The 70,293-nt window shown below is 34.9% G+C and overlaps 2 protein-coding genes and 2 long non-coding RNA genes across 5 annotated transcripts in view; 3 read left to right on the top strand and 1 right to left on the bottom strand.

Annotated features, from left to right (window-relative positions):
* LOC128186645 (uncharacterized) overlaps positions 1–3,550 on the top strand; it is a 6,608-nt gene extending 3,058 nt beyond the window's left edge. The window contains exons 2-3 of the long non-coding RNA XR_008243970.1: positions 2,203–2,491; positions 3,252–3,550. This is a non-coding gene — a long non-coding RNA (uncharacterized LOC128186645). The remainder of the gene's footprint in view (positions 1–2,202; positions 2,492–3,251) is intronic.
* A 10,071-nt stretch (positions 3,551–13,621) lies between these two features.
* On the top strand, positions 13,622–28,630 carry LOC128189505 (short-chain specific acyl-CoA dehydrogenase, mitochondrial-like). The gene is made up of 12 exons (XM_052861141.1): positions 13,622–13,778; positions 14,350–14,501; positions 15,018–15,167; positions 15,856–15,967; positions 16,258–16,373; positions 17,002–17,037; positions 17,128–17,298; positions 17,407–17,463; positions 17,546–17,626; positions 17,791–17,886; positions 18,015–18,071; positions 28,330–28,630. The coding sequence occupies exons 1-12, from the start codon at positions 13,637–13,639 to the stop codon at positions 28,483–28,485; spliced, it is 1,326 nt and encodes a 441-aa protein (XP_052717101.1). The 5' UTR covers positions 13,622–13,636; the 3' UTR covers positions 28,486–28,630.
* Positions 28,631–32,554: 3,924 nt separating this feature from the next.
* LOC128188414 (matrix metalloproteinase-17-like) lies at positions 32,555–47,426 on the bottom strand. Of its 2 annotated transcripts, XM_052859455.1 has the most exons (10): positions 45,910–47,424; positions 45,201–45,222; positions 43,409–43,674; positions 39,896–40,077; positions 38,576–38,674; positions 38,301–38,459; positions 37,969–38,144; positions 37,722–37,869; positions 37,209–37,478; positions 32,555–34,401 (listed from the first exon to the last, which is right to left on the bottom strand). In XM_052859455.1, the coding sequence occupies exons 3-10, from the start codon at positions 43,609–43,611 to the stop codon at positions 34,145–34,147; spliced, it is 1,494 nt and encodes a 497-aa protein (XP_052715415.1). In that variant the 5' UTR covers positions 43,612–43,674; positions 45,201–45,222; positions 45,910–47,424; the 3' UTR covers positions 32,555–34,144. The 2 variants fall into 2 exon arrangements, with proteins under 2 accessions (XP_052715415.1, XP_052715414.1); XM_052859454.1 differs by lacking the exon at positions 45,201–45,222 and having other exon boundaries at positions 45,910–47,426.
* LOC128188416 (uncharacterized) lies at positions 35,032–36,657 on the top strand. Its single transcript, XR_008244151.1, has 2 exons — positions 35,032–35,492; positions 35,930–36,657. It is a non-coding gene; the product is annotated as an uncharacterized LOC128188416 (long non-coding RNA).
* Positions 47,427–70,293: the final 22,867 nt, after the last annotated feature.

The following is a 70,293-nucleotide window of genomic DNA, read 5'->3' as shown; positions in this document are numbered from 1 at the left end:
TTTCCCTGGAGAGGTCTCATTCGCAGTGTAATGAATAAGCGATGACAGAAAATTACCAGTTTAACTCCGAGGCCTGCAATTCAAGAATGTTATAATTATCACTCCGTCAATTTTGCTGGCCACGTGGAGATTATAAAATCTGAAACGTTCGGTACTTAACGACAAGCCGGATAAAATGACCAGCTTTCGTACGCTATGGGAATTTCTGAGATTTTAGTCTGTAAGCAATGAAACTATATCAACAGGATTGCAAACGAGAATGAATCAAGAAAAACATGCATCAGATGGCTCATTGATATACTTATAAACTTCATATAAATTCAGGTTGAAGTATCATGGGTGGATATGTCTTTTAGTCTTGAACCACTGTCGGAAGTCTTTTTTTTCATTCGTCAAAAAGACTAAAATAAATTCATTAATTATCCAATTAATTAAAATTAGCGCAATGTTATCAGTTTCAACATCGCTCATGTACATAATTTATATATGACTACAGTTTTACTACTTAGTTGACACTTTTTATTTCTTCATTACAATGATACAATTCTGGAATAGATGCATATGAGCACTTTCTTGGTTTTGTAACATACTTTAATTTGTAAAACATTTTTAATAGCATATTTTGGTTAATTATTCTCAGTATAAATTAAACTACTTTGAGCACTACCTCGTGAATAAATCTGCTTTTTAAAAAACATTCGTGATAATACTTTTCTAAAAACATAAGACATCTTTCAACAATTGCATTTGAAATAAATCATTTTAGACAATATTGTCAGAAGAAAGCGTAGTTAAACAGTAACGAGAGAATCTCAGACACTGCACAAAGTTATCCCAGACGAATGCCCACACATTAAAAAGCATTTTACTTGTAATCAATCAATTTGGCTAATTTCAAAAACATGTTTCTTGTGAAGTGTAGGAAAGATGTCTTAAAATTGAGAACAGGTACTTTACACCTGATAAAAATTGCAGCCAGTAGTAATCGCAGAACGAGACAGGAAGCTGCGCAGAGAAACTTATTTTGCTGAGGATTGCTTTGATGCAATTATAAGGGTATGCGCTGTGTTCTGTGTGGGCCCTTCAGCCGCTGAAATCTTGTCGTGAACACGCTGTGTCAAACTGAGATGAAAAAATACAAGAATACAAAAAATGTCGGCATGCTGCATCAGATATATATAAAGACGCCAGAGGGAATGAACGAAAACGGTGTCGGAAGAAAAGACAGGCTTCGCATATGCGCTGAAGCCAATTTATCAGTCTCTTCTGCCGCTAAAGCCAAATAATTTAAACGGTTTAAACTTAAAAATTGAAATAACAAATTTAAAGAAAAGTAAGGCAGATAACGCCCAAATACACCTGGTTGCTGGTGTTTGACCATGTGGCAGCCGATGCAATTTGGAAATTCCGAGACAATATAATGCGTCCAGCAGACAAGAGTTTTCTCCAAGTTCTTCACTGAGTAATAATATTTGCAGCTACCTATAATTTATGTTTTCTCGTCCATCATGATCTGTTTACAACAGCTGACAAGATGTTAAACTGGCGGCCTCTGTCGTCTATCACGGTGACATAAATCTACTTTCACTTCCCCAAAATTAGACATCCGGGGCTTGGCGGAGGAATATAACTCCTTCAGAATGATTACCACATGATCCAAGTATTACTTGGAATAACATGTTTTACCGTGTTGTACAATAAACATCTCAACAACTCTGTTCAGACAGAAGTTCGGTATGTTTTAAGTGCGGGGGATGCGCCAATCGCCGGAGCTTGCGAGGAGACTTATTATAAACCATACAGCTCCCCTCTCTGCTGAACAGGACAACTTGCTTTGTTTATGTACTTTGGTAATTAATTCTTCCCTAGAAATGGTAATTGTTACATAAACCAAATGCTTAGAAGCGGGAAAATTCGCGTTATTTAATTCGCTGAATAAATGCGCATGCCAGAATTGTAACAACTCAAGTTCCTTATCCTTTTAGATATCTCAATTCATTGTTTTACTACCAATTTAAAAATGAATCAATCTGATAGCAGTGAAACATTTTTTTTTAACCAAATTGATGTTTCAAATTTTAAATGAGTCCTAATTGTAACGGCACTTAAACCATTGACTGAGTCAATTCATTAGGAATTTTATGTCACTGTCGTGCTAATGTGTATGGGAAGTCACTAATTCTACCCGGTTTTATATTACAGGCTGCAACAACTTATTAACGGCTTGTTATCTACATGGCGACTTGGGGCACTGACTGGGAGGGGGCGCCCTTTGGCAGGTCGTACAACCAGGTGTCAGAACCCAACCTATCATCATCTAGGCCGGCGGTCCCGGAACTTCACAGTCCGTCGAGAATTATTCCTGGCCCATGGTGGTCTCCGGAATCAATGTAAACACGACAATGATCTATATATAGTGTGACATAGCGAGGTGACTTAGATCGATACACCTGATGATAATTAGACGGCAAAAGTCGTTGAAAAGAGACAGGTATAATTTTTTTTAATAAAAATTACGTTATTCAAGAACATTTAAAATTCAGTGATCACAACCCCCCCCCCCCCCCTTTAAAAATATTTTTAAAAAGATAAATATATTTTTAAAATGTCAAGAATGAATAAAATAAAAGAAATGGTAAAAAAAAAAGTACTTCAACAATATTAGTCACGTTTAATTAGATATCGCTAACATACTAAAATAATTTTTAAAACGTGTAATACGAAAACATTAAACTATACACAATTGATAAAAAACCGAAACAAGAAAACAAATAAAATTCATTTTACATAATTCTTTACAGGTTTCGGGTGCGCAAGTTCCGGGTTTGTTTCGTTCTTGTACTCGAATTTGTTAAAATTCTCTATTTAGATTGGTGCTAACATTTATTTAAGTATAGACAAACTGTCAGGCATAAGTTATACATTGTGCTAGGAATAGTTTCATTTCCATATCATTTTAAGATTTATGAATTTTATTTTTTGCCGAAATATGAAAATCAGCGGGGTTTTTTCGTTGAATAAATTGATCCTTTTCATTCGTTATGTAATCTATAATCCGATTTCTATAATTATATGTAAAATAAAGAAACGATAAAGATCACTAGGTCAATTCAAAATAGCGAAAACCTAGGCATCAAATCAGGATATAAAAAATTGAAATTAACAATTAAAAATATATTTCATTATAAAGTTTCTTTGTTGCTTTTTCAAAACAAAACAAAATTCATATTTTCGTTTTGAATTTTTTTTAGATGACGAACTATTTTCTTTCACCATACATGCATGACTGGTGTTTTCCAGAATTAGACAAATATTTTTTTCAAAAAGAGTGACAACTCACACGGCCATTAGAGCAACGTGGCTGCCATAGGATTAATTTGACGAGAATTTTTGGAAGTGGACGAATTAAAGTTTTAGATTTGTGATAAATGTACCAAATGTGTGTAAATAGACATCATGGTGCACTAACACAGATTGAAAAGGCCCAAAATTCAGCGGATATATCGGTATTCTTTCTAGTCATTCCCAATAAAACGTGTCAAATTTTAAACCTTAAATGGTAAATCAAGTCATGCGTGACGGATGATGAAGTTTGAATAAGCGGGCAAATCACTTTGGGATTAGGGTGTGAAAGGGGAGGGGAGTTTTTATTCCGTAGATCGGTTTGAGAGACTGCTGGTTTTGTCCCATAGCCGTGACATAGTCTATTTGACACAGCGGGAAGAATTTCGACAACAAAAGATTCCCGACCATCTCGGTCGATGCATCTGTTTGCTTTTAGATTTCCAATACGGTGTGTGCTTCAACCATTGAAATTTGTGTTCTAGTGAAAGTCAATTGGCTTCTATCGTTAATGTCTCTTCGATGGCGGTTTTTAGAAATTTTAGGAAATTTGACTGTGGTGAACTGTCACTGCTCCTTGCTGCACATGTAACAAACGCCATTGTTAATTCGATCCCAATGTCGCTCACCAGGTTCTCTGTCATGTTGTAATGCTACTGATGAAAATGATCTTCACCATTGCAAATCATTTGGCAGAGAAGAAGATGGCATATTTAGTATATTTAGCTAGTAGATGAAATTGAAAGGAAAATGGATTCCGGGCTTTTATAGATCAATAAATGTTTTTAACAGGAATAACACAGGCCCGTAAACAAACACCCTCCTGTGCAATTTGTTCAAGTTGAAAACACTAGCCTCTCTATTGCTTTACCACATGCGCTGTCGCCATCTTGTTGCTTGGAAATTGTTATGGCTTATACTCGACATCGCGTTCCGTTCGCCGGTACCTTTGATCTCGACGCGATGCAGTATAACTCTAATGTTAATTAGAATATATTGAAATCATACGTAACTCCTGCACACAAACCATTAATATAAGTAAGGGAGAGCGTCACCTCTGCCCATCTCGCGAAGGGTACAACAGACAAGTCGGCTCCGGCTCTCATTTAGTTTTGCAGAAAGGAAAACCAAATAGGTTGTTCCTCATTAGTTTTAGCCATGAAATATAATCTAACAATCATAAGATACTTGCATGTAAAAAATTACCTTGCCCCAATGGGTTGGGTGACATCAAGAAGAATCGCTATCATAGTCAGAGAGGCGTATATTGCTATTGCTCGACACTGATGAAAAAGGCGATATTTCTATTATATTTCATATCATTTTCAAGCGTGTAATTTTCATCTTCTTAGGTAAATATGTTGATTTAATTTTCTTCCAAAGTTACGTTTACATAAACCTCATGACAACTATAGTGAGGGTTCACGCCTATATCATTACGCTGCGCTTTCGGTTTTTATTAAAAATCAGATGTAGTTGATTATTTTACCAATCTATTCAAATTTTCAAAAGAAAATTCAAATACATTTATCGAGTATATCTTGAAAAAAAATAGAATGTTGTTTTTTTTACCAATAGTTACGTATTCCAGAAGCTTATTTCTATTCATAGTGTACTCGCAAAATGTATAGATATAAAAGATATTACCTTGAAAACTAACAAAAAAAAATATTTTAAGTCGGTAATTTTCTGTAAAATATGTCTCTCGATCGCATAAAAGCACCTGATCATAAATCTAAAGGGACAATTCGTCTTTTTTCATTCTCAATAGAACGGTTTGTTAATGCGGCATCTTTATTCTCGTTAAGGTTCACATTAAAGTTATATCTTCATCCATAATAGTTTCTGTTTCGCTGCTCCCAAACAAAGCGATACCCAGCCATGGAGTATACCGGCAAGGTACGGAAGGAGAAACGAACCTCCAGAATGTCCCATGCCTGAAGGTTTGGTCTTGGGGGTGATTTATGGCAATTTAATTGCCTTAAGATTTCAACCAAGAACCCAAAGGAGTGGGCTTAGCGTGACCATTGCATGGAGAAATTGGTAAGGGGCAAAGGACCCGAATGTTCCTCCAAGTTATTCGTTTATTTCATTTTTTTTCCATTGAATTGGGGATTTGGCAGTCTCTTTATTTTATTTTTTTTTATTTTTGATGATGACTTCATTAGATGACAACGCGTCATCGTTCAAAGGATCAAAGAACACATGGTTCTTTTAAAAAAAATATATGACTTTTTAGAAGGATTAAACAACATATTTATTTCTGTGGCATAAACCTTGGTTTTAATTCCACTGAATTCAGTCCCTTTTTTACAATGTCTGCGTAGCTTTTGATTTGTCTTGCGCTGAGAAACTTATAAAGTTCTTTACTCTGCAGAGACAGTTCGTAATGGCCATTAAAAGTTTGGTGGGATAATGAAACGCACATTACAATTTGTATATTAGAATATTTCTGATTTCTGGCGGGTTTAATTGATAATAAAATGACAGATCAATAGATTGGGGGTGACGCTGGTGTTGATAAGCATTTGGTGACCATTTCTCCGGCTATGTCTGGAATCCCAGAGACCCCTACTGATATCGTTTTCTTGTCTTAACCAGTAAGTGATGACACGCTCTTGGTAAACACAACTGTAAATTGACAATTTAATGAGATATGCGGCATTTTCTCCGCGTATAGGCAGGAGAATATTATAGCCCGAACTTGATCAATGGGTCCCGGAGTTTTCTGTCTATCTGGCTATTGTGTTCCACGACTTTGAAATAAATATATCAAAACTTCATAGACCTATCCGTGTCAACGGTTCTTTCCAAGACAATAAAAATTCTATGACAGTTTTCTTCCATTGTTCCTTTGTGACGGGGGATTTTGTTTGAACCTGCCTTTAATCGTGAAATGGTATATTATTACCTTCCCTAGGTTTAATTGCGTTTATCAAATGTTTATCAGAAGGAACGGTAAATTTAACACATATTCTCAAAGTATAACTTGTCTGGTTTTGCAAATTAAATAGATTCATGAAATTCTGGTTGAAATACTGCTATTCTTAGGATAAATGTCAAGATTTTAATATGTTAGCTCTAAATCTTATTAGTCCTGTTATTTTTGAGCGATTTTATAGATCATGTGCACTTTCTGTGCATTTTTGGAAAATCATATAAACTTAATATCTCTGATTTATTTGCGCTGTTATCAAAAGATTGGTTATAAGTCAATTAACCCCAGTTATGAGAGACATTTCTTTTTATTAATTTGGGGTTGTTTTTCTTGGTAGCTTTTGCAGTTGAGTTTTTTTAAACTTCGATAGTAAAAATGATATACCAACATCATGACCTTATGAATACCATATTTAAAAAATCAGCATGAAAATGCCGAAAATTCACATAAAAAGAACTGATTCAAAGAATCACGAAGCTACTGGTCAGGAAAAAAAAACAGCTTTACGACCATTTTGCCGCTGCAGCGGGTCGGCTAGCCGAAACTTGGGTTCGGTGCCGGGGAGTCTGTCAATGCCTCGTTCTCGTCACAAATGATGATATTTCCTGGAAGTTGGAGCCCGCTTAACGACGCCGCGATATGCTTCATGTGTTTGTTTCCCGGAGAAAGAAACATTTGTTTTTTGTAGAACCTCAAAGAAACGAAGTGCTTAAAAAATCAGCGACTCTTTATAACAGCGATGACCGGGGAGGGTTCACTTTGGGCACATGTTGGAGACATAACACGGCTGATTTACGCCAGGGGGCGCCTACAGATATGGACACCGCCAACTGTTCCTTTCCCGCGTGTGCGGGAGTTCGTGGTCTGCTCCATACAATCCAACAAAATTACTATGGTCCAATATCACGAATATATCTGAATCAAATGTCAGAAATCTTAAAAGACCTTGGGGGTCGAGTGCAGTACATGTAACATTTAGCAAATGTTACATGTTACAAATTACGTATAAATGCGTGTTCCTTAATATATAAATATACAGACAATAATTACTATTCAATTACAAAGTTAGGAAACTTTTTAAGAATCTAAGAGATGCATAGTTAGAACGATACATTTTTTCCACATATTTTCAGAATTTTTAAAGTATTTGTTGTTTATTAAAACTTAACTTACGATATCTCTGTTAATTAAAAAAAACATATATTGAAAATGGGGAACTACTGACCAGGAATAATTGAGAGAAGTAGTATTAATATATATCTAAAACAGCAGTGCAAACATGCATGTAGCAAGATACATGTACTATGATTTTTTAATATCGGATTTTAACTCTATGAAATATCATTATGAATGATCTATAGTATGTCAACATTAACTGTTACGAGCGTTTTGAAATTTCGAATTCATAATATGCATTTCAAAATCTCTTAACGAGGTGAATATTGGTTGCAAACACGTGACTGTTGACAGAGATGACCAGCTGAGCTCTGTTATCAAACAACAGTAAATGTAATATGGAAGACAAAATATACGTACATATATATGAATGATTTCTTTTATGTGTGTACGTAAATAATTCCAGTGCAATTCACAAGTCGATAATAGAAAACCATATATGACCACCCCCCCCCCCCAAATATTGCTGTTTTAATGCACTTTGTAATGTTTAAGTAAATTATTTATTACATGCATAGACCTTCCCTGTATAACAATGGCGATTTTGTACACTTCTTTGGTCGTGTGTTTTTTTATTTTGTTTGTTTTATTTATTTTTTTGTGTTTTATTCATTTATTTTTTCGGGGGGTGGGGGGTATATAGGGCCACACTTGTTCTTTTTAATAGAAAATTGAATAATAAATTAATGAATGAATTATTTACATAACAAATTTATAAATATCAATCAAGTCCTCACAATTTATGCTTTTTTACTACCCAGAAAGTGGTTAGAATCCAGGGCGTCTTTTGTACCCCCTTCCCTCTCGTAACATGTTGACTGTTATTTGACAAAGAATACATGCATACATCTGCTATATGCGACAATTACCGCAGATTAATACTCTCTCTTTCATCCTTTAGTCATATTTCTATTTTTAAAGAACCGCAAACATTTTTAGATCATGAATATTGACGGCTTTATTTTCACAAAACCTGTGGCACATTTCTCATCAATATTTAATGAATACTAAATCCCCTTCGTATTAAGGTGGAATAATTATGCTAATCACTGTTTTATCTACTTAGTGATTAAGTGTTATGTTTAAACATTTAGCTAAGTTAGCTTTAAACAACGGTCGTTTAATTTTGTGGACATATGTTTTATTTCTTAAATATCAGAAAAAACTAAAATAAGCATTATATAAACAATATGTAGTATACAAAGTTGATGTTATTTTTAAAAAGATATTTGTTTTGGAGTAATTTTAGATTCAGTGTGAGAATAAGTTTGATCAAGAATTATTAAACACGTATCTGAAATGAATGATTCATGAAAAAATTGAAACAAATAGTAAAAAGGACCCCCCCCCCCAAAAAAAAAGGTAATCCTCGAACAAACAAGTGGTCATTTCACGAGTGTGGGGTGGTTCCTGTCCTTAACACCTGTGATGAAATCTGTAACAACCAACTTTGAGAAGATTAGTGGGAGACAATTATCCTATGGTTATGTTTTAGTTATTAATCTTTTTGGTAATTTAAATTTGAATGATAATCCATTTTTCGATCAAGTCAAATATATTGCCATTCATGTAATGCAAACATGTAGCTTTTTATGCCCATAATTCATATTATTATCTTCAAAATAATTACTGGAACAGACGGATATCATCTAAATCTTAATGTTGATGTTTAACAAGTTATCTATGGAGTTAAAACGGGCAAATTTTACTTGATTTAAAAACAATCAAAGTTCTTGTTATATATGTTATATTTTTTTTTATCGCTGTGACAGGTGACCACGCCCCCTAACGTCCAGATGAACCCGACTGACCCCGGTACGTATGTCAGACGAGCCCCTCACTCACAAATCGTGGACAAATTCTTCGCGGAATAAAAGAAATGTCATTTACAGTTTGTGCACCTGTATTGGTGAGGAGAATTATATAACGAGTGTCGAATATCTCCTATTGTCATGCGGCCACTTCCTTCAACTCATTGAAATCTAATTACAGTCTCCGCTGTTGTTGCGAGGATCCGATTTCAATTCAGCAAGAGATAAATCTCTTCTCTGTGTATTCCTGGTCGTCATTTGTCTAAAATACCTACAATTCTGACAGAAATATTTATATCCTGATAAAACAGAGATTAAAATCGTATTTCTTCAGAAATAAAATTGAGCTTATAAAATCCACGCCACCGATTTGGTCAGCACGAGCCCAGGTGTTTCGGCCGCGGGGTCCGGAGTTTTGTGTATCGGGCTGGACAAACGTCAATTCTCCTTACCACAGTAAAGGGCTACATTCTTTGGTCATCCCTAAAATAAACAGGAATCGCTTTGGTAAGAAAAAATCTCCCCATCACTCCGTACACCTGTGTAATGAGTTTGCCCGCAGACACCCTTCATTCTGTGCTCCGTCCGTAACGTCCAGTACATATGGGAACAATACCGGTCCGAACCATTGATCCTGCCGAACGTTACTGGGATCTCAGTACACGGTCTTGTTGTTGTATCCACGGGGACCACAAAGCTACAGTTCATTATTGGTACACCAATTGGTTGCGATTCTGTAAAAAGGAATGCAACTCGCAAACTATAAAGGTTTTGTATAGATATATTGCTAGTAGCTGATGACACACTTTATGTACTGCGCACGATTAAATGCGTGTGTTGTTGGCTCAAATCTAACAGTAAAGCGTGGAAAAATCTGATAAATCTGTAAAAACAATCAACAAAGAAAAATTTTTAAAAAAAAGAGCAAACCAAGATATTGGTGTGGTCGTATCAGAATTTGTTAAGGAGGCTTGAGGATCAACAAATTAACCATTCCAGATCTATCTTAAAACTTCATACATTAAATTTTTGGCTGTAAACAATAATTAAGTAAAGAAAACATTAGATATATTAACTTTGAATTTTTAGTATTTTCCTATATCTTTATAAAGTGCTCTTCTTTTTAAGGAGATTATTATGATGTAAAAAATGGCCACGACCATCCAGCCCTAATAAGCATACTATGAAAATGCTAAAAATCAGCTGTATCTTTGGATTTCGACTTCTTGTCTTGACTATTTTGCTTGTATTGTCTATTTTGACTGTCGTGAATATTTTGATTGTCTTTATTATTTAGATTGCCCTGACTATATTTGGATTGTCTTGACTATTTTTAATTGTCTTGGCTATTTTTGGTTGTCTTGACTATTTTTATTTGTCTTGACTATTCTAATTTTCCTGAATATTTTGATTGTCTTGACTATTTGGATTATACGATTGTTAGGCTTTTTAAAATTTTTGTACTAGTCTGCCATTCTTTTTATACTGTATAGAATTTCTATCTATCCTTGAAAATACTTTTTTTTTAATATTTCATATTTCCATTAAATTTATGAGACAATTTTAGACCATTGTGAATTATAAACATATTTTTTTCTGGTTGTTTAAAAGAGTATTTTACATTTTTTTAGATTATTTATGCCCCTAAGGGACTCTTGATTTGAGAACAGACATAAACATTAGATATGTTTCAGGACGTTGATTACACGATGTACTTTTTACTAAAAACGTGCTTTATTTAAACTTTGTAGAGTTTTGTAACAAATATTTCCGATGATTGAATCTTTCCTTTGTGGTTTTTTTAGGTTGCACATTTGATGCAGATGAATGTCAATTACCATACCTGCTAGACTATCATCTTGATTACCATATACATTCAACAGCACGCCTTGTTAATTTTCTGTTTTAAACAATCGATAATTTTAATGTGAGTTGATTTAAATTTTAGTTTCAGATATGTTTTTACTCGCTCATTAAATATTTACCCTGCCAACGAGAAACATAAAAGTTTTCGACTTTAGGGGGATATAGACCAGTGCCGAGCTTCTGTCGCATCTATTTTTAATTATTTTTCAACATCGCCGATTGTTAATTACGCGAAGAAGGATTTATACATACATAGCTAATGTAGCATGGCTGTCAAGTTTGGCTTGGTAACAATGCACTGGTGGTGCTTTGATCACCCAAATGGTACACAGTTCTGAAGAGCGTGCCTGCAGTTTAGATATTCTGGCCAGACTTGGCGACTAGTGGGAGATCTCAAATGTCGTAAAGTGATTTTCAAATAACAGTTGCGATTTTAAGTAATTGTTTAGTTTCTATTCATTTTTAAGTTGATTTGTTTGATCAGGGTAGTAAAAGGCAACTGTAAGGTATGTAGAAGTACATGGTACCGAATCATAAGAAGGGTTTTATTTTCCGAGCAGTGTTCCATTTCACTGGGAGGCTGGAGAGGGAAGGTTGTACCCACGCAGAATGTGTAGATGTTTAATGGGCGAAACATCACAATAAGTATAAATCAACGAGAGTTACGTGGGTGGCTAAATCCTGTCAAACCGTACCGAGAAAATTATACGTCACGTGATTGTAGAGCAACTTGTTCAAATAAGAAAAACTTTCTAAGAGGTTTTAAAGCAAAACAAAACAAAAAAAAACAACAAAAAAAACCCACCATACTGCATCAAACCAAATGAAGACCAAAGTATTTACTAGACAACTAAATATATATGACTAAATAACAAACTAAATGTAGACCAAGGAACTCAGTAGACAGCTAAATGTATGGCTAATTAATAAAGGAAATAGAATATAAACTAAATGTGGACCAGGGTATTCAAAAGAAATAGATATATAATATATGAAATGTTACAAACTATATCAGTACTGCTGAACTTGTAAACTGTTAAAATTTGTTTTTAATCCTTTGATGGTTTATACAATAAAACTTGTTCAATTCAAATTAAAGATATACGAGAAATACTATATCTAGAATGTAAATAAAAGTATTCTTATGAGACAAAATAGCTTTGCGTACATGTACTTCCAATATTTAAATAACATTGTTATAATCTAAATCTACGCATTTGTACTTCCAATATTTTCAAAAAATAACAAGTTAATGCTTACGTATGATAATTTCATTCGATCCTTATCCATTGATCCCCTATCCCTCCTCGGTCCCATAGCATCACAAAAATAAACTGGGGGGGGGGGGGGGGGTCGAACCGTCATTCTAACACTAGTAATGTATTAAATAGAAATGATACTGATTTTTTTAGACGCAAGATATCATTCATGTAGAAAATATTACCGTAACATTAATCTAGGTTAAAATTGTTGAACCAGAATAGAACAGAACCGAGGAGAATAGGACAGATCCCGTGTTATTGCTTGTATCCATTAAATATCGATGGGATGATTCTAGTTTTCAAAGGTATATATTTTAGCTTAAAACATTCCTCCGCAAAATACCCCCGTCTAATGAGCCGATTCAGTGCACTTATGGGCTTTATGATTTTAAAATGAATCATACTGATGTTAAAATCATAAGTATTGGCATGTAAGCTTCAGTAGTGGTGTACACGTAGGTACGAGTAATGCCACCAGCAAAAAATTCAATAGGCAAAAAAATATGACACAAAAGGGTAGGGGAAATTTAATAAACGAAAATGATGCTCATTGTGTATGTTTAAATACCATTTATTGGACTTAAGGTATGGAAAGTTTAATTCGATTAACACATCAAAAAGTGATAAAATATCAAGGGTTATATAAACTGAGATTTTGCTAAAGCCTTTTTTGCTAAATTAGCTATCAAGAAATTTGTTCTCAGATAAAAAATAACAAGTTTTACAGAAAAAACCCCCCAAGAATACAGAAAAAAAAGAGAAAACAGAAAAAAAACAAGAGTTTAATAATCATCACTGAATAATCAATTCACGCGACAGTCTGTATCATAATTTATCTATGTGAACGATATCATTTTAATTTTAATTAAAAAAGCATCATTAATCAGTGTTAATGGCTTCATGGTTGATAATTTTGAAAAATAAAATTTCAATGTTAATAATCATTATGAAAAATAAAAATCCAAAAGAGGGAGCATCGTGGAAGGACAGATTTATCAAGGCCAAGGGCGCCGAATAAACGCATAGGACCTTATACGAGGGACGTATATACTATTTACGTCCCTGCTTATACATAAGGCCAATCATTAACATCAGTTCAATTCATTTTATCGACATTTGTTATATAATAAAAAGAATTGTTTAAACATGAACACTCCTAATAGAATGACATTTACACCTGAAAAAACAACATCAAAATTGATTTATTTCAACAAGAAAAGGGGGATGGGTCCACTTGATCAATGCAAAGAAAGGTAACTCTGAGGTTGAAAATGGACTTTGACTCTTTTATCGTGGAGGGGCTGAAAACAACAACCATGGCGGCTATGATACGCTGTCTGCTCAGAACAAGTCAAACTTCTGTAAAATTCGTAGTCAGAAAAGGTATGGGCGTAGCAACATTTATTTAAAAGTTTCCAGAGATTTAATATTGGACAAGTAAACATTTTATTGCATTGCAGACATACTTATCTCAATGTTGGCAGTGTGAACTGTGTTGTGTAACTTTTGTCGCGATCGAGGAAACTCTGGCATGAAGGGTTATTGTTCTGGACCACTAGAATTTGTTATATATTTTAAAAAGTTATTATTTTAACTTATTCTGTTCACCCTTTTTGAGATCTAAAGCTTATGAAAATTTGAAAAAAAAATCTTATTGGGTCTCAGTTTGTATTACATCACCAACTTTTTCATGTTGTGTGAATTCAAAATGCCTTGGACCCCTTTGGACCTTTTATTTTATTTTTCCATTTATCCTCCGTGCCATAGTCTATTGTTAAAGTTACTACGCAGTAGGTAATGAGCTATTCTTCAATGAATTGATGAAACGAACAATATTAACCAAGCATCAAATGGTCGCAGCACATGCCTAGTGTATCATACATGTAGACTTCAATTTTAACATTTACATATCAATATATCTAATAAGTTTACTTCAAAGTGTGTTCTTTTCCAGAGAGCCTTCAGAATGCAAGGTCCTTATCTAGTTTGGCAGATCTTCCAGAGACACATAAGATGTTACAAAAAAGCTGTAGGGATTTTGTGGACAATGAGCTAATCCCTATCGCTGGAAAGTTGGACAAAGAGCACACTTACCCAAAAGATGTGGTAAAATACATTGGAATGTCTCCTATAGCAAAAGCATTACAATATCTGTAAACTACAAATATGAATGGCTCTAATAGTAGTTTTAGTACTTTTGTATACTGATATCTATAAGGAAATTAATTTAATAGATATCACCATATAAAGATCTTTTACACATGTCCAGTAATTTAAAATTGTTGGGGCAAATTTTCATGGGTTGCTTGTTTTCTTTTAAAAGATTTGCAGTGACATAATTTCATTGCATCAATAATGATTTATCAATAGAAACAAAGATCAATGTTCATTGAGATTTAAAAGTAAATTTGTTTGTATGGTTTTCAATGAATTTCCACAAATTTTGAGCCAGATCCCTAATTATCGCACAGTACTAGCTCATCATCTGCAATGAATTTTGCATATTGGTAAAGTTTCAGATCTGTAGCTTCAGGGAGAATTTGAGTTGACATGCCATATTCCAGGTGGAGAACTACAGATATGCAGCTAATGTTGATACAAGTTTATAATTTGTTCCTGCAGATAAAAAAGATGGGTGAGCTTGGTTTGATGTCGGTTGATGTGCCCAGCGAGGAGGGGGGAACAGGCCTGGATTACCTTGCCTACGCTATTGCCATGGAAGAGATCAGCAGGGGCTGTGCCTCCACAGGCTGTATCATGAGTGTCAACAATGTAAGTTCTGGTCTCAGATTGTGTTTCTCTTTACATGTACGAGGGATGTCCCAAAATTGTGTAGAAAAGTGAGGAATTTGGTAGAAGACACAGAAAGATGAAACTTGTACAACAGAGGGTTTAAGTAATTTGCATTTTAATTATGCATTGATATTTAATATTGTTTGAGATTATATTGGTAAAATGAAGTGTAATATATAATAAATTTAACATGTGGTGCAATGTCAAAACAAAAAGTTTGTATAACCTTACAGAAGTGAAATTCAAATTCAAAGTCAAATACAGTTTCAAACAAATTTTAGAATCAGCAGAATGTTTTATTCATCTTTTAAATGCATGGCATTCTTGATATACATTTTACCCGTTTTCATGAGATCATGACATTGGTAGCCATTTGCAATTTACTAGTATTGTTCGAACAAATCTGACTGTAGAATTTTTAGTATGTCAAAGGTAGCAGAAGTCTGAAATTTTTCTTTGCCCTTGGGTTAACGTTGTCATTAGAGCACGGTACTTGAGCCGCGCTTCGTATTAACCAACTAAATTTTGTGGATAAAACAAAGTTCAAAGATCTTCCATAGCAGTATATCAAATACAATTTGGAAATACATTGTATATCAAACCAATAGTGTTGGGTAACATTATCATGATTTGGTGCGTAACTTGACATGGACCTGTGTACTTGCAGTCCCTCTACTTAGGACCAATCAATAAATGGGCTACCCCAGCACAGAAAGAAGTCTTCCAGGAGCCATATTTACATGGAGACAGAGTCGGATGCTTTGCTCTCAGTGAACCAGGTATGTGCTTTGTAGTATACATTGAAGTTAAGTCTCCATGAAGAAATTAAAATACATGAATTTAAGTACAAAATAAACTTCATGTAAAATTGTATGTTCTTTTTGTTAAATATATCACTAGACTATTGCCAACACTGCTGTTTGTTTGATATAGATACATGTACATACTTGTCATTAAATGTTTTATATACATTGAATTGCCAACAGTTGATGATGATATCCTGCCATTAGCAGTACATGTATACATTTTTATAAACATTTGTTAATCTTGGTTTTGTTTTCATCCACAGGAAATGGAAGTGACGCTGGGGCTGCCTCCACAGTGGCTACCCTAGATGGAGATTCTTGGATTCTGAACGGAACCAAGTCCTGGATCACCAATGGCTACGAATCTGAGGCTACAGTAGTAAGATTGTTATTTTGCTATAGATTATTGATATTGTATGAAATATATTGTAAGGCCCCACCTTTAATTTCTCTGGCCAATAACACAGCAGGCAGGGATTTTATTCTATTGCAAACATTATCTATTTCCTCATTATCAAAAAATGTTGATTATAGAAGAAAAACACACATTTGGCTTAAGAAAGTAAATGTGTTTGTCTGAATATTGATAAGCACCTTCAAAATTTAGAGCAATATTTCTTAGTCATCACCTGCCCAAAAGGTAAATACATTCGCTGAATATGGGTATGTGTACATCTCTCGTATTTTGAATAATTGAAAGTAATCAAGTCTGTTTTTAAGATGTTGATAATGTTATTTCAAGAATGCTTAGAATTTTGGTTATGAAATTTATTTTATCTTATTAAGTTTTGGTCCTTTGATAAAACAAATTTTGCACTGCTTGTTCAGAGTCAGCTCAGTCTAGAGGAAACTAAGTTAAATACCAGCGGTAGTTGTGATTTGCCTAAATGGACCTTATTCTGATGGGAGGATTTATATGTCATAGACAAACAAGTGTGGCTTTATCTGGAGTCAAATTATCTGTTTGTTGTCTGCATTTGTACATAACCTTTATATCATGTTTGTAGGTCTTTGCCACCACAGACAAAAGCCAGAAACACAAGGCAAGTACAAAGTTGTCTCACTTAGTAAAGTCTATGTAAGAGTAACATGTCATTTGATCTGTATATTTTACTGATTTTTTTCTATCTCAGGGAATCAGTGCATTTCTAGTACCTAAGCCCATCGCTGGCCTGTCTCTAGGAAAGAAGGAGGATAAGCTTGGGATTAAGGCCACCTCCACCTGTAATCTAATCTTTGAGGACTGCAGAATCCCCAGGGAAAATCTGCTGGGAGAGCCTGGATTTGGATTTAAAATCGCCATGGTAATTAAGAGCAGGAGTTGCCTCTCTTTTTTCATCCTGATTTTTTTTTTTTGCTTATTGTTAAAAGTTTCCAAATGAATGAATATATGGTTTCTGGTTTTATTTTAGCAAACTCTTGATGCTGGCAGAATTGGAATTGCAGGACAGGCTTTAGGAATAGCTCAGGTAAGATAACTCTTACAACAACAAAATTCAATGATTAGAAATACATTTTGTTCATTGAATGTACATGTATATTATGCTCTAGGCTTCATTTGAGTGTGCCATAGAGTATGCTCAGAAAAGGATGGCTTTTGGAAGCCCTATCTCAAAGATGCAAACAGTTCAAGTAAGTTAAAAAATTTGTTCACATTAACATTATTGTTAAGAAAAGAGTGTACCACTTAAATTTGATCACTTGTATGGGTTTTTAACTATCAAAGAGTGTACCACTTAAATTTGATCACTTGTATGGGTTTTTAATTATCAAAATTCTTGTTCTCTGTTGTACAGTCCAAGCTAGCGGACATGGAGCTAAGAACTGAGAGTGCCAGACTACTGACCTACAAAGCAGCTCTCCTAAAAGATGCCGGAAAACCATACACTAAAGTAAGCTATTGTATCTACAAATTATTGATTCATGAACAATCTGTAAAGTCACTTCTTCACATGATAAAAACAGAATGCAATCAAAGCTTATACTTACTATATCTTGATAAGTATGTTTTCTGTTGCAGGAAGCAGCTATGGCAAAGCTGGCAGCCTCTGAGGCAGCAACCTTTTGTAGTCACCAGGTAAGAACTATGTCAAGTCTTACACTGTGTCAGAATAGTAGTCAACATGTAGTCTACTATGTAAGGTCTTACACTTCGTCAGAATAGTAGTCAACATGTAGTCTACTATGTCAGGACTTACACTGTGTCAGAATAATCGTCAACATGTGGTCTTCTATGTCAGGACTTACACTGTGTTATAATAGTAGTCAACATATGGTCTACTATGTCAGGTCTTTCACTGTGTCAGAATAGTAGTCAACATGTGGTCTTCTATGTCAGGTCTTACACTGTTATGATAGTAGTCAACATGTAATCTATTATGTCAGGTCTTACACTGTGTCAGAAAAGTAGTCATCGTGTGGTCTACTATGTCAGGTCTAACACTGTGTTATAATAGTAGTCAACATGCAGTCTACTATGTCATGTCTTACACTGTGTCAGAATAGTAGTCAATAAGTAATCTGTAATGTCAGGTCTTACACTGTGTCAAAATAGTAGTCAACATGTAGTCTACTATGCCATGTCTTACACTGTGTCAGAATAGTAGTCAACATGTAGTCTTCTATGACATGTCTAACACGGTGTCAGAATAGTAGTCAACATGCAGTCTACAATGTCATGTCTTACACTGTGTCAGAATAATCGTCAACATGTAGTCTACAATGTCATGTCTTACACTGTGTTGGAATAGTAGTCAAGATGTAGCCTACTATGTCATGTCTTACTGTTTGTCAGAATAGTAGTCAACATGTAGTCTACTATGTCAGGTCTTACACTGTGTTAGAAAAAATAGTCAACATGTAGTCCACTTTGTCATGTCTTACTCTGTGTCAGAATAGTAGTCAACATTTTTCTGCTATGTCAGGTCTTACACTGTGTTAGAAAAAGTAGTTAACATGTAGTCGGTTGTTAAATCAAGTCTTCCACTGTGTCAAAAAAAAAGTCACATGCCTGACAAGGTAGTCTGTTGTGTAAAGTCTTACACCGTGTCAGAATAGTAGTCATCAGGCCTCAGAATCATGAAGCAATTTCAGACTTAAGTCAAAATTTCAGTCAGTCACATAATGATTATTTATCATAAAATAACGATTGAAATTTGTAATTAACAACGTTATATCAAGGCACTTTTAATAGCATTTAAATTTTTTCAGTGTTTTCAATCAAGAGACAAAAAGACAGTTTGTAATTTTTGACTTAATTCTAAGTTTGCTTTCTGATCTTGTGGCCTGGTACAAAACCATTAAAGGATCCTGTATTTTCCGCACTCCTGATTCCAAATTGCAACGTGGTTTAAGACAGGTGTTTCAGGTTAAACTGCGCACCTGTGCGATAAGGTCCTTCAGCAAATCAATGCCACGGTCATGACGATCATTTACAGGTGAAAAAAAGGATTGGACTGAAACGCGAGTTATCTCCCTGGATAAAAATGATAATTGACAGCTACAATGAACCTTATATATCATATTATTAATGGAACTGTTTAAAAAACAGACAATATATTTTCAAATTCTTTTGAAAATTTATAGAGTGTGTGTTTAAAATCATTTATCGATGCTATTTCATTTCGTAACTTGACAATGTATTTTTACAAACTATTAATATTGACGTGGCTTATTATAAAATTCACATGTTTGCCAGTCATGTTTTATTTTTTTTCTTCAATCTTATTAAATCGTGTAGAAGTATTGAAACTTTTCTGTTTTATCTATGCAAACTGCATACCAGGTAAATCAAATTATTGAAATGCTTTTGTCGATCTATGTCCGTATGATCGAGTGTCAACAAACTTTCAGCCAGTTTACAAGAAACAAACAAGTTTTCGGGAAAACAATTTTTGTGCCGAAGGTTTTTTACACGAAAATGACGGAAACAAATATTTTTTATGAATTTTCAATATACTTTTCTTTTCATTATACTGTATTCATTATTCACATTTTTAACATATGATAGGTCTGTAACATATTCTATAGGTTCTGTGTGACATGTACAAAATTAAATCTTCAGAGAGTGATAGATATTTAGCATAAAATCATGCAATTATATAGAAAATATCAGATTCAGCCAAATTTTGCGAGAATTTTACCTTTGAAGCTCTAAGTCTAATATTTGACATCACTGACCCCCATGTTTATTGTGTCTAAATGATACTGAATTTTTATCTTGGAAAACTGGATTAATCTTATAAAATTCTTGATATTTAAAAAGTTTTTATTCTGAATCAGGTTGTAACTATTTTAGAAACTGTAAATTTTAAGTGCAAAATTTTTTTTATGTAGCATCATACATAATTTTTTGTAATCCCTCTATTCAGTGTGACTGTTTTCCGTAATTAAAATCAATATTTGAAGGAATAAGTTTGTTTAATCAAAAATAATGACAGCAAATCCTAATCGGGCTGAAACTCAGAGGGATGAATATTGAAATATTGAAATTTCAGTGATATACTTCTAAAGAAATTCTTGATACAACAACATTGAGGAGTGGGATACCTTAAGCCAAAAGAATTTAAAAAGTTAGATCAGTAGTTGAAAATACAGAAGTTTTAATTTTAAAATAAGCAAAGTTAAAATGCATACGGTTCAATATTTTTACTTGTCTAAACACGATTTTACAAGGGTCAATCAAAAAATACGAAGACAATGTGGCTGTCTATCATATATTTTTCATGAAAGTCATACTTAACAGATTAATCTGTGCACCAACACTTATGTTATTGATTTGCGAAGTTTTAGTCCATTTGATGAAACGGTATTTTTTTTACCTCTTTTTAAAAACAACATGTTTTGTCACCACGGCTCACGGTAACGTTCAAAACATGACGTCAAGATTAAACATGCACAGTTTATAGATATACCCTATCTTTATATCACGCTTAGTCTCTTGTGCCTTTCTCCTTACAATTTAAAATTGCACTGAACCACTTAACATATTATTTGCTAACATTTGTTGAAAAATCATAAGTTAGTTCTTCAAAGTTTTTATTTCCTAACCGTGTATCTCTTAGTTTCTTAGTTTACAGTAAGGAGAACCCTGAACGTCGGTTGACATTACTTATTTTTTGACCCAATATTTACAAATATTCTACTTTTTTTCAGGCTGTTTTATATTCAAAATACAATTACCACCCCCCCCCCCCACAAAATTTATTACAGTTAAACACAAACTTGCAAATATTTGTTGACTTATTTTTTGCACCATTTAGCATTTTCACAGCTTGTGTCGGCTTTTTTCTAGGTTAAATCCATTTTGTTTGTACCTCTCGATGCGCAATGTTTTTAGTCAATTCTAAATCTGTCTTTAGTTACTAATATTTCTTCGACAAAACAATATATCCCATCATTATTTGGAACATAGAATACCAAGACAAAACTTAATTTGAGGATTCAATATTATTTGGTTTTAAGCCCAATTTATAGAGATATTACTTTCAACATTATATGGTTTATTGTTGACATAACACACATTTTGACCATGCGCCATTACCTCATTTTTGCAGGATTAGATTCTAAATAATTCTTAGAAATAAAGGAATTTATTAACTTTTTTTCTTGCAAATTGTTTGAAACCATTGCTAAATTATGTCTACCAAATTTAGTAATGATATGACGTTAAGTAACATAGCTATGACAAAAGTCTTCGTATGTTTTGATTGACCCTCGTAAATGGAAGAGTTCCAACGCACACTCTTATCTTATAGAACAAAATGTGATAATGTATGTCACATATTTAAATTTTTAGCAGTTGATGATTATAAATGTTTGTAAAAACTGCATTTAATCTTTTTGAAATATTTCTTAATGTTTCTAAAGATCAGTTGTTATTTTCAAATAATGTATGAGTTTGCTATGACGGTGAACTCTTTCTGTCAAAGGACTAAGTGTGGTTTTATGCAATTTTTGCCCCCCAAAATCAAAGTTTTAGAAAGACCTTTAAAATAAGGTGAAAGATAGTTAAAATCATATTGGAAATAAAGATGTAAAAGGTTATCACCACAGTGACGTCATAATGTAGAAATGACGTCATGAATATTGCATTATTTTGATAAATTGATGTTTTGTAGCAAAATATGGGTGCTTTCCGATGGTTTTTCGACTGGGAAACATCGAGTGCAGGCTTGCTCAAGTACCATTTTTTAGTACATGTATAATATGTATAACTATCTGAAGAAAAACATATGTTAAAATCGCACTTGAGCAGACCTGCGATCTATACTTCCGAATGCAAAATATAGAGCAAAAATGAGAATATCTTCATTTGTTTCCAAATTTGCGGGAATAATGTCATTTAAGTGACGTCATAGATAAACAGCGAGTTAGCAATGATGACTAAAATCAAGATTAAAGTTATAGGCATCCTCTTTACAATGATTTGTGAAGATTTCATTTTCATACGATACTATTTAAAATTTGGTTGAAATCAGGGGCAGATATTTGACCATACCGCACATAGTCCTTTAATTGTGACGTCGGCAAACCTGCAAGCTATTTTAAAGGTGTTAATTCTTTACAAGAAATGGTAAAAGGCAATTATTTTTCATTACAAAACATGGGAAACTGTACATGTTATTAAATGCATACAATTATTTTCAACTATTTATGTACGCATTTTCTTTCTTGCGTCCATGTGCTAGCCCTGTCAATCAAATCAAATCAACCCACAGAGGTGCACCACGTGTTCCTTCCAAGTTAAGGAAAAAGTTTTGTTCGTTTTCATTCCAAGAAAAAAGAAAAGATCATACCCAACAACCAAGTATTCTACACTGTTTGTGTTGTTTGCTTTCAAGTAAAGAGAAAAGAAGTACGCCTAACAATGAAGTATTCTACACTATTTGTGATGTTTGCTTTCAAGTAAAGAGAAAAGAAGTATGCCTAACAATGAAGTATTCTACACTGTTTGTGTTGTTTGCTTTCAAGTAAAGAGAAAAGAAGTACGCCTAACAATGAAGTATTCTACACCGTTTGTGATGTTTGCTTTCAAGTAAAGAGAAAAGAAGTATGCCTAACAATGAAGTATTCTACACTGTTTGGGATGTTTGATTTCAAGTAAAGAAAAAAGAAGTTTTTGTGAAGTTTAATTTGTATACTTCATTATTTTAAACCAAAACTCATGTTTTTAGGAGTTTTTTTGCGGGGAGGAACATCTTAAACACCTTTAACAGTCTAGAAACGTAGTAAAATGAAGCATTTGTTTATTGCATTTGTTACTGTTTGTAAAATCATTTGATGTATTATGATTTCCTTACGATCCCTCGTTACATGGACTGTCCACCTGTCTCATACCTGTGTATTCTGTGCGTTCAAGCATAAAGTGATTTACACCTGTCTGTGCGATGGTTTCACACCTATGTGTAAAACAATTAGGACTGAAGTCATATACAGTTTACTATGACCGCCAAAAAATTAACATTGAAGATGGGGGTCGGGGGCAATTACGAAAAATGTTATTCTCAACTGACACAACATATGTGTAGTATCTTCATATTCAACACACATAAAATTATATCAATATCATGTAGTATTCTAAATTTTCATTTCATGCTGTTGAACGTAAAGTAAACATTCATCGTGTGACATTAGCTTTTGTTATACTTTCATGTTAAATACTGAAATCTGATTGGTTAAGACGCAGTTAATAATATTTACTAATACCCTCAGCGTTAGCAACGCACTTGGCAACGGGTAACATTAAAAAATGTTACATGCGCGAAAATTATGCGCGTACGGTTCGCTGTAGAATTCACGTTATTCCTATATAAAAGCAGTAAAATTTTCTTAAAAATTTTAAAAAAGACATTCAGTATAACAAAATAAATAGTGCCTGTTTGGGAGGATAACAGTTGAAATTGACACCCCTCGAAAACCATTGTCAACCTCCGCTTCGCGTCGGTTGACAATGGTTTTCTCGGGGTGTCAATTTCAACTGTTACCCTCCCAATCAGGCACTATTCATATAGTAACGGACTAGGTAAACTGTCTTGAGCATTAAGAGACTGTGCTGTAAAACATGCTACAAATTAATATGGAGTCAGAAATGTTTAATATCATAAAAAAATCTGTATTTTTTTTTTTAGTTTTTATCTTATTCTACATGGAGATTACATGTACATGTAGTTTACTATGTCATGCCTTACACTGTGTCAGAATAGTAGTCAACATGTAGCCTACTATGTTATGTCTTACACTTTGTCAGAATAGTAGTGAACATGTAGTCTACTATGTCAGGTCTTACAGTGTGTCAGAATAATCGTCAACATGTAGTTTACTATGTCATGCCTTACACTGTGTCAGAATAGTAGTCAACATGTAGTCTACTCTTTCAAGTCTTACACTGTGTCAGAATAGTAGTGAACATGTAGCCTACTATGTCATGCCTTACACTGTGTCAGAATAGTAGTCAACATGTAGTCTACTATGTCAGGTGTTACACTGTGTCAGAATAGTAGTCAACATGTGGTCTTCTATGTCAGGTCTTACACTGTGTCAGAATAGTAGTCAACATGTAGTCTACTCTTTCAAGTCTTACACTGTGTCAGAATAGTAGTGAACATGTAGCCTACTATGTCAGGTCTTACACTGTGTCAGAATAATAGTCAACATGTAGCCTACTATGTCAGGTCTTACACTGTGTTAGAATAGTAGTCAACATGTAGTCTACTATGTCATGTCTTACACTGTGTTAGAATAGTAGTCAACATGTAGTCTACTATGTCAGGTGTTACACTGTGTTAAAATAGTAGTCAACATGTATATATTTTATTGCAAGTCTTAATTACCCTATCAAGTCTTACACTTTAGACACTCTTACTTGCAATTTAAGCACATGGTTAAGATGAGAATGGAGGCTTATATCAAAAGCTGTAATTCTGAATATAAATCTTGATACCCAAGTCATTGTTCTTATGTTGTGATCAGCAGATATATATGTCATATAGCAAAGGACTATATTTGAGAAGGTCCAATTTCTGCCCCATTTCATTCCTTGTGCTTCTTTGATGTCACTAAATTGGGACATTTCCTACCTATTCTAAAAACCATGACAAAAGCATTGATTTCTCTTCATACTCAACAGTTGACAGTACAGAAGGCAAGGATACTCTGGACAGTGCCATTTTCACATGTGTATAATAATTATTTGTTCATGCTGTTTCGCATATGGTACTGAAAACTGGTTTTGAATGAAGATTAAGATATCAAGCCAAATTTTAATGAATTTTAGAGTATTTGAAAAAAAACCCTGATTATATATGTAGTTATTTACTCAACTTTTGAGGAGAGTTATTCCCCTTTGATTATTCACCTCATTTTAAGATAGAAGCATTATGAAGTATTTTGAAGTTTTGTACAAAAGTACAGTAGTTTTTTTTTTAAGGTCAAGATCTAGTAAATGAAAGGTTCCTACAGGTTCATTAAATTTAAGATATAAATTCTTTCTATGATGCTTTATACATAACAATAGCTTTGTTTGATGGGGTGTATCAGGGCTTAAATTTCTAGTAAATATAATGAAAAATCACATTTTTTAAGTGCCATTTTCTGTGAAATATGAAGGAAATAAGTAACATATTTCGGAGTTTTGTCCATTTTTACTAATTAAATATATTTAGAATGCCTTCAGTCTCTCTAAAAACGACATTAAACAAGCTCTTGACCTCCTCTTTAAAATGATGTCAAATTAAATACAGGTATCAGGGCTACTTTTCTCATGATTTAAGATAGAATGTAAAGAAATTATTTTATTTTCTACATAATTCCTTTAAAGCCATTAAGTACTGGAAAAATTTTAATCAAATCAATCATGACGTCACAATGGTACTAGCACGAAAAAGACACTATGGAATCATTTACTAGATCTTGACCTATGATGCTCATGTATCGAGCCACAAACAATTATTTAATGTTGATAAGATGTAATAAATCATTATTATTATACTTTCATGTTAAATACTGAAATCTGATTGGTTTAGACGCAGTTGGTAATCTGTTCTATTACTGTCAGCGTTAGCAACACACTTGGCAACGGGTAACACAACGAATTGTTACATGCGCGTAAATTATGCGCGTACGGTTCGCCGTTGAATTCACTTCATTTCTATATAAAAGCAGTAAAATTCTCTTTAAAATTAAGACATTGAGTATAATAAGATAAATAGTGCCTGTTTGGGAGGGTAACTGTTGAAATTGACACCCCTCGAAAAACCATTGTCAACCTCCGCTTTGCGTCGGTTGACAATGGTTGTCTCGGGGTGTCAATTTCAACAGTTACCCTCCCAAACAGGCACTATTTATATAATGTTGTGTAGCCAAGTGGTTATACAGATTTTGCAGTCAGTGGTTCAAATCCCCCAAGTTGTATATACATTTTTTTTCTTTTCACTAAAAGCATGATAAGAATAGAAAGATTAAATCCTCTTAGATGATTCTCTCCCATTTTAATGTGTGCATCAGACTTCTATTGTATTAAATGCAGGGAAAGGGTTTTTATACCTCTTTATCAGTTATTGGGCCATAATTTTTTTTTGTATTGCAAAAATGTCCTGTGTAAACAAATTATTTTTGCAGAATTTGCAACAAGCAAAAAAACTCTGAATACGGTGTATGGAAGTTGATCTATGGATTTGTCTAGCATACATTGTTTATTTAACATATGGATTTTTTGGAAAACTTGATCTTTCTATAAGGACATGATATTTTCTGTCATCAAATGTCCCACATAACATATTAAGGATAATTATAACAAACCTCACTTGGTGTCTTTTTTACAGCAACCAGTTAAACATTAGTCTTAATTAAGTGACTCACTGGTTTAAAGTGCAGAGAATGAACCATTTATTTGATACTCAGATATAATGGCCTCATAATACTACAAGTAAACATAATTATCCTAAGTAGTTTCCTCTTTTCTTAATAACATTTTAGAATTTGTGTCATTATTTCCACAACTACTTCACATACAACATATTACATTCATAAATCTAGCTGTACATCATAATTTCCTTAACTTCATTGTGTATGTATGTAAGTTTCTCTCAATCCAGATATTTGTCTCAGTAAGAAATAAATATAAATTTAAATTTTTTGATGATATGTAATGGTTTTTGAAATTCATATAGGCATTAGTTTGTAGATACTGGGATTACTAGTAGACAGACCAGCTCAAAGCGGCTAAATTTGTCTGATTTTCTGTACCATAACGGAGTGCTTTAGACTGGCAGCCAGAACCATATATTGATAAGCTCCCCGCTGAGGGCTGCTGATCACCAATACCATTGTATCTCGGGGAATAGTTGTCATTACGCCTGTTCCTACAGGAAATGGGAAAAGTCGGTCCCAGTCAGCGGTATTGATTTAGAGTTATCATAAATGTACGAAGGGTATTTCTGGGGATTAATATCATGTAATGTCTGCAAAAGTCCGATTGAATTTCAAATTAAACTGCTGTAGAAAATATATGTCATGTGTATGACTCATGACTTCAACCAATCTGAAATTATGAAATAAAAGTCTCAAGTACTTGTGTTTTAGCTGCTGTTTTCCTGTTGGCCCTTTGAAGTTTTTCTGTTCTCGTTTGATAATGAAGATGGTAGTGAATTGATCCAGGTCGCATAAAATTGGGCATGCCTCGTGATGATATATGCTTAATAATGTAATGTGAGGGTTAATAGATCAGAGATGGACTTGATTTCAGTGAGTCAGAGACGTCTACGAATATCAGCCGATAGCCAGTGGGGCTATCTGGTCAACCATATAATTATACAGTATTAGAGTACCTGTTATTTGTAAAGTAAATGAAAACTTGTTATATTATCATTATGTACTGAAATTGCTTAAATTTTATAAATATATTTGATATTTGCAAAGGCATATTGTTAAGACATCTATCATAAGATACTTAACAAAAGCGTGTTTCACTGGAGTTTGCAGCTCAATAGCTTAATGGCTACTCATTGTGGTAATTGAATTCTACTCAATTTGCTACAAAATGGTCATGTTTTCCATTTCCAGATACTTGTATTACTCACTTATCATCCTTTTAAGAGTGATTCAGATCTTGTTGAAGGTAGAATTCAAACAGAATTGATTTCTTTCTTTTGATTCACACATTTCTGCCTGCCCTCTAGCAAGTCAGTTGTCAATACATGTACTAGGAGTTTGAATTTTTAGAGAATTTTGTTGCATAGAAATACACAAACTTTTGCACAATGGTCATTAAATTTGAGGTCAAAATGTAAAACCTGTATACTTTATTAGTTCAGTTGATCTTGTGTCTTGTTTTACAGGCCATCCAGATTTTAGGAGGTATGGGATATGTTACGGACATGCCAGCGGAGAGACACTACCGAGATGCCAGGATAACAGAAATCTACGAAGGAACTAGCGAAATTCAGAGACTTGTGATAGCAGGAAACCTTCTGAAGGAGTATCATGCCAGTTAGCCAATCAGTGGGGGACTAGTGAAGGGACCTATTCTGTCTAGTGACAGAGAAATTGTGATACATTGTAAATATAATATAACATACAAAGTATGATTATAAGGCATTGAGAATCTTTACAAATTATATCTCAGTTGGAATTCCTGGCGATTTATTGTTTGCATTGTTTCTGATAGTATCGTACAAGCTGACGCCCCCTTTACTACAGGCTACCTCATTCCCTACTTTGGCGTAATTAAATGAATCATTTTACACTAAAGACCTTATTTCTCCAGCCTTGAGGTTTATAATGATATTCATGATTCAACATTATATCATCATCTGATTTCTTATTTCTTCTGAAAATCTACCTAGGGCCAGGGCATCTGCTAAGTGTGAAACTCTGTTGGTTTAAGAATTGAAGCACTCACAGATAGACACACAAAACAATTTACAAGAAGCTTTACTGTTTATTTCATAGCATCATAAATTAAAAATATAACTTGTGCATAAAATGGGTCACAAAATAAACAGTGACTGTGGAAATAAACAGAATAAACATAATCTCAATTTGTAATGCAAAAATAGCAAGTCTTCCAAATTCTTTGTGTCACATAAATATAATAGTTCTTTATATACACTGACAATAATAATTTACATTGTGTTGATTGAAAGCTTCTTCACATATCATTATTTCCTCCCAGTCATAACACCTCAAAAAATTACATCATATTCTCAACAAATATACATACTTTAACTTTTTTATCGGAAGCTTTAATTGCACATAAAAAAAAATCAGCACCATGAGTTATTTTCTCAAAACTTAAGGAGTTGTTTTTCTAAAAGCTGACAGGATATGTCACAATAGCATGACTAATAATTCTAATTCTAAGTACTGTTTGCAGTGTCAACAATAAACAGTCATTTCTTTTTGAAATGACTACATACATAAGTATAAGCTTATAAAAAATGCATAAAAATTATTTTTCAAAAAAGGCAAGAAAATTGAAAAAAAATGATTCACTGGTTTCATTTAGGGCTGTCAATTAACGTCTAATAAAGACCTAAAAAATCTAATATTTGTATATAATTGAGTAAATACATACATGTATTTATGTGAAACTATTCTCAGCATGGATCATATGTTATGATCTCTACTGTAAAACAAGAGGCCCATGGGCCACATCGCTCACCTGAGGAACAATAGGTATGATAAAATCAGCTTAATGGAGTCTTATACAAACTATCAGGACAATGTACAATAATACACGTAGATCCTGTATAATTAAAAACCCTTTTTTCCTTTGAATATTCTTATGTTTATAATCATTAGTCCCTTTTCTAACAGGATGATTTTATAGTCATATCATATGTTGAGTATTGCAGTTCTCAAAAAGATCCTTAACAATATAATTTATATATGGGATATAAACGTACATCAAACTCTGAACCTTCTCGGGAGGCCAAAGAATTGTCCTGGGGCCAAAGTCTTAACAATTATGAAGAATCATCTGGCTGATTAGTTTCTGAGAAGATTTTTTAAAGATTTACCCTATATATTCTTTTGTTAAACTTTGACCCCCCCCCCATTGTGGCCCCACCCTACCCCTGGGAATTATGATTTTCACAACTTTGAATCTACACTACCTGAGGATGCTTTCACACAAGTGTCAGCTTTCCTGGCTGATTAGTTTCTGAGAAGAAGATTTTTTAAGATTTACTCTGTGAATTCCTATGTAAAACATCGACCTCCCATTGTGGCCCCACCCTACCTCCGGGGGTCATGATTTTCACAAATTTGAATCTACAGTACCTGAGGATGCTTCCACACAAGTTTCAGCTTTCCTTGCCGATTAGTTTCTGAGAAGAAGATTTTTAAAGATTTACTCTATATAATCATATGTTAAACTTCGACCCCCCCCCCCCCCCTTGTGGCCCCATTCTACCCCAAGGGGTTATTATTTTAACAACTTTGAATCTACACTGCCTGAGGATGCTTCCGAACAAGTTTCAGCATTGCCGGCTGATTAGTTTCTGAGAAGAAGATTTATAAAGATTTACTCTATATACTCCTATGTTAAACTTCGATCCCCCATTGTGGTCCCACCCTACCCCCGGGGGTTATGATTTTCACAACTTTAAATTTACACTACCTGAGAATGCATCCACACAAGTGTCAGCTTTCCTGGCTGATTAGTTTCTGGGAAGAAGATTTTTAAAGATTTACTCTATATATTCTTATGTAAAACTTCGACCCACCATTGTGGCCCCACCGTACCCCAGGGGTAATGATTTTCACAACTTTGAATCTACACTACCTGACGATCCTTCCACACAAGTGTCAGCTTTCCTGGCCGATTAGTTTCTGAGAAGAAGATTTTTTAAGATTTACTCTATATATTCCTATGTTAAACTTCGACCCCCCATTGTGGCCCCACCCTACCCCCGGGGGTCATAATATTCACAACTTTGAATCTAGACTACCTGAGGATGCTTCCACACAAGTGTCAGCTTTCCTTGCCGATTAGTTTCTGAGAAGAAGATTTTTTAAGATTTACTCTATATATTCCTATGTAAAACTTCGATCCTTCATTGTGGCCCCACCCTACCTCCGGGGGTCATGAATTTCACAAATTTGTATCTACATTACCTGATGATGCTTTCACACAAGTTTCAGCTTTCCTGGCTGATTAGTTTCTGAGAAGAAGATTTTTAAAGATTTACTCTATATATTCCTATGTTAAACTTCGACCCCCCATTGTGGCCCACCCTCAGGTGAGCTTAAAAGGTGTTAAGTTTACAATACAATAAGTTGTTAAAGTTGGTTTCTGGAAGAACAGACTTTGACAATTTTCTTCTTAAATATTGACATTTTTTTTACTTTTTTAATCTTTAGTTTTTAAGATCTGTGTACAAACATAGAATTGTGAGCAAATCTATGTATCTTGCTTATAATTCGAAGTTTAACACTTAAATATGGTTAGTAAAAAGAAATTGTAAACAATTAAACACAAGAAACATGCACTACATATATATCAAATAAAGAACACAATTTATTTTTTCGAAATGAATCATATATATGATACATGTATATACCTACATATTTCCGTCAGCGATATCAAACTCTATTTAAACTGAATAAACTCGAGAAAATGCCGAGCATCTCAACAAAACCTATTGCATTAATCTTCCATTACGCAAAAGATAATGCCAAATTAACGATAGAATGAATTATATTTTAGTACCCCTACATCAGATTTTGCTTAATTTGCGCAGGAAAACAATTAACTGTTTGATTTACCGAAGTCTCTGTTTGATTTGATACGTAAAAATCACGAAATACAGACGATAGTTTCCAGGTTACAAAGCATAAACAATGAAAACGATACGAAAATCAGAACAAGCTAACACAAACGTCATGTGTGAAAACTGTCAACGCATTTAAATATTTAGCCTCAATTTACTTCACAAAATCGGCACCAATATATTTTGCATGTTTCAAAATTTCCCTTCATACGCGAACTGTTGCACAACAAGCAATTTCATCATAGTCCGATCGACCCTTTTTCGTACAATGTCATGGCTGCTTGAAACAAAGAACCTCGTTTTAGAAGTATGGAATCATTTTACCGGATGCCGAACCCGAAGCTATTGAACTGATTGAAACACGCCTTTCCTTTATTATTATTTTCGTAATAACTCAAATTTGAAACAGAATTACACCTTAATTTTTGCAATTTATATTTTCCTTCCCATAAGGATAATTTATGCTAAACTGCGTTGAATTTGCATCGGTAGTTCCTGAGAAGAAGATTTTTAAAAATGCACCCCCCTTTTTCTACAGTTTCAAGGTTTTCTCCGCTTTGAATGCAGATCGGACTTTTATTTCTGCAATTTATATTCGCCCTCCCATAAGGATGCTTTGTGCCAAATTTGGTTGAAATTGGATAAGAGGTTTTAGAGAAGAAGTTCAAAATATAAAAAGTTTACAGACGGACAGACGGACAGACGGACGGACGGACGGACAGACGGACGACGGACAAAATGTGATCAGAATAGCTCACTTGAGCTTTCAGCTCAGGTGAGCTAAAAAACTGTAAAATGGTCTTTTCATTTGACTCGTTTGGTCCGAAACAAAAATTAACACATAATTTTGATTGCACCATCTAAGTTTGACCAGTTTCACTGCATAATAGTTTAACATAACAAGCCTTGATTACAAAGAAGCACTAATCTGTGACTAATGAGTATTAAAGGGACTGATGGCGTGTCAGATTCACTAACTATGAAGTGAATAATTAAACACTGTACAAAAATAATGTTTGGAAAATATAAAGTATTGCATCTTGTATGCTTTCACAAGCATGGAGTATTCTATGAAGTACATCTACAAATGATAAATTGAAATCATCTAGCGGGCTGTTATATGTTCAAATGGATTTCTTAGATCTGGGATCCATATATATTTTGCTGGGTTAAGATCTATGACAACAAACTGAGACATTTTCAGATCTTTAAGGGTAACTTACTAAATGAAAGAGCTGACAAGTATTATATACCGAGGCAATGGTTACTCTTGTTTTGTGCTATTACGATACACATCTATGGTGAAAATTAGCAAATCATCTCTAAGCTGTGCTACCCAAAAAAGGTTTTGTTTTGGTAATACCTGGATTGACCTGGTATGTTGGTACATGTATACTAGTGATATATATTTTCTATATTCTCTCTCCTGAAACCTAATGATTTTTTTTTTGCACATTAATTTAACTGGAAATATAAAAAAAATATATTTCTAATCAACAATAATTAGTTATGGCAAGAATATTTTTTTTTAAAAACAGGAGTATAAAATGTCAAAAGGACTACAGAAAAGAAGCACATGAACCTACATGTATAATTCAGAACGAAAAATCGACATATATATAAACATACATATAACGAGGATGATTATAACTGGTACACATTTGTCAAATAAAAAGAGGTCGAATCTCATTCAAATGGGAGGAGGTTTTCATTTATAACATACAATTTGATATGGCAACAACATAAATAAAAGGCAAAAGAGACAGTCTCACAACCTGGGTAGTTCGATCACAATTAGACTCCACGTTACTGGAGGGACACAGCGTCCATTCAAACAATACACTGATCAAACAAGAGATACCTGTCACCCTTAGCAGACCAAACAAGTCGGCTATAAAAGGACTACAAGACTATCGTTATATTCAGTCAAAAGACTATGAATCTGGGCTGGAGAGATTCTAAAATTTTACTTTCATTAACAAATACTTACAGACATGTTTGGAGTTTTCTAAATGATTATCTATTATGCAGCTTGAGAAAGTAATTTGATAGTTACCTGGGTATAGTGATTTCCATTTATATTCATAACCTTATTGATCAATGTTATTTTGATACATAATACAATTACAGGCTATGGCTATGGCCTAAGGCATCCACAACACATTCAGACAGGCGCTCCAGCAAACACAGGGCTCAGACCATTGGATCACATGGCCTCTAGTTGACAGAAAGAGCAGCATAGTATTTTGATTGTACGTCTTGGAAATAAAGCAATTTTTACCTGTTTTATCAGGTGCTGTATGATTTGGTCATCCAAATACAGGGAAGCTGAACATACTGATGGACTTGCATACAGACATACCCTCACTGAGCTTGCCTATAAACTTACAAACCCCTTGTATATAAAATGTAGAATTACAAGAAGAAAACTTATTGTCAAATTCCCCTGGTTTGAGGCACTGTTGGAACTTCCTAAATGTTGAGCTTTCTGAGGAGAATCTCCCAACTTGCGTAAACTTGCACTATCCCTACATCCTAGAAAATTTTTCACAGGTTGGGGCCAGTTCAAGGCCACCCTCATTTTCATGTCATAAAACTTGTACATGTTCTCACCTTTGAAGAAATATGTACTATCTGTAAAAGAAAATAAATTAATTTACATGAAAAAATAGACATTTATTTGTCAAAAAAGTAACAAATAATAATATGAAGTATTTAACTCTATTTATTTTGATTTCTGTAATGCATGCCCTTACCAAAATGAATTGTTTGCGGCAAACTTGCAGCAAACTTGCCGCAAATTTTCGGCAAACTGATTAGTTTACCAGAAAACTTTAGAACTTGTTTGCCGATCTTTGCCAGTAGTAGCGAACTTCTGGTAAACCTCTTATATTTTGCCAAAAGTTTACCAGACACCCAATTATGTTTGCAGCTTCTTCGCCAGAAGTGGCAAACTTTTGGCAAACACCTAAAAATTTGCCAGAATCTTACCACAAACATTTCTTCTTTTTTCTCTGTTTTTTTTACTTCATGATTGAGCTTGCCAAAGCTTTACCAGAAATAAGACTCAATTTCATATACACATTCAGCACAAATTTAAGACTGTCAATTATAATGAATTGCTTTTATAATTTGTGTATAGAGAAAAAATAAATATAATTAATATTTTTGGATTTAAGTTTTATTCTAAGATAGTCTCGATAAAAATGTTTATTATTACGAAAATAAGAATGATGCTTCATAATGAACCCCCCCCCCCCGACCCCACGTATTACGTGAACACCAACCTGTCTGTTCTTTTGTTATGCTATATTCTTTTTTCCTACGTTCAAATATCAGTCAACTTGGATTTGAGTATATAAACCGCTTGATGTTGAATCATGTAGATTGAAGAGTTTTCCGTAACGTTATGCTGTTCAGTGTTTGTTTCTACTTTTACTTTTGTTTCAATGTTAAGCTACGCGCGCGCTGATTGGTCGATCAATAGCTAGCCGCCAATTTTCACATTCGATGCTGCCATGTTGTCTGCCATCACCGAGATGGTAAAGTGAATGAAAATAAGGGAATAAGGCTGTGCACAAGGTAAAAGAAACATTGTCAATTGAGTGTTTACTTTTGGAAAATCCACGGCTAAACAGAGGACGAATATAAGTGAAGAATCGAGTCTCAACACCCAAGGCCACTGCATGCACCATCTGCATGATCATGAGCACGTTTTTGAAAAAGTAAGTGAAGTAATGAAAACATATTCGTTGAATGGCAGTTTAAACAGTTATTGGAATATAAAACGAAAGACTGTGATCTTTTATAATAAGTTTAACAGTATAAGGCCGTCCCTATGACAATGCGGGGTGTCGAATCGAGCAAAACGCTCGTTATTGACATCGTTGTGATGCATGAACAAATGATTAAAATTTATTTAAACAACGCCAAATTAAGGAAATTATCATTACATAGTGTAAAAGTACATTTTATATGATTTACATTTTTATTACTTAAATAAAAGAATTCATGTTCTACTCGCATAGTCAGAGTTAGAGTAGGCCTAGTGCAAATTTGTAGCTTTATATAGATTTATAGATTGAGTAAGTATATGATAGGCTAACTTGTTTTAATCTGAAAACAATTGTGCTTATATGAAATCCATTTATCTTCCCAATAGGTGTCTGCCCTGGTGACTGGGTTACACAGACCTAAAGAAAACCATGCAAAAAAAAAAAACCCACTGATTTTATGATTAAATGATGCAACCAAAAAAGAGTGAAGACAGAATTTGTGTAAGACTTACGTAGAAAAGCATATAAACAACAGTGCTGAAGTTTGACCATTCCATTGTGGGTATTATTGTGATATTCGGCTATTTGTGTGATATTGTTTATGTGTGAAATTAAATCGGAGAGCACGTACAGGAAACCGTCATAAAAGACATCGAGAATGCCTTAAAGAATCCGTGATTAATTGTAACATGACCAGTGACCGTGCAGGGCTTAATTGTGAACTACCGGTAAAAGTATCGACCTATTTTCCGAAAAATATGGTATATGGTTTGAACTCCGCTCATTGTGAACTTTTGACAAGTCCATCTGTGCATGCATGTTGTGATCAAACTGCATTCAAGTTTATCGATCTGCAGCAACAAATCATCACCTATCGGTTGAGTACTATTTGTCAAATTTCAATATGGTTTGCTCATCAGTTTTGTGTTTATTTTTGAAATTTATAAATTGTGTAAAATTTTAAGTTAATTACTTGTGTCCTTTATCTCTAATTTTGCTGCAACTGTTTAAGTTAAACAACATCTTTGTCAATCACCAGTAGAAGTTATTTGTTAATTGATTGAAAAGCATAGTACATGTATTAGTAACTCATTATTAAATGATTATTAGTGTTTATTAATTGTTTTTCTTATGTTGTAATATCTTAAAGTTGCTATGTCTATCTGTAAGCTTGCGGCAAATTTGCCGCAAACAGTTTGCCGGAAGCTAATTTGCATACGAATTCTGAACTTGCTGCAAATTTGCCGCAAACAGTTTGCCAGAAGCTAATTTGCATACGAATTCTGAACTTGCCGCAACTTTGCCGCAAACAGTTTCCCAGAAGCTAATTTGCATACGAATTCTGAACTTGCCGCAACTTTGCAGCAAACAGTTTGCCAGAAGCTAATTTGCATACGAATTCTGAACTTGCCGCAAATTTGCTGCAACTGTTTGTCGCAAATTTGCAGCAACCTCTCTGCAAATTTGCGGCAACTGTTTGCCAGAGGCCTTATATTTTGGTAAGGGTGATTTTGTTGGATGAATATAATTATAGTAGTTCTTCTTCAAATTCTTTGTAAAGAATATACTGTCAAAATTCAGTTTATTCTCATATAAATAGGGTAGCTATCAAAATTCATTCATGTAATTTTTATCCCTTAAATTTGTCTTCTGACACTGACTCACCGTATAAATTAAAAGCGGTGTCAATGGGTATAGGGACATTTTTCCAGATGCTCATGTCCCGTGGGTAGTCCGGCTCTATGTAAGTGTCCGATTCCTTTAATTTCCAGTACATGTCATTACTGACCAGATATATTCTCTTGTTAAAGCTCCAGACAAACACAGCATCTATTTTCTTGATGTCTTTGGGAATGCCAAAGTCTGTGATGGGTTTTCCATTTTTGGGGTGTCCACCAGCCATATTGTTTCCATCATAAATCCAGTATCTGTTACCTGCAGAGATCATAGGTGTTTTCTATTATCATACAGTCATATAAATACATTGTATGGGAAAACGCCATATATATATATATATATACACTGTACTGAATAAGGGACTGACTGAATATAGTATATATATAAAGGTCCAGATGAAACTTGTCAAAAATTATGCAAACAATGCAGACGAGTTCTGTTTTCACAGTATAATGCTGGATATTAATTAAAATTTTTAAATCATGAAATGGTAAAACTAACCGTAGAAGAAGTAGATTCTTCGATTGGTGGGGTGTTCAAAAGCAGCATCAATGGTCTCTACGTCTTCTGGCAGATCGTACCAGAAGTCATGGATGACGCTCGGCTCACTGGACAGAATGGTCTTAGGGTCAGGGCTTCTCCAAAAGTACTGCAAAAATACAGAATAGTCCCAAAAACTGGTAATAGAAACAATGGAAAATTTAATGCATTGGAGCAGTAATATTACACCACAAACAAAATTTCATACCTTTTCAATGAATATGAACACTTCAGAGCGAATAACAGCTATGGCATTGAAGCTTCCCTTACACGGATCTATTGGAGCTTTTCGAGGTGGAGCTAAAGTGTTCGGTCCCCCTCCTGTGTCAGGGCGGGGGGTTGTTCGTTCCCTAGGGGGAAGAGTTGCGTATGGCCCCTTACCACCTATAGGGTTTGATCAACAGACAAAATCTAAATGCACATTCCAATGTCTCTCAAAACCAAAGAGGATTTGGTAATAACTTTTTATTTATGTAACAAAAATTATAATCTAAAACATATTTATTAACTTGAGTTTTACGGCAATATACAATGAAATACCGTAAATGACTTGAATTCCAACAGTATCGTCGTATGGAAGTTGGAAGTTTGGTATGTAGCCTTGATACCACGGGTACATCAACGCTTTCGGCTCATTGCTATGACTTAGTCCCAGCGCATGCCCAAACTCATGAGCGGCGACCATAAATAAATCGACGCCTGAAATGTATCAAATCATATCATTAGTATATTAAGCCAAGTTAAACAGTTTCAACCCCAAAAAAGGTCCTACGAAACTTCAACTGATTAGTGTCATAGACTTGTATTTTCTTCACCTTCTTCGTTGGAATTGATCGTCCATTTTTCATCTTCGTCGAAATGCGTATCGCCTCCCTTGTCTTTCCCAGGGAAGAAGGCATGAGCCAATATGAGTCCTACAAAGACAATATGTAGAGATGGCTTATCTTGCATTACTGCGCAATGCATATTTTTCGTCTTTGCCTGCATATTTGAAATACTCTTGTGGTTTTCTTTACTCTGGTTCACATCACAACGTGACTACAGAAAAGAACAAGTGCCCCTCCAATATAAAATTATAAACATACGATGTCATGATTAATAGTAAAGAGGTACAGTTTTTATACACCGTTATAAGGGGGAGCGTCTATTGGATTGATATGTAAAACTGATAGTACAGGTATTATACATAAAGATTAGTACATGGCAATTTTTATATCGCATCCTATATTAGCACGAGGTTGCTGTATATTAGCCCGAGAGCCGTGATTTTTATTTCATATACTTATAGAAAATATCAAAGAATCAATAATAAACATCATGTGATAAATGATTATGATGATTAAATGTCAATCTATGTCCATGTGAAACATCTTCAGCGTGACAGACCATTACTAGACACAGATAGGAACACGTGCACATCTGATGTGATACTTTCTTTTCCAACGACATAATTATTATATATCGTCCTAACAGTATAATACCGGTAAATACACCTTATTGCATGTGTTGGTCTTCGTGTATGTATACTAGTAAGCACCCCGCCAAGCCGAACATTAGAGTACCGAGTACCAGTGTCTACCAAGGGTCTTCACATGTACTGAAGCTTGACGAAACATCTGGTGCCGCGGCCAGCAACGTGTTGCTTTCTCTTTCTCGTTCTGCTGTGAATTATCGACAAGGAAACTTTTACGACTATAATCTCCTTGTCTCCAATCTGTTTGGGCTACTTTTATGTTTTCTTTTCGATTGGATTTTGTCAAATAAACTCGGTGCTTTGTAGTGATCACTGCGACACGTTTGAAATTAAGTGAACCATGTTGTCAACTTTATTGGTATTAACGCTAACAATCATCGCGTGAAATGAGGGAACAACAACTCCTAAAAGACGACCCGCATCTTCAATGAAAACATCTCACAATTTTTTATTTTGTTTTATCAAAAACAGCAAACCATTCACCAGTACTTGTTCCTGTGGGTTGCCTTTGCTATCGATTGCAATATGAAATGGTCCGTAGACGTAATGGCTGCTTTGGAAATTTTATTGAGTGATGTTATCTGACGTTAAGATCTATAATCAAATATACTGTACTACATTTGTGAACATCCACAGACAAATATGCATGCTTTTCAATTACCTTTTCCATCAAATGGATAACCATCTTTATGATATTTGCTGGCAAATTTGATCATTATGTCTGCGCTGGTATGCATGACCTCTGTAAAAGTTAGGTCAGTGACGTCACTCCAAACTTTAAAGGCGTCTGCTAGTACACGTCGTACCTCCTGCCATGGAAGGTCCGGCGTATAGTTCTCGATTCTGTAAAAATCAAAACGATCATATCGTGAATATAATGTATCTGAGGGCAAACCCTTAATTCTTGCTTATATGATAATCACCTTTGTGGTGATAGTACATGCAATACAGTGCGTGCAATATTGTAGAATGGTGTATTTGTACCCTAAGTATGTTTATCAAGTTAAACCTGTGTTGACACTATCTTCCGTATCGATTTCTAAAGAAATTTATTTATAACAAAAAGAATATCAAACTTAATGGAGCGAGAAAAGCATCCCTCAGCACCTGGGTGACTGGAGCCCATTATGGATGCCAAAGGTCAGCTTTTACCGGAAATGAAGCTTGACATCGCATTTTGTGGTTTAATTTCTTGCGACACGAAACGCGTGATGGAGTGTCGAATTACTAATAGAGATTGGGCGTGCTGCTTGGTGCAATCTCAAAACTTTGGGTGCTTATCTTACAGTTTATATCTCTATCGTATATGTGAGACGAACGATTAGGCGTTTTTCTAAATCGCGACTGCAATATTGCAGGCTTTTGCAAAAACAATTCCTACAATGTAAGGAGACACGTTACATACGGACAGACCCCCAGAAAACACAATTAGATTTCTGTTTCTGAAAGCACTGACAATAATGACTAAGTTTATATCGCTGACAAGCCATTATGGGCAATAATGCAACATGCAAAAAGATATCCCCAAGTCAGAATCCAAAATGACTCAGAAATGTTTCTATCACTGCATCGAACCAGAAAGCATTTCGGTGTTTGCAATAGATGAGGCGATAACATGTTATTCCCTACAAGATATCGGAACCCACGATGCCAGACCACAATAAGCAAAAAGTCGGCAAAGACCTTCCAGAGAGGAAACCTGGGGGTAATTGTATTTGGCAGAGACCAATATGTCCCTTGTGGACTTTGAAAGTAACAGACTCTTCGGCTTTAAGCTTGCACTGCTTTGTGTTACCACGAAACCTTATACCTTAACAGACTTATACATTTTCAGTTCTATTCAAAATTATTCTTTAAAAAAAACGAGCTCAAATACAACTTTTTCATAAGAAGCATGCTAATATTCCTTTAGAGATAAACCTTTTGATAGTAATAATTTGCTTTTGTAGAGCAGTTTCCATACCGCCATAATCGCTGCCTTTTAAGAGTGCCTTTTCTTTTAATTAAAAGAATGAATCATTTCCTACAGGCTATATCGTAGAGAGTTAGTATGTTAAGTGTTTCCCTGCCATCATTTAGAACAAATGAATGGTTAAATTTATCGTCAAGTTGCAGATTATGCCCCTATAATTATGGTATGTTGACTACACACTCAAGGACACTTGACCCTGTCAGCGATACAAAGAACAGTGACCCCCCCCCCCCATGACTCAGTTTTACAGCCAAAAAAAGTTGTAACCTTTCATATTGATTTGTCCTAAGGACATACTTTAAAATACAGTTACTTTAATGTAAATTAATCAAAGTTTTTTGTGTACAGATATAGCGTCGTCAATTGAATTTCCAAACGGCATGGACGAGCCGCATTCGATGACTGGCTAGTAGGTTTACATGTAGAACCAAACATGCTAGGAGTCTTAAACTCTACTCACAAAGATAACAATCTCTGACATTTGGATAGAAAACAGAATCTATTCTTAAGATAAAAAACCCAACATTTTGTAGGGGCGATACTTAGCATAGGCTGCATTGGCAAGCTAATCAAAATGATAGAGATAATATTTTACTAGGATATAACACCATCTTTATTACTTCAACCTCTTTTTAAGGTTTCAAAATACACACCTTGTTACGTAAGTGCTGATTGAAACTGGATTATGACGTATGTTTTGTTTATAAAAATATTAATCATAATGCAAGAATTTATAAGTTTCATGTAGCTAATTAATACCGCTCGTCACACATCCTCCCCCCCCCCCAAAAAAAAAAACACCTTAAATTTATTATTTAGATTATTAGTTCTGTATGACAATGGTGAATGGAAAACCCATTGATGCTTGTATTTTCATCTACAACAGGTTAAGTACGTAACCCAGATCGATTGTCATGGAAACGGGCTGGCTGCACGGTGTTATTTTTTACCCACATGCCCTAGCGGCAGAGAACATGTGTTTGTCCTTAGGGAGGCAGGGGAATCACACGAGGTGCACAGAAACCTGTCGACGTCATCTTAAGATCTGTATAGCACAAGCCAAAAACACGCTATTTCAATCTCCATAATAAACACTTTAATATTTACGAAAAGTGGCATAGCATCCGCCATGCTTTAAGAAACTAGAATAGCCATGGCGAGTCTCTGACTGAATGCTTCAGCGACTGTAGTTTGGATGTTATGAAGCGTGCATCGCTTAGATCTTGGCAGAGACAATGAAATCGTGAGGCACAAAGTAATTCAGAACAGAAATCAAACAAAAAACACCAGCTATGACTCAATATTCTAACCAGCAATCAACCCCTTTTTCCAATAACAGAAAGAAAGACGGAACATTTACAGATGATACACAGTTACATCATTAAATCAATAAATACGTCGAAAGAATTGAACCACATGCCCTCATTCATGCAGGTTGTGATGTCACATGTCCACATAACAACCAGGCCGAACAAGGTCACGTGATTTACAAGTTCTGATGGTCATCTCCTGCATTGTTCACCAAAACCGAAAAATGGATGGACACGCTATCATTCAAAGAGTTGCAAAGGTTCCTAGAAAAACATGAACGCCAGACTTACGTTAACCGAAATATAGCAACTTATGCATCCAAGAGGTATCCTGCAATCCACTGCAATCTCTAATATGCAGAATAACTGAGAAAGAGATAAGACATACGGGGGCACGGTAGCGCCGCTACTGTACGGCAGCCAAACGAGATCAAACTCCGACGGAGAAATGGCGCTTTTCTCACACTTATTACAGATGTCATATGATTTCGTGAGTAATGGAAGCTCTGGTTTCAACTTAAAGAAGTCCTTAAATTTAGAACACATGTCCGGTATTCAAATTGAGGCATACCAAGGGGAGATGAAATGCAAACAGTTTAACTTTTTTCTCTTGAACATGCTGGGAATTCTAAATCTGCCGAATCGTTCTTTTATTTAGGGCGTGTCTTGGAAACAGTGCATCTGAATTTGTATTTTGCTATGCAGGCAATCGTAATTACGTTGAGTGTTTATCCTTTTAGTGTGTTTTGATTTAATCTACTCGTGAAATATCTTACAAAATGACATATATTACGTTTGTTCAATGTGCCATTGTTCGTCTAACTGCATGCTGGTTGCTCACAACACATGTATGCACTTTGTGCATCGATTTTCTTTCTCCTTCTGTACATACCTATAGGTTAAATCCTTATGATTCCACTTGGAGGGGGCCAGAACATATCTTTTCTTTCGGGATCCCTCTTCTTCCACTGTATCCTTGTTTCCACAACGAGGCTTATGCATAAGCTCCTGAGTCCGAATGTCTAGAACCCCCGTGGGTGTGATACCACCCATTCTCTGTAGCTTTTTGATGGCCTTTGAAATGTCCACGGCCATAAGACTCTGTGCACCCTGTTCCACCTGACGCTGTGATATGTATCCAAACTCGGCCAGGAATTTCTGGAAAATACAAAATTTGCATCGTGAAAAACTAACTGTTAAATATATCTCTCATATTCCCGGTATCCCTACATTGGTTTACATATAGTATTAGTCCATTGCATACTTATGTTGCTATTAATATTGGCACGAAGTTTGCGACTCCTTACATGCAATTACCATAAATACATTGATTGCAGCTTTATTTAAAGTTTTCACGGATAAATACAAATTACCAACTTACAAATAGAAACTGCTTAAATTGCTCTTTATTTTCAATGTTATTTCAAAATGAGGCGCAAAATCAACAATGCTCCTTCGTTATTGGTGCTTTAGTTAGTGAATATTTAGCAATAGTGGCAAACTAAAATCATTTCAATCTGCCAGGCTTATTAGCTTTCATTATCCTTAGTTTTGTACATTATATCTAATTTTTAGTATTTAAATATTCACATCATTCGATCCCTACCGTTATTTACATTCTTCAGTCTTCCAAGCTGGTTAGCTTATGGTAAAGAAGTCAGATTATTATTTGTAATATTAAAAGTTTATCTGAAACTATAAAGTTTATAAATTGCCATTTAAGTACAAGCTATGCAGCTAAGAATTAACAAATCTCTGCTATCCCAAACTTTGTTCTCATGTTGCGCAGGTTCCTTCACTGGCTAACAAAGTGTAGTCTCATGCTAACTAATCTGTCCGATCTATAGCACCTTGTGTTTTTGACTTGGGTCTAATAGATCCCGAACCATCGGCTGACCACATATCTTTGGTATTGATATATCCAACTTACCCTGTACATGTAGTTACCTATTTCTGATGGTGCCTGGCCTTTGCTAGAACATACAAACGCTGCCTGAGGTCACTTTGAACGTTTTTTTTACCTATCTAATAATTCAAATTATTGAATAAATGAAGAAATCGTATTGTAGCAGTATGTCTCTATGCTAATTTTATCTTTCTGTATTTTTTAATCCAAAACAGAACGTCGAATATACGGCTATAATCATACACTATCTGTTGCATATTAATTATGAATAATCGTATACGTTTTATCAATCACCCAGATACATATAAATATATTTATTGGAGCCCTATATAAAAAGTGTATATATGTGTACTTATATACCCCCCCCCTTTCCGGAATTAAGGAAGGATCATGGATGGGAGGTCAACTTTTTGGAATCAAAAATTTAATTTTTTTTCCTTTTAATTTCATACAAAAGTTTCCTGGCTTGAAGTTAGAATAGATTAAAAATGGCCAAGACCATTCAGCTATCTAAACGACAACTGATGAATCCACTACAAGAAAGTTGTACAATATGCTCTATCGCATTAACAAGGCTGGGATACAAAAATATACGTCTACTGTGAAATACATAGTAAACAAACAACGAATCAATTCTTTTCCAGTCGTCTCTTTAGTAAACTATAAATGTCTGCATTGTTCAATATGTTTCTGGGTGGTATTTTTAAGTGTGGTAAATCTACTGTAGTTACTCTCGGTATCAATATGACAAATTTGACGTAGAATATTTTATACTTACCGATGCATTTAATGACGTTCATCTAATAAAAATGTCACATTTCTTTAATATTGAGTTGTTGTACATGTGCATATTAATTAAATCAAATTTTAAATGTGTCGCCTACTTTGTCTTTCTACTTATAACCTCATCTTCCCTCATGTTTTGTAACATTACTTTATATATGAATGGTGATAGTGAAGTTCTAGTACACAAAAAATTATAGTTATGGTTAAGTTATATACATCTATATCCTGGGTAACTTAAAATTCATCAGGAACAAGATCTGTTTAAACACACAGCTAGCCTTGTGTTCGTTGATAAGTATCATACACATAAGTGTTTTATCTTATGTTTAGAGGAAAGAGGAACTGCCATATCTAAGTCATAAAAAATAGAAACACATGGGGATTTCCACACAACACCCATATCCCCTAGGTCTACATTAAAGCGATTCGTGGCCTTCAGTTTTATTTTATCAAAAAGAATGTATGTTTTACAAGCATTATTATTATTATCCTGCCCTTTAACACCAAAATCCTTTTGCACTGAATGTTTACCTTTTTCAGGTGACCTTGTAAATAACTTGTCATAGGTATAGCGTAAATATAGAATACGTAAGTATGTGTAGACCTACATTCAGGAGTTCCAGATGTAGGTAGATATATAATCATTCATTCTTAAGTAAGTATAAACTTCGATGTACGAAATCTTGCATGTAAATACTTACCACAGCATCCCCTTCTAACATGGAGACGTCCCTAGCTGGCATTCCGATCACAGAATTTATCATCAACAGCTGTGTGTATATCACAATAATCATCAAAGTCTTCATCGTGGATACTCTGGGTACACGGCCACCATACCTGTGAGTTTGAGCCTGTCCCTCGGCTTTACCCCCCGCCGCACCTGTGTAATGGCCGCAATAGCACGCGCCACCGATCTGTGTGTACATTTCTCGCTCAGTTTCCATGTGTAGCCACCAGCACATCGACTATGTAATAAATTAACCGTAAATTAAATGTGCTTCGGTTATGGCGGCATCAATTGTTTTAATGTCTATTATAGCTCCCAGTCTGTCAGACAAGGTTTCGTCGAGTTAAAACGAACTCCAATAATAAGCAGCGCGCAGTCTTGCCTCTGAATCCAGGCGTCAGTGTCATTAATCATTCGCTGTACATCTGGTCCTCTAACCCGAATTTCTTTTAATAAAAGAATCGCCAATTTAACCTATAATACAGGTCAAGTGTATCTGATTCACACAAAAAAACGCATCAGCGATACCACTTCCTGTAGAGAGAGGCCGCGACACACCTTGTACGAGTCTTGTGTTACCTTGTCTGTCCTCTCCCTCGCGTTAATTAGTGATACACTCACGCCGTCTTTAGAAGATACTAGTCCATTGACCACGACCGTTAGAGAATTCACACCTCTTCATCTAAAGCTAATAAACTCATCTTAACATAGAAAACAGCATGTGATGTAGCTTCTTCATCCGGAGGTGCTCATCCCTTTGTGTAAACAAAGAAAACGCTGTCTGTTCGTACGTATATCCCGTGAGCCTTCCTTCGTCCGACTCAACTGTTCCGGGTTTTTGTAAACATCTGCTCAGTACTCGAAGTATATCTGTTCACTTTCTCCGCGTTGCTCTGTTCGTTGGTCCGTAGATATACCCTTATTAATCAATATCCAGTCTTCTTGTAGGATCCACATCAGAACAGAGTAATTCCCTTGCTGGGGGTTAGGTTCCAGACAAATGCTTCGTCTGTCAATGTTTTCAAAGATCACTGAAGACCACGGTGAGTCAGAAGATGCTGGGAAGAATGGCGGATTTCAGATGATCCTGTCAGCATGTGAATCTGATTAACAGAGTACGAGGAGAGTATATCCTCTGAGCATCTCTTTTTTCCTCTTTGTTTTCTTTTGTTGCTCATTCATCAGAAACACATGGTCGATACAGCGCATTGCATCGAACGGTTCAATATCACACGATGTATCAAAAATTGTATTGATCCAACAATCTCATATAGGAACAAAAAAAACCTATGAATTTACTGAACCGCGGCTTAGGTTATTAAAACTCCCGCCAGAAGAGCTGGAAGTCTGACTTTATCTGGACAGATATCAGACTTCGTCAGCCCGATAAAGACAAAGTCGCCTGCACTGTAACTGCCTGATTATTATGTAAATTACATTAATAGACGGTCACATCGATACCGCCTGTACAGGGCGGAATTCGACGCATACATGTGAAATGTATGTACATCGTGTGGAGACTGGTCTCAGAATTAGGCACCAATCATGCATGTATTTGACAAATATTGACCGAGATCAATGATAGAAAAAACATCTGTCATTAATGTTCATAATTTGACTACTCTTTTTATAATAATCAATATTTTTTAATTTGTAACTTGTTTTACTTTTTTTTCATCTGTGTGATTCATATAAAGATACACATTAAAAATATTACCATGTGAATAATCGATACCTGATGCGAGGTAAATCAATATCAGTTATACTCAGGTGTGGTAACACAAAAAAGACTGAAAGGAAATAATAAAATGTTGGTTAGAATACTAGGGCAAGGTGCCACTAGGTTAAACCAGAGATGGACGAAACTAATTGACACATGCGAAAAAATTTTCATTCACGAAAAATTGACGCAACAATCCCTTTTGGAATCCAGAAGGATTGGAAATAAGGCTAGTAATGTAAGACTTAAATCCCACAGCGGCCACAAACCGCGGAATTAAACATGAAAAGAATCGCTGTTGAAATAATACGATATATTAACACAATAGAATTATGCAGGTATGACAACATTACCTGTATTAGTTTTCTTACGTAACCTCTCATTGTCTACAGGTAGAAATCTTATATATGTGTACATAGTGTTTATTTTTATATCAAATCGTACAAGGTCTTTTTTAACGGCAATTGTCCCGTACCAGCCTCGGATTCTGGCTTGTTAGTGTCAAATTTGGTCTCTGAGTAAAATTTAATTGTTTTTAATGGCCATATCCTCACTCCCAAAGCAACTTCAGGTTGAATTTGAGTGTATATTTATTGTAAGACTCTTAAAGTGTTGTTCACATGACTGACGTTTGGCCCGCTACTCCCAGTGGTTCGGGGGGGGGGGGGGGGGGGGGGGTAAGCCGTTTCCTGCGTACACTGTGAGGGACTGCGTAGGATTGCGGTCTTTAGTTGACCACTTTTACAGTCTAGGTAAATATTAACATTGACACACAAGTTGGTGTGTCCACACCATACTCACAGGAAGCCTGCATCGAGTCAACAGGAAAACAAATTGGATGGACTCACAACGACGTAATCCCACTTTACGTTTGATGGATGGTTTGCTGTGATGAGGAACAAATCGATGGAGGGTTTATAATGACCATTAATACGGCGCTTTGTCAATATATCAAGACGAATGTGTAATTTGTTAATTACATGTAGGCAAATATAACACTTCTATGTTGCACTGAATTGCATACCTGTATTTCATTCTGGCTGAAGTGCCCCTAATTCATATGGGTGTTCATCCAAGCTCAAGCAACTTGTTACCCGAGCTTTGGCTGTAACGCGCCGAGGGGACTAGGCGAAAAGCGTGAATGCGAATTGATCGAGGCCATTAGTCGAGACAGTCCCAATACCACCACATTCTGGAGTCAATTTTGCGCTCTCCCATGTATCATTTGAATATATCTATCATTTATTGATGTGAAGTTTTGAAACTGCTGATACGAACATTCCGACGAACACATTTCATTCAAGCCGATGAAGTCACTCTTCAGATTTTTAATGAATATAAAGAAAATAAGTTAAGAGGGTGAATGCTTTTAAAAAAGTAGGATAAGAAATTAAAAGATAAATTTAAAAAGAAACCAACATTTTTTAAGATACTTCAAACATATTGATATGAACAGATGGATGCATTCAAATCTTCAAATAGCACCATATATAGAATTTCAATACCATTAGTTTATTGAAATATAGCACCATATATAGAATTTCAATACCATTAGTTTATTGAAATATATTATTGCTTTTTATTTTTATTGGGGTAAAAATAAAGTAAGATTAAAAAAGAACCGATTTCAATCGACATAAGCTTCGAGCAATGAACCACTGTACACGAGAATTGTCATTTTGAAAAAAAAACTTTTCCCTCAAAATTTACAGAATTAATATATTCGTCGGGAAAAAATTAAATAGGATTTTGAGCTTTTAAATGTTTCCATCCTAACATTAATAAAAGATGTTGAATAAGATATCACAAACGGCTTTTAGTTTTACTGGAAATAGAAATGATTTGGTATATCTTATCTAATTATGTCGTAATTTCTTCATCTAAGAGCCTTTCTTCGTAATGTCAAGTTGATTATTTTCATAAATGCGACGAAAAAAATGTCGAAAGTTTTGATTGTATAAGAACATCCTGGTTTGTTCGGTATTTGTATTTTCCGTATCTAGGAAATTATCTCAACAAACGCTGTATTTTCTACAGTTATTCCAGTAACTGACACAATAATGTATAAATAGTTACTCACCACTTCCTACATGTACACATCAAAGAGAGGAAATGTGCTAATTATAGAACTGAACGCTATCTTGAAAAGCTTTTCTATTCAAACACATCCTACGTCTACATGGTGCTCATAACTGAAACAGCAACTTAGGTTGCGTAAACGATACATAACGCTGAGACCTAAGGACTATTTAGGCCGAATTAAGTTTTCACTGCGCATGTTTTTGCGCATTCTAATAAATTACAGTGTATTATAAACTTTTATGATTTTTTTTCCGATATCATTTTTATAAAATTGAACAGAATAAACAAAATACAGATAAAAATATTATTATTTTAAAAGAAAATTTTATTTTTTAACGTTTTCCGTTGAATTGTAGGTGAGCTTTTATGACGTTAATGAAGCTTTGTAGGAGTGCGTTATAAGAAATAACATAAAAGAAAAAGTGAAAATCGTACGCCGCTGAAAATCTTTACACAGAAATTCTGACTGAATAATGTTATCTTCGGGGTTTTTTTCTTAATTTTTGAATGAATCTACATGTATTACATCTTCATTTGTTATGTTTCAAATATATATAGCAACATTTGGTGTATTTTAATATTTTGAGATTGCCCCCTCTAAAAACCAGACGGTAGAATTTAGTATTTCTTACGTACAAGGTAGAAAATGATATTACTAATCACATACTACAATTTGAGAAAAAAAAGCTATTGTAGTATTTTTTTTAATCTGCTTTGAATTGCGGAAAATGGCAATTTTTCTATATACATGTATTCCTATAGTAAATGTACCTGTATTTGAACTGACCCCTAAAAAGAACCAGAAGGTTGATTTTCTTGAAACTTTGCAAATAAACTAGAGTTGATGTAACTTACATATGGTTAAAAATAGTTTTGTTAATGTAGTTCCCCCCCCCCCAAAAAAAAACCCAAATCGGCATCCTTAATATTTTCCTGAAAAATCAAAATGTTGATATATAAAATGTTATTCATTATGTATTGTGACCCGTCCCTCAAGCTTTCTTCTACTGTCATGCTGTAAAATTCGAATTTACGCCTCGCCTTCTATGGACTTTACCGACCCCACAAATTTCTGTACACAGTCATTAACAAACCTAATAAGTAATAGTATAAACTCAGTGCCACCTAGTAAAACATGGCATTACTACAGGCATGACTACCGCCTTTTTCGGCCATCATCATTTAAAAAAACCCATTTTTGTTTGTCTTCGTATCTATTAACAATCCAATTGACAGCTGGGGAATGATGTTACATCATTTTATAGATATATATTTTACTTTTAAATTTCATGTGTTGGCAAAATTGAGGAAGAGCATTCTTGGTGTTACTCATGCTGACACTTGAAATCGCTATATTGATTTAGATACATGTATAATGACTTTTTATTTAGAAATTCATTGCTAAAACGAGCTCAAGTGTTCCGGAAATGTTGTCTATTTTTCTATGAAAAATTTAACAATGGAAAATACTTTTAAAAAGGAAAACTAATTGTAAATGAGTTTTGATGATTAACAATTTTACCCCCCCCCCCCCCCAAAAAAAAAACCCAAACAAACAAACAAAACACAAAAACGACGCCGGAAATACAACGGCTGGGACTTTTCATTTTAATTAAGAAATATTTTGGAATCAAAGTAGTGAAACTACCTAAAGGTTTTTCAATAGCAGTGGTTTGAGTTTGGGTAGTATTTGGAAGAGTCTCATAGGGCTCGATCCGCAAGTTAAGCCTGTTGCTCTAAGTATAAAGCAAATTAAAAACATAAAACAAACATTGATGCGTCTTTTGTTTCTGTAGTTGTAGGAAGCGTTTATAGACAAGGTAGTTGGGTATACAAAAGGCACAGGAAATAAGCGTCGTATTCCTTTCCGTCGCTACTTCACTGTTTCCGCCATCTCTTCATTTCAGATGATAATTTACATCTTTTATTCAGAGAGAGAGAGAGAGAGAGAGAGAGAGAGAGAGAGAGAGAGAGAGAGCATCTCAAACATCACCCCGCCTTTTTAGAAAATATGTTTCCGCCATCTCATCATTTCAGAAAATAATTAACATCTTTTATTCTCAGAGAGAGAGAGAGAGAGAGAAAGAGAGAGAGAGAGAGTCTCAAACATCACCCCCCTTTTTTTTCTTTAGAAAATATGAATGTATAAGTTGGTTGTTGTGACCATGTGTTACACTTCGTTAGAGCCAGCCAGACAAGCACGCATCTTCAATTTTGTATATTAATATTAAAATCAATCAACGCTGTGTGCTCACTCGCATGGGGAGCGAGTCTCTTTGAAGTCTGACCCCTTTGGCGGGAAACATTCCAGGTAATTAGAAGCTAGGCACGTGCCCACAGCCTATTATCATACAGGTTTTGTCTCCAGCTAACGACGTCCATTAACTACAAACGATGGTCAGATACGAACCATGAACTTTGGTATAATGACATTTTCCTTCAGCCCATTTGATCCATTTAACAAGATTGGTATTACGTACCTCTTCGTGGATCAAAGCACCTAAGGTCAAGTAATGTTAAGATCGACTTAAGAAACGCAAAGTACAGTATCCGTTCAAAATAATGGCTTATATTACCTTACTGGACAAACATACTGAAAGAAGACCCCGGTGTATATTGCTATGTTTAAATTTTTGTGGTTTTATGCACTAGTTAGTTGACGTTTGAATGATAGTAACGCGATACACAGTCTAAAAACTTTTAATTTTTAATTTAGCGCATATTATACTTGATAGCCACAATCCATTTTTTGAATATTTTAAAAAAAGAATTGCGTTAATACAATACGAAATTGAATTATATAAAGATACGATGTCCAATTTTTGAAGGGAAGAGATCTCGTCTCGCGTCATTTCTGGGATGATATAATTGCATTCACCATACGATCATAACCGGTCCTACAATTATTTGCCCACTGATTTTTGCAGAAGATAAAAACACTTGATTGCATAAGTTGCAGAGGATAGAAATATGACGTCGGAAAATCAATGACAAAAATAATGAAAGATGGAGGATGCCGTGGACGTGGATAAATGGCCGTGGTTTACATTGATTGTGAGTCACCCCTCCTTACACGTAGGAGTCCACTGGCGAACTGCCACAAAGAAGGACAACTCGTGCTGACAGCGTATTGCCGAAGTAGCACTAGTTACAGCACGGATTAACACTAACGGACATTTCTTTGCCTGCATTTTGTTTAAGGTGGCAGGGGATAGTTTCGAACGAAAGACCCGGTCAAAATTTTGAAATAAAGAGAAAACATGAGGGGTAGCACTTTTTATCAGATATGGAATGAAAATGCAAAACTGTGGCCAAAATTTTCACTATCGGTTTTGTGCTTGAAAAGTAGGGTGGGTTCAGAACACGAAATGTCACCCGAAAAGAAGGTGATTGACTTCCATCAAATGGTGATTATTTGTATGGGTATACATTAAGCTACCAATCCTATGGTAGTTTATGGCAGTTGCTCGGGACTGGAGCATGATGCTGGACCCGTGCAAATATGAAAAAAGGGCAATCTTTCAGAAAATTTTGAGACCGTCCCTGGCTATTCTATATAGTGCTACATGTATATTTATAAGTTGTATTTGTTTTATTCAGAAATGTTTAAAAATTCTCAAAAGTCGGGACCATGTGTCCCCTGCATGCAAATCAATTTTAGCAAATTAAAAATCCATTGAAAAATTAAATCACATACATGAGCACTATCTGCCTCACATTTCCTCGACAAAAAAACCTATCCCCCTGCCACCTAAGGAACTTGTGCACCTCTTTTCCTACACTTGACCGGTAAACTCGGTGAATGCCATTGATATAAATAAACGAGTTCTCTTACATATGTAAAAATATGCATGTACTCGAATCTTTACTAACACGTTTGTCGAATTATTTACACTCCAATTTTTTACTTACTATAAATTAATTTACATCTTATAAAACAGACCTCCTTGGAAATTAAATATTCACATTTTCCAGTGTCCTTGTCTGTAATTTTGTAACGTATAGTTCAATACATTTCATCAGTGACGCATATGACGTATATCGGTTCGCAAACGGGGTTAACCCCCCCCCCCCCCCCCTTTTCCAAAGAGATGATGTTTATTTTGAACAATTGGTGGAAATTTTATGTAAGAATAAGGAATCATTCTTTGAACATTATGAAGTGATCAAATACGGTCGGGATGTGAGCATATCTATCATAAATCCCCCGACCGTAATTGATCACCTCATACTACTCAAAGAATAATTCCTTATTCCTTTAATAAATGCATTGAATTTGCTAAATAAGAAAATATAAAGAAAGGATGTAAACGAAGACGCATGTTATAAAAACGCCATCCATTGGACGTACAAGTACGTTAACGTCAATGACATCAATGGAGCGTAATTATTCTTACATAAACAAATAACTTGTCATTCATTTGAGGGTTAAAGACACGTTATATATATCCATTCTTTGGACAACTTGGCGACAACTGGGCAACCTAAGATTGTTGAAATTTGGAACCCAACTGTATATAAAACGTAAGGCTCTTATATAATTGTGATCTGTTCTTTTTCTAATATTGTAGAACGTAAAACGGTTGCCCATTATCAGAGTTTCAGGAGCTCCAATTGTGACGGTATCAAATAATTGTTAACAGTAACAAAAATATTCTCCATAAAAGTCAGCTTATGAATCGGGATCATATACATGTAAATATCATACGAAAGTATATAGCTTTTGCAAATGATCTGCATAAACAAAAGTGCAAGATAATATTCCTGTTTGATTCTTGACATTTGAATTAAAAAGATTTTGTACAAAGCAATGTATATAAAGTGTTGGTCCATCTTGTTCCTGTCTCTTAAACAGAAATGCAACAGAAATACAACACAGAGTTATATTTTAATGAATAGACTAATTGCATAAAAATTACAAAATAGTAAATTAACAATTCCGTGTAATTTAATTAATCACGTATTTAAGCGTTGTTTTATCAGTTCGTGATAATAATAAATACTGGTAAAATAATTTTGTACACTGCTGAAGAGAAAAAAAATATAGAAAAAAGTATATTGCACTCAAAATGATTTAAAACACTTTGAAATTATGGTGTTTTTTTTCAAATATGATATTAAACAAATTATTTTATAAGAGTTGTCAAAATCTATAGATAAGTTGAATTAGTTCAACTTGCTAGCGTACGAGTAAACTGAACCTAGGTCCCTTCTCTGTATTCTGTGTGTTTCCAGAAACAAAACAAAAAACACGCTAATGCTAACGGTGGGCTAGTAAAACTGCAGAGGATAATAGAAATACAATAGTTATATGTTGTCAGACGGCTACGACAAAATGCTAAAAATTACTTGCATCAAGTAGTTGCTAACGGCAGATAGGACGGGCATTTCAACACACAATTTTACAGGTATTGTTAAATATTTTCTTTAAAACAAAATTCTATATGCAACTGATATATGAGAACTTTATATGTCATATAAAGCTTTACTGACTTACGTTTGCACACAGCCGAAGGCTGACCGCTTCTTGACATCTTTGTTCGAATAGCGATACTCGATATCGATACCAATATCTGGACACTTAAAAATACAGGGCCAACATCGACGGAAGTCGGACCAGCGTGATTATATTTACACAACAAACCCATCAAAACTGACAGAAAACTTGTTAATATCATTATCATAACTGCACTGCTCCAAGAGCCAATACATCCCTCTGTGTGATTTAAAAAAGCGAGAGCAGATTAGTTAGTGCGATAAATTTTGACACTTTGCTATGCGAACAGTCTATCTGTCATGGAAAATCAATACAACTTTGGAAAATATCATTTCCCATTCGTAATATTTGCCTAACACGATGAGTCAGAATAAGGAAGCAGTGATTGAAGATAACAATTATGATAATGAGACCAGCGAGTTTTTCGAAGAAAATATATATTAGAGCCAGTTATATATTTTTCTCGGTTCAAACTGACTAATACAATCATGACCGATATTTTTCGAAAGAAAAAAAATATATATATATTAAAATTCGTTTAGTACGAACACGGATATAGCGAATTCTCGGATATAGCGAAGTGTTTTTGAATCTCGGTAAAATTCTTAACAAATCTATAGTAAATTAACGGATATAGCGAACTCATTTTGAGTCCTGTAGAGGTGAATAATAACGAATTTTAACACTTTTATAAAGAAATTCTTTACAGGTAAAAAAGTTTGCACTACTATTTAACATAATAGTTTGAATAAATTTATTTTCATAAATATATTTTCAATTCATAATCCGATTATCAAAGGTATCAAAGTAATGTATTTTTATTTTAAGCCTCAATTAACAAAAATTATAGTCTGGTGAAAGAAAACATGGATGTAGTGAATTTGCTGTAGTTATTATTACAATTTCGTTATACGGATAAAACGAATTACGGATATTACGAAGTAAATCCATTGGTCCCTAGGATTTCGCTATAACCGAGTTTTACTGTGTATGTATATATATATATATATATATATATATATATATATATATATATATATATATATATATATATATATATATATATATATATATATATATATATATATATATATATATATATATAATTTACTTATATATATATATATATATATATATATATATATATATATATATATATATATATATATATATATATATATATAATTTACTTATATATATATATATAATTTACTTATATATATATATATATAATTTACTTTTATATATATATATATATATATATATATATATATATATATATATATATATATATATATATATATATATATATATATATATATATATATATATATAATTTAATAATTTTTTATTACAAATCATAATATAATGATAATATATAATTTTATAATTTAATTTAAAATATATATATAATTTACTATTATATATATATATATATATATATATATATATATATATATATATATATATATATATATATATATATATATATATATATATTTATTTAAGAAATGAACTCAATGTCTACCCAAGTTATACGAGTATAACCTGGGTTGGGGCAATTTACGCTTTATAATCCGCGAAGCGGATTATAAAAAAAGCGTAAATTGCTCCAACCCAGGTTATACTCGTATAACTTAGGTAGATATTGAGTTCATTCCTTATAATTTAATTTTCTGTAATTTGCTGTACAAATTGAGTCCGTTTACTTTTAAAAATGATATTAATCTGTTCAAAATTCAAACGTAACGTCAAGCGGATTAGTACGTTTTTGACGTTAGTGCATTGTGACGTGTCTTGTGACGTGCAAACCAGGTTATACAAATTTAACTTAATTTTTCTATCCAATCAAATGCCGCGTTACAACCAGAATTAAATTATATATATATATAGGAATGTCAATTTTCCTCGGTTGGCTTAGTCGGTCGATTAATCGGAGACTTTAGTTGAGCGTTAGTCGATTACTGGCTGATTTATTTGAAACTTTGTGTTCTTTTTAAATTCAATAATGCAACTGTCACATTCATCTTACCTTAAACTAAAAAACATGTAAAGACATGATACATGTAATAATTGCGAAATGAATTTGTTTTGAAAAAAAAACTGAAAAGTAAACTATATATATATATTCGGTAGAAAATGTCCTGTCTTTTCTGTGTGTGTAACGCTAACACATAAATGAGCTTTACATCCTCTTAGGCAGATCAAATGTGACCTGTTCACAATCATCTAGTAATCCAATGAATTATAACTAACTAGATGAAACACAAATTGTTGACAATGACAATGAACTTTATTCTCAGAATTGAATTTACAGCGTCGAATAAAAAACTTATGTACAGTATGTACAAAATACAATATAATAGATGAAAATCATTGGTACATGCATGATGAAGGGATATCAGCAGACACGTAGCATCGTTTTTGAAAGTGGGGGGGGGGTGGAGGGGTGTGGGTGGGGTCGGGTCGGGTCGGGGCAGACTCTTGACAAGCAAAAAAAAAATTCAATTTATTACATGGTCCCATAATAGTGGGGAAGCCAACTCCATATTACTTAAATTTTTAAAACTTTAAGAAAAATATTTGCTGCGCAAAAAACTGCCCCCCCCCCTTGATGCTTCGTGCCTGAGCAGATTAAGAGAGCTAACTCTCTTAAATATAGTATATAATAGTTTATAAATATAGGTAAGTTGGTTTATGTCTGTGACATTGAACAGTGTTTCAAATTTTACAACATTTGGATTTGTTATGAAATACTTTGGTAAACATATAACCCTTGAATTTGATATATATACATCAGTACAATTGAAAAGATAATAAAATTCATCCCCAATTTCATTGCAAGCACATAATTTACAAATTCTGTTTTCTCTAATGACAATATTTCTTACATAGTTTTGTTGGCAAAATCAATAAATGTTTTTTAAATTCCAGTGATTTTTTTTAAAATCCCGTAATTTAAACCTTTTGGATAATTTTGTACCTCACAATACCATGATTGCTTAAATTTGTCTCATTAAATATTTTATACTCTAGATTTTAACCAGGGTATGTTTATTGCGTTTTCATACCATATATATGTCAATCAACATTGATTTAAGATTTTCTTAATAGCTTCGCACAATGGGTTCTTAAAATTGTTCTCGAGCACATGTCCGTCTAAGAATACACCAAGGAAACCGATGGAGAAAAAATGGAACTTGACAGATTAAAATGTCGAGAAATAAAAACTGTTACTAGTATTTACATTCGTAGGCCAAAAACTACCGAGTTAAAAAAAATGAATGATACATTTAAATTCTATTCACTTTATTACGAGTAATCGACCAGGAAAATTTTAGTCGATAATCGGTGTGGCCGAGCAATAGTCGAGTACGATAGTCGAGTACTATTTATATATATATATGAGTGTGTGTGTGTGTGTTTGTCGAAATTAAACTAATGAAAAACAATGATCGCTATGTCTTAAATAATAGAAAACATTAAAACAAAATATCCATAGTCAGTTATTAATAAAATGGAAAGAATTCTTAAATTGAAAACAATCACACACTTATGTAGCTGCAGGTCGTCCATCCGAATTTTTTCAGACCGGGAGCTACGGACCTGCAGCTAACACTTATGTTGATTATAACAAACTATATCAAAGGAGGTGTGGAAGACCTTATTTTATCGATACTCTTCCAAAATGAAATTGAAAGTAACAGTGTATTACATTTGCAGTATACTTTCCTCTAACAGCTAGCGAAGTCAAATTATTTGCTTTAGATCTTAGTTATAAATTCCAAACCGATACGGTGAACATATTTTAAATATGATTTATAGTATAATTTATTTGCTAAATGAATTATTAACGACGTACATGTACAATGCAGTGTATATTAGTCCATTAACAATAGTAACATAAAATTAATGTGTTCTTAAAATAAATAAATGAAGGAGAGACCATTCGATCTAGATACTTTCTCAAAATATGAAATCAGAGGTTTTTTTCTTATCCAAGAAATAAATATAAGAAAGTAAAACAAATTCTTAGCAACATTTACGGGTATGATGAGACGTAATCTGTAGCAGTTTAAACATTGAAGACATACCAGGAATAGTTCTTGATTTATAATTTTGTAGGTATTTGTACATGGGACATATAATGTTATATATTGTATTATTATAATTTCATGTTAAGAAATCTGATTGGCTTAGACGCAGTTGGTTATCTGTTCTATTACCCTCTGCGTTAGCAACACACTTGGCAACGAATTGTTACATGTGCGTAAATTATGCACGTACGGTTCGCCGTAGAATTCACTTTATTTCTATATAAAAGCAGTAAAATTTTCTTTAAAAATAAGACATTCAGTATAATAAAATAAATAGTGCCTGTTAGGGAGGGTAACTGTTGAAATTGACACCCCTCGAAAACCATTGTCAACCTCCGCTTCGCGTCGGTTGACAATGGTTTTCTCGGGGTGCCAATTTCAACAGTTACCCTCCCAAACAGGCACTATTTATATACTATCACACACATCGATATCCCAAAACGTTTTATACCATCTCAAAACCAAAGGGCAGATCACTCTAATTGAACAAAATTGCCACTGGTTCCTGGTGAGGTGTGTAAAGATAAAAAACAACAACATTAATTTAGAAGCACTGATAACCACTCTAATTCATTTTCAAGCCTGTTTAAGGAGGCTAGATGCTCAACAAATGAGCCATCAGATCTACCTTCAAATTTTAGTACAAGGTTTATTACCAATATGTCGTGTTAAAAAAATGCATGAAATGAAAATAAAAACGCTAGTGAATGCATATTTATTTCCACATTTTAGACAACAATTGTCAGATATACATGATTAATTTACCTCTGTGAATATATATTTTCTATATAAAATTACAACAAATAAACACGCTATTCTATCTGACCGTGAAATAGTTTCCGTGCTATCTTCCCATTGTGAATAGTCACCGAAACTGTTCCCCAGGGCATTCGTTTTCCCTCCTTTTTAAACTCGGAATACATCTGACGTCATCCGACAAATAAAGTTTTCTTCGGTATGATAAAATACCTATTTCACCCCTGCGAATGTGTTCAGAATGTTTTCTTTATCGTTGCTAAATATGTAATAAATCCAGAGGTGCTCGAATGAAAGTTCACGAGACTTCACCGAGATTTGTTCAGTTCCAGTGAAATTTCGAGCGGAAGTATAAGTGTTCGGATAATATTCTCAAAATACGTAAGTACTGGTCAAATTTCATATTATATCCTACTTTGATTTATGTTAAAACATCAAAATCTTTTAAGGTGTATGTCTTATTTCACCATCTAGGCGGTTATTTAAATTTAACGATGATATTCAGAACAGAGTTATCGTTCGTGTTCAACCACGTGTAGAGTGGTTGAAAATATAAACATTGGGTTGCTAAATAAAATCATACCCATTTTTGATGCTTGTGGTGTGCAATACTATGTTTTTAAAAAAAATGGGTGAATGTTTTGCAGAAAAACTTAATACATCAAGCCATTTTCAAGGAACATTCTGCATAATATAGTATAGTCTCTTTCACTATTAATGTTATTACTAGGTCAGGCGCGGATCGAAAATTAATTCCTAATTGGGGGGGGGGGGGGGGGGTCTCTACTACGCATGTTAATTGTTGCAACAGCAGAAAAAAAACTATTTTTTGTATTGTCGCATTTATTTCTAGAACACATTTTATCCACCAATTAATGAAAATAAAGTTTAAAATCAATATACATCTAGAATTTATATTTGACAAGTACCTAGATTCTATAAAATAGACTATAAACACGAGGCACGATTTTTACTGCGAAACTGAAAGGGTCAAATAAAACCACGTGGTCTAAAATTTAAATGACAATAACATTCGCAGGGGTGTATTTACTGGTCATGAGGACGATAGCAAGTTTATGGTCCCCCCTCGACTGCAACTATTTCCCTCGGCTTTGCCTCGTGAAATTAGTAGCTGTCATGGGGAACAATAAACTTGCTGTCGTCCTCATAGCCAGTAAATAGGTATATAATATAAAGTATCTGCCCATTGGTTAACTCGCCCTTTACTTTCCGCCATGACGTTAAAGCTATATATGGCGTATTTGGAGTAAATTTTTTGACATGAGTTTTAGTAAAAATATACACCATGCTTCTTATAATTAGACGTTTCACAATATCTAGGCCCGTAAAACATGTTCTTTCTTTCGTTATTTGTCTCCAAACTTTGCTACACGTCTGATGAATATTAATGTGATCGGCCATTTGTAACGCCACTGCGCACGAGTGCGGGTAAACCTATTATTGGAACAGTTTGTTTACAAATTAGAATCACGTTTTTCATGTCTTAAATTAGATAATTCTTATATTAGATGATACCCGAAGCATTATCATTCCGTTATTCATTAATGTAGAACGATATAAATTGCTTATTATGTGTAATAAGGATGAAACACTATTTTAGCATCAACGACACAGTAAAATGAGTGGATACCCCCTCTTCCGAGGGATGCATGTACTGAGAGTGTTTATTTATTCTTTATTCAAAAATTTCTCTAAACGAAAACCCACTTGTGGTTCATAACTTATAAAGTAAAGACATGGAACACATGAAGCACGTACGAAACTGACCAGTAAAACCCCTACAACTTCATGATAAAAAACTTATTAAACTTAAGTTTAATTTGGCTTTAATTCCTATTCCATCAATCTACATGGTATCCGATGACAATCTTCCCTTTGTTCTTATCCTTGTCAGTCTGTCTCTTTTTACTTTCTTGGCCAAATCTGTCAAACTTAACGGTATTACGGGTAAACCTATCTTTCTCGTCGTCGCCATTGTTGTGATAAACTTACCGTGGTATCACGTGGCCGATTTAAGGCGGGGTTTATTCAAATGCTGTATTTATTGTGGACGCGAAAATAATTATAAAAATTATTTATTAATTTCTATATCTTTTTAACCCGATTGATATAAACTGCGTAATTTATTGTGAAGATATATCTTTATATAACATATTTAAATAAAGAAATCAATCAAATATTTCTTAGCATGAAAAAATACGCCACATACACCTTTAAATTATTGGTTGAAATTGTAGCCTGATAAAAAATAAGGCAAAAATTTCTCGAAAGAACAGTTACCCTTATTAGACAGGATTAAAAGTTAAATTAAATGCAATTTTAGTTGCAAATTGCAAAACTATAAATGTGAAAATTGTTAATAATGCATGCATCGATGGAATGTTATACTTTTTCAATTCTTATTATTAATAATAACTTATAATGCTTGTTTTCTAACCATTACAAAGAAGACCTCATTTATACTGTTGCATTCCTCACTGTGTACTATATTTCAAGAGCTGTGTACTTTATGTCAAGAAAATTGAAACAATGCATGAAATAAAATGAGGTATGTAACCCTTTTTTTACAAAAACTCCATCATGTCATTATATAGGCTACCTTTAATAAGTATAACCGTGTTCCTCGGCACCCTTTCTGGAAAGTTTTTTTTTCCATCAAAACTAAAATCGTTTCAAATTAATCCATTTTCTTTATTATTTTTTTTTATCAACCAGAGACTGCCTAAGTATCGGACTGCGATCCATGACACGTGGGTATAGTCCACAAATGCATTTTCCATAGGCGGTAATGTTAAGGCTCTGTCACACCAAGCTGCGTCCCCACGGCGTGTTCACGGCGTTGTAAAATTCATGGAATCGCCGTAGGATCGCAAAGAAAATTCAGAAAAAATGTACAGTTTTATTTGAACATTTTACAAGTGGAGATGTCACGACGTCCTGACGGCGATCGAAGCGTTCTTACGGAGCTCCCACGGCGTGTAACTGCGTTTCCACGGAGTTCTACTCGGCGATTAACTGCGCTCTCGCTGAGTCTCCACCGAAAGCTCATGACGTGCTAGGAGTTTTTACCGCGCGTCCACGGCGGGCTCTGCGCGCTGACTGCGTGCACAAGACGTTCTTTACTTCTTGGTAGGTTAATTAATATTAATTTGTACAATTGTATGGGAAACAAACAAGAATTTACAACAAGTAAATGATTAAAAAATTGTATTGATTTTATGAAAAGGTACATTGTAATTGAAACATAACTACTTCTAACCAATTTGTGAAGGACTAGGACAAAACTCTTAGTAGTCAGGTCTACAAAAAAGATCCGTTATTAGTTGTTAGAAAACATAGAAAAGATGTGTAAACATCAGAACCAAATGGCATAAATTCCATCTACGTCCATTGATAGGTCTTGGAATATAAGCAAATGCTACTTTTTACATAGTCATCTACATCCAGTAAGTTTGATAATTATTACATTGCTTGCTATTGTACAACAGCCATTGTTCGAGTTTTCGTGGTTTTGACGACAACGCACTGGAAACGTGGGAGCGAGGTATAAACGCAGAAGAAACGTCACGAAAGCGCGATGAACGCAGCAACAACTCTTTGGGGTCGCTGTGTGAACGCAGCCAAATGAAAAACAACTTGTTCAAACGTTGTGGATGCGCAGTGAGAGCGCGATAGAGACGCAGTGAGATCCCAAAGGACTCCGTGAGGTCTCCGTGCAGGCGCAGTTGACTTACATGTATCACTGCGTCTACACTGCGATTAGCTGCGTTCCTTGAGCGCGCCGACGGAGCTCTCGTGGCGCTGTTGGAGATCTTACGGCGCAGTTACGGCGACCTCACTACGCTTCTACGGCGTGTTTATCAGAACGCAGAGCCACGGCGCGTACTTTGTGCATGTTCAAAGTACGCGCCGTGGCATGGCGTTCTAAAATGTTCAAGGCGATCCCATCGCGATGGACGAAGATGCCGTTGCGCTGTAGGAGACTACTGCGTTTACCTTGGCGTTTTACATTATTTAAGGACGCAACGTGATCGCCGTGAGGAGGCAGCTGCGGTGTGACAGGGGTTTTAACATTAGGGTTCATAGCTCCGGCCCTAATTTTCGTTCAGCAACGAGGGATCTCTTGAATGAAAGCTCATCAAATTGTCTCTTTCCTGTTAAAATTTCGTGGTGTGAAGTCATATTCGTTTTCGGCAAAATGCGTCTAAATTGAAAAACTCTGAAAATGAAAGTAAAAGTAGGGAATTTCACGGTTTTGGAAATGGTGTGCGTCAAAAATTTCAATTCCTTTCTTCAAATGATAATTCAATTTTGACACTTGCTTTTAAAATTGCAAATCCTCTTTTCTGACATGTGTCAAGCATTTTGATTAAAAATGTCCCAATAAATTTATATACACTCTGCAAGTATAGGAACTATTTTGCTTAAAGGCACTACAATTTTGGTAGTCTCGTTCAACCAGACGGAGACAGCCGAGCGTCTGGTTGAACGAGACTACAATTTTGGGGGAATACCCAGCTTTAATTTTTTATGGAGCACAGTTCTCTTTCTTTTTTGATTCTTTTTTTTCAAATCTGTTTATACAAATGATAAGATCCCGTTACACACCTAAGCGGTCCCTTTTTGGGAGTTGATTTTAATCAACTCCCCTATGCACTTACTCGGGCAAAACGAAAGTGAAACAGTGTTTGGACCTAAGCACAAGCACAAATCAATTATATCGCTGACAACACTTAGTTCTTGAAAATAATTGATAAATTCGATGCTATGTATTCTGAAGCATTGTTTTTCAAGAAAACTTATTTATAAATACCATGAAAATAGTAAGATTTTAAATTGTACAAACAGTTTAGATATTTTTTTAAAGTCGTATGTATTCCTTCGCTAGAGTTCAAAGTAGTCTCGTTCAACCAGACGCTTGACTGTCTCCGTTAATATCCGACAAAACAGAGTCTCTCTTGCTTGTCGGAGATAAACGGAGACAGTCGAGCGTTTGGTTGAACAAGACAAGAGTTCAATCTTGCCTGGATCCGTACAATTTCTCAGAAATATTTCGATTACTGATACCACTTGCCATGCAAAATCACATATCGTTGATTTTGAATAAATGATAATCGATAAAATCAACTCCCGTCAGTACTTCAGTACTTTGATTAAAAGAATAATTATAGAAAATCTACGATGTTTTTGATAATTTTCAAACGAGAGTGAAATTCGTATCGTTTTATTTCATTATAATGACTGACGCATATCGATGGTTTTGGTCGGTATGCATAACCCTCTATATATAGATAAGGGAAATTCCTGTCAGGCTAAAATTTACATCCCATTTAGACCATATCTGCACTTCGTAGTTTTTGATGTTTACAAATACCTACAGGTTGCACTACAGTATTAAATTCTCCTATATATTCTTACCAAAATTACCTACCTTTACATGGTCATCACTGATTCAAAATGAACTTCTCAGAAAATACCTTTTCACATCTTGTAGTACTAGTCTTACTTTACAATTTAGTACAGAAAAATACTTACCCATCCAGCAAGGCGTGAAATTTTGTTTACATCAAAGTCAATCAGGTGCTTTGTAACCATGTCTAAGACCTTATCACCCCCATATTAAAGAAAAAAAATTAAAAATAGTTAACAGTTTCAAAAAAAATTTTCATTTCTATTTTCTGATTAGACATACCCAAGTTTACAACTCATAAAAAAAATGGACACCTACCTCTCCAGGAAAGTCCTGAAAACAAGGAAAAAACTCAGGAATTATTTCCCGTCGGCCATGTTTTGACGTGAACCTGGACTGAATTACTGTAATGACACCTGCAAAAAAAATAAAAATTTGCTAATGCTGTTCTAATGATTGAAATAAAAAGTTTAAAGATATATATATGTGATTTTGACATTAGAAATTTTTCTGATATCCTAATCTGGTAAATGAGGCCAAACAAAATAATGGTCAGTTTTCAATAAAGTGATGTTGATTAGGTACTATCAGGGGTGATTTTAATTTCAATTTTTTAGTAACTTGTGTTTTGTCATTTGTAATGATTTTTTCCTACAATAATGTTTAAATGTTGAATTGTGTAAAATTGTGTTTAATATGGTTCTGTGTTGCTCAAGAGGAATTCTAGGGGGAGAAGTATACAGATTTTGATATGAAATATTGAATATTTCTCTAATTAAACTTATTAAACTTGAAATTTGTGTTGTGTTTTTCCTACCAATTTCTGTTGTTACCATGGAGAATTACCTTGTCTTCATTGTACTGCAAATGAGTTCAGGATCTGCCAACATAATCAGCCATGAAGTCCCAATTTGCCATGGTGCTGTCAGCAAGAGCTGGCCATTAGAGTCTGAAGAAACAAGAATTAGTCATGGGTAATAGATAAGCTGTTGTTAAATGGGGGCCCCAAATCTTGAAGTTTAGTATTCTGAGTAAAGCAAGAGAGCAAGCAAAGCAATTTATAAGCAATCAAAGCAATAGTATGAGAGGAAAAAGCAAGAGCAAAAGCTGTTATTTCAAAGTCGGGGATGGCCGTCGCAGGGGATCACCTCATGAGGGATGGGAAAAAAGACAAGGCGGGTCCAAGTATGTCAGGGGACAGACAACTACAGACATTAGCAAGACAGGGGAATGTATTTTAAGAGACAACGTTCTGCATACAGAGCCGAAAGAGACCATAATGCAACTCCGCACCAAGACACCGTGCACCATGCCTCAGCCTAGCCCTACCACCGAGGCTGAAAGAGACACGTATAGACTGCTTCATGCTGGAAAAACATGCGACATGTTCAATGCAGCATACCATATGCACATGCTGCAGAGCCCAAACTGCCCAACAAATTTACAATTTGACTTCGAAAGGGAAAAACAGAAGGGCGTCTGCTGGAAAGAGACCCTAAAATGCATTTACTGCAACTTCCACTCGGAGAGCACGAAACTTTACGAGGAGACAGAGTCAGAGACCCGTGGGGCTAAGACAGCAAAGCCAAACATTGGACTGTGGGTTGCACTCATGGACAACCCAATAATGGGGACCACACTACAGGAAATCTTCATGGCTCTAAACTGTCCTGCCCCGTCATACACAGGCTTGCATTACACTGCTAGCAAGGTGGGACCCCAGATTGTCAACATGGTGAGGGAGGACCTGCAGAGAGAAAGAGCTCACCTTAAGGACGTTCTCGAGAGCCATGGATTCCCTCGCCAAACACCCATTCCAGTAGAAGGGGACGGGAGGTATAATAACCCGCTGTACTGGTCGCGGGACAGAACACCATTCCAGCCAGCAACTCAGATGACGTACACTGTATCCGAAAATGTGACGCCTGAAAAGAAAATCATAGGCATAGCACTTAAGAACAAGCTGTGTCACAACAGAGTAATAGGAAGGACATGTCCAGACCATCCTGGGAAATGCACCGCCACCCTAATGATAGATGAGCCCATCGGCAGAGAGGATCTGGCCACTGAGGAAATTTGTCAAGAATTCCTCAGTGACCCCGAGCCAACATACGTCAGCCATATCACTACCGATGGAGACAGTGCAGCCTCCCGAGGAGTCCAGAAGGCCATGGGTGTACACGGACAGACAGTGGAGGCCCTCCGTGACACCCGTCATTTGGCACAATCACAGAAAAAGGCCATTGATAATGCCAAATTCAGTGAGAGAATGTTTCCAGGAAGAACAGCGACAGACAGACAAGGAACAAAACGAAAATTCTCCATTGATTTAATGAAGAGATGCTCAGCCGAGTATGACCTTGCGATCAAGAAGCATTGTGGGGACACAGAAAAGCTGGTGAATGCACTGAGTTATGCCACAGATTCCATTGTGGACTGCTATGCTGGCAGATGTGGCAGGACATGTGCCGATCATTCTTTTGTGTGTAAGGGACACCCGGAAAAATGTTGGCCGAAGGAGTACCTCCCACCCCATGCCAGGACACTCCACCCTACTAAAGAGGATGAGGATACCATACGAGGACTTGTCAGTTATCGGTTTAACAGAAATACACTTACAACCACCCGATATGGAACCAACACCCAAAAGTCAGAGGCCTTACACAGAGGATATTCAAAGTCGAACCCCAAAAATATTACCTGTTCTGCCAACTTTGGGCCTAAAATCTTCTCCGCAGTCCACCGCTTAAACCATGGTCCAGGAGAATCAACTACGCTCAAGTGCTCTGCCCTCGGAAGTCCACTGCCAAGTGGTACTCGTGTATCCCATCAACTGAAAAGGAGACAAGAGAAATACAGCCGTGATCGACAGAGAAAACAATCCTCCGCTTACCGTGCAAAGAGACATGCTTGTGTTAAAAACAAATTTGAGATGTACTTTCAGCGTAAAACTGACAGTGAAGTGGGTTATGTAAAGGGGATGAATAATCCTCCCTTACCTAAACCTGACACCGAAAAAAAAAAAAAAGAACATTCATACAGCAAAACGCGCAAGTGACTTACCTCAGTGCTGCTCGAACAGACAATCTGGATGTCCCGCATGCTTTAAACAGACTTGTGGAATTAACTTTTTACATAACTGTCTTTCATTATTTACATGTGGTTCCTCTAAATTTAAGTGTAATGGATTGATGCATAGACTGTTGTGACAAAGATGTGAAATGTGCATACCATGTGGAATCTGTAATGTGTTTGTGTGTAACATGTACATAAATCTGTGTGCTAATAAAACTTTTGTTGTATTGTCTGAAAATGTAACTTTAACTCGTCCATACATTGGTCCTTGGTTAGCCCCCCTCCTTCTTCTATTAGTAGCTAAATTATTGTCAAAAAAATCACACCCCAACCCATTAACCCTACCCCTATCAATTTTCTCTAGCAAAATCTCTAACTTTTCCCGCCTCCACTCAGCATCCATGATGATCTGTAAAAAATCCTCTCTGAGACCTAGACTCCCCATGTGTAGTGAAATGATGCTGAACAAGTCCGATAAATAGAATCCCTTACCTTCCGAATTGCCTCGCTGCAGGTTGCACTACAGTATTAAATTCTCCTATATATTCTTACCAAAATTACCTACCTTTACATGGTCATCACTGATTCAAAATGAACTTCTCAGAAAATACCTTTTCACATCTTGTAGTACTAGTCTTACTTTACAATTTAGTACAGAAAAATACTTACCCATCCAGCAAGGCGTGAAATTTTGTTTACATCAAAGTCAATCAGGTGCTTTGTAACCATGTCTAAGACCTTATCACCCCCATATTAAAGAAAAAAAATTAAAAATAGTTAACAGTTTCAAAAAAAATTTTCATTTCTATTTTCTGATTAGACATACCCAAGTTTACAACTCATAAAAAAAATGGACACCTACCTCTCCAGGAAAGTCCTGAAAACAAGGAAAAAACTCAGGAATTATTTCCCGTTGGCCATGTTTTGACGTGAACCTGGACTGAATTACTGTAATGACACCTGCAGCACGTAGCTCCAACATGGCGACGGAATCATATACCAAGTTTTTACCTTTTGGGAAACAGTATCATATATTTTTCTTTCATGGATTATCATCTAAGGACAGGGAATGGACAACAGATACCATAAAAGAATTAGAACTATACGGATATATTGGTGGGCGCAACAGCTTTCATTTTGACTCTTCCGTATCTGTGGTTGAAAATGTCTTACGAGTGTTGGATAAATCAATAGCTTTAGCGTTTGTTCTCTCCCAAATTTCCACAAACTGTAAATCTTTTGTATCCAACATGGATAGAACAGTTACGTACATGCTACAACAAGAAATGGAAAAGTCCATCGTGCCTGTGTTAATTGAAGACTGTAATGTCCCCCTGTGTTTGGTACATTACCAGCCTCTAGTTGCATACGATGAGAGAAATCGTTGGTGGCCCAAGCTGATAAGAGTTCTGTCTGTTGAAAACCAGTCTTCGAGTAGCGGCGAGTCAGATGAAGAGATCAAAGTAAAGTGTGATGAACTCATGCAAATGCGTTCTAAAAAGAATCTAAGAAGACAAAAAAGATTTCGAAAAATATGTCAGAGATCTGGCTTATCCACATATATAGGCCAGATAGGGGAAAAAGAAACTCGCAGAATTCTCACAAAAGCTTGTGGTGTAGAAATTTCATCACACTGTCTCGTTTTAGAATTGGACAGGTTTGTTGATACTATGGAGAGGAGTAGAGATGCAATGGTCGAG

This window comes from Crassostrea angulata, chromosome 6, assembly GCF_025612915.1.
Source record: "Crassostrea angulata isolate pt1a10 chromosome 6, ASM2561291v2, whole genome shotgun sequence".
NCBI lineage: Eukaryota > Metazoa > Mollusca > Bivalvia > Ostreida > Ostreidae > Magallana > Magallana angulata.
The sequence above is the reverse complement of the archived record's forward strand: the minus strand, read 5'-3'. Positions and strand labels throughout refer to the sequence as shown.

Bases quoted from the DNA above. Each gene is read 5' to 3' on its own strand.
- LOC128188414 (XM_052859454.1), bottom strand. From the start codon at position 46,170: ATGTGCTGGTGGCTACACATGGAAACTGAGCGAGAAATGTACACACAG. The intron at 38,460-38,575 runs GTGAAGAAAATA...GATACATTTCAG, and splicing joins GATCAATTCCAACGAAGAAG to GCGTCGATTTATTTATGGTC. The intron at 37,870-37,968 runs GTATGAAATTTT...GTATTTTTGCAG, and splicing joins TGTTCATATTCATTGAAAAG to TACTTTTGGAGAAGCCCTGA.
- LOC128189505 (XM_052861141.1), top strand. From the start codon at position 13,637: ATGCAAAGAAAGGTAACTCTGAGGTTGAAAATGGACTTTGACTCTTTT. The intron at 13,779-14,349 runs GTATGGGCGTAG...GTTCTTTTCCAG, and splicing joins AAAATTCGTAGTCAGAAAAG to AGAGCCTTCAGAATGCAAGG. The intron at 17,627-17,790 runs GTAAGTTAAAAA...TCTGTTGTACAG, and splicing joins CAAAGATGCAAACAGTTCAA to TCCAAGCTAGCGGACATGGA.